Genomic DNA, 72089 nt, shown 5'->3' with positions numbered 1-72089 from the left:
ACTGATATACACGTCTTAGGCAAACACAATGGATCTTCCTCTAGAGTATTGGGTAGAGATGGGATTACAGGGGTATGCTCTTGTGTTTACAATGGAATTGAACAATCAGGAGATTGTCCTTCTTGTGCAGAAGCCATCGCATCTGGAAGAGATAGTTACGGAGGGAATGAGACTAGGGATGGAGGGGTATGCTCAACAACAATGGTACAACACACAAATACCCCTCTTACTGGATCATCAGGCTTCAAGTTCGAATCCCCAGCAGTGGAGTTACCCCATGTACTTACAAATACCAGTTCCAGCCACGACAAACCTACTGCCCTTTTACCCACCACATCACATGGGGCAGATTTATGCACCATGATTCCAGCATCTCCACTCTTTCAATCCTCTCTCCCCATATACCAGTCCAATGAGTCCTCTCGAGACACAGTCTCCCCCAGACAGTCCACGTAGTCCACCACCATCTCCCAACAAACTAGATGTGCAAACAAGGGAGGAGTTAGCAGAAATAATAGCGGAAATTAGGGAGACAAGGACAGAGTTCTTATGGTTAAAAGGGATACATCTTTACAATCTAAAGGAGCAATTTGCAAAAAAATTCATCCTAAAGTGTCCACCAGAGATGATCTCATGCAATATGAACTTCCGTGTCACAACGAATTAAGAGGCAGGGAAATACTCGATGGTGATAATTCCAACTCTTCATCAGCTCCCACCACTGATGGATTCGCAGGACCGGATGTCATCAACGTTTCTCAACCCGTTGATGCCTACTCCAACAGTCACACAAACAATGCCCTATAGTATGAATATAATAGTTTGAAACTATAGAGGATCCCATAACCCGGAGTTTAGGAGGCAGTTTAGATCCCTACTAGACAACTATAGGCCAGTCCTAGCAATACTGCTTGAAACGCACATGCAGGACCATGAAGGACTTAGACATGATTTTGGATTCACTAATATGGCATAAGTGTCTGCAAATGGGCTTGAAGGAGGGTTAGTTGTAGTATGGAATGAGGCTGCAATTGGTGTTGAGGAGCTGAGGGTAACTGAGCAAGAAATTCATTGCCTCGTCCAGGTAGGTCCCACTAACCTTAAATGGATATTATCTGCTATATATGCTAAGAATTTATGCCATACACGAAATGAACTTTGGGAGAGTCTTATGGATTTGCATGATAATCTTAAGTACCCTTGGCTAATTGGAGGAGGCTTTAATGATATTTTATATGCTAATGAAAAATTTGGGGGGCTTCCTGTTAATATTAGTATGGCTGACAAATTTTTTAATTGTATTAACTACTGTAATTTAATAGATTTAGGGTTTAAAAGTAGTAGATTTACTTGGACTAATAAAAGAAAAAAGAGGCATACAATACTAGAAAGACTAGATAGATTTTTGGCTAATTATGAATGGCTCAATCTATACCCTGAGGCTACAGTGCAATATTTACCCCGTACTTATTCTGATCACTGTCCGTTATTACTTAGCTTAGACAATAGGAAACAACCACCTAGAAATATTTTCAGATTTGAAACTATTTGGGTATCACACCCACAATTCCATCAATTAGTTCAAACTGCTTGGCATGATAAGTCACCAATCTTAGAAACTATTACAAATTTTCAGAAGGTCCTCATAGATTGGAACCATACTACTTTTGGAAACATTTATAGTCGGAAGAGGAAAATACTAGCTCGACTTGCTGGAATCCAGTCTTCTGTACACTACCCCACTAGCTATTTCCTTCAAAATTTAGAAGTACAATTGAATAATGAATTTAGTAATATACTTAGGTTAGAGGAGGACTTTTGGAAGCTTAAGTCAAGAGTGACTTGGCTTAATGAAGGAAACGTTAATACAAAATTCTTCCATATGTCTACGTTGTAAAGAAGTAGGAGAAATATAATAACCTCTCTTAAAGATTCAGTTGGAAATTGGTTTTATGACCACCAAGCTATTCAGGATCACATACTCTCTTATTATAAAAAAAAATTTACAACTGACCACAATCAGTCTACTAATATTACTTTTAATTCAAATTTCAGTTCAGTTAGTAAGATGAATACTCAAATTCTACAAACACCTCTTGAGGATATTGAAATTGATCGTGCTATGTTTAGCTTTGGTCCTTACAAAGCATCGGGGTCGGATGGACTTCATCCTTTCTTTTATCAAAAGTTTTGGCCTGATGTCAGTAGTAAGGTTAGGCAATTTTGCCATGATATTTTTGAATCAAATGTAATAACTCATTCACTCAATTAGACTTACATATGCCTTGTTCCAAAGGTAAGGCAGGCTCAATCAATTCACCAGTTTAGGCCTATCAGTCTGTGTAATACTACTTATAAACTAATTACAAAAATACTTGTCAGTCGTCTTAAGCCTATTATTTCTTTGATAATAGGGCCAACACAAACTAGTTTTTAACAAGGAAAACGTGCTGCTGACAATGCAATAATAGTACAAGAAGCAATTAATCAGTTAGCAAAAATAAAAGGAAATAATAGTTACATGTTACTCAAATTAGACCTGGAAAAAGCGTTTGATAGGTTGGAATGGTCGTTTATTAGGAAAACTCTTCAATATTTCAATATCCTACCAAATACTACTAAGCTTATCATGTACTGTGTCACTACAACTTTCACTTCAATTCTTATCAATGGATCACATACAGAATTTTTTTGCCCATCGAGGGGCATTAAACAGGGTGATCCTTTATCACCATACTTATTTATAATGTGTATGGAGATGTTCTCGCGTAGTATTACTTTGTCTGTAGACTATCTTCAATGGCAACCACTTAGTAGCAAGAAAGGGTCCATTCACATCTATTCTTCGCTAATGATATAATTCTTTTTTCAAGAATTACTACTAAAAGTTGTAATGCAATCATAGATGTGATTAATCATTTTAGTAAACATTCAGGCCAAAGAATAAATTTTGAGAAATCAAAATTATTCTTTTCAAAAAATAGCACGAATAGTGACAAGATATTAGCTATAGACTGTTTCCATATTAAGGAAGGAACAAATTTTGGACGCTATTTAGGTTTTCCAATGTTTCACACACGTCAAAAAAAGGCGGACCTTCAATTTCTGTTAGATAACTTTAAAGTTAAATTAGCAGGATGGAAAACTAAGTTTCTTACAATGGCAGGACGATCTACTCTTATCAAATCTACTCTTAATAACTTGCCAAATCATATTATGCAATATATTCACATTCCAGTGTCAATTATAAAAAAGATGGAACAATATCAACGAAATTTTTTATGGGGATCTACAACAACAAGAAAAAAGATTCACCTCGTTAAATGGGAAACGATAACCCAGCCAATTGAAAAGGGAGGTTTAGGTATTCAAAGTCTTCAGCAAAAGAATACTGCTTTGCTAGGTAGTTTAGCATGGAGGGCATTTCATTCGAATCAAAGTCTTTGGGCCAAAGTTTTAATTAATAAATATGTTCCTTTAAGTTTCGCCACCAATCACTCCACTATTTTGCGTAACATAGTAAAAGGTTGGAAATCTTGCCAAATAGGATTGCAGTGGCAAATTGGTACAGAAAAGCATATAAAGTTCTGGGATGATACGTGGTTAAAGCCTGACCTTACTGTTCGTTCGTTAATAAGTGGCCCTTTACCAAGTGCTCATCTTAATAATAATATAAGTTCAATATACAAGGGCAATAGTTGGAACTGGAATAACCTCCCTTTCCAATTCCCGGAGAAATTAAAAAATATAATTGAGACCACTTATATATCTAAGTACAAGTGCGAAGCTGACCATATCTTCTGGGCATTAACTAGGGATGGGAAATTTACGATAAATTCAATCTATAAAGCCCTTCACAATGATCTTAATAATGACCATAATACTAATGTCCAATTCAAATGAATTTGGGACCTGCCAATACATCCAAAAATCAAATATTTTATTTGGTTACTTAACCACAACACGGTACAAACCTTGCAATACCTACATCATCGTAACATCACTGATAATGCAGATTGCTCTTACTGTCACAAAGAAGAAGAATCCTTAAATCATTTGTTCCTTACATGTACGAATACAAAAAATTTCTGGAATACGCTAGGCATGAGGAGTTATATAAATAGTCTGATAACTTATAGCACACCCCAGGAGTGGTTAATTCCGCTACTAAATTATAGTCAAAAGAAATTTTCCTATAATTTAAATAGGCGCACTTACCTTCCATTAAGTCTTTGGAATATTTGGATAACTAGAAACAAAAAAATGTACGAGGGCAAGCATGATCTCATTAATAAAAATTTCACCACGCAACAAGCAACTGAATTCTGTTATCTAGCCGCCTCATCACATAAAATACAAAAAAAATATTAGAGTACCATTAAAATGGATACCTCCGGAACCTAACATATACAAATTAAATACGGACGCAGCACACTCACCACACACTTGTATAAATCTTGTCATTTTTCAAGTCGAACCAGACCGTTAATTTGTTGAACTATTTAATGGAATTTATAGTCGACCTCTTTTAGATATGACTGTGCCTATAGTGTTTGTCATTAATCCAGAAGACAATGCCAGCAGTACATTAACTTGAGTTGTCCAGTTCTCGTGTTAGGTTCATTCTGAGACAGCCCAACCCTAAAACGATTTCAGTACTCCCAAAATAACCCTAACGACCCCAAGCTCAACCCGTATTCTCTGCTTCAGTCTCTAAAATATCTACAGTATACCCGTACCCAAACCCTACCACTTTCAGGTATCACCTTATAGCCAAATTTCTCCCAATTTCAACGGCTACTGGTAAGTTTTTCTTATAGCTAAATCCCCATCTTTAAACGCGAAAATCATCTAATTGTACTATCCAATTGCTTTCTCAACATCTTATTGTTCTTTTCCAATTTGCTTAATTCCTTATGTAACCTTCTGGTGTGAGTTTTTAAAATTGCTGGTTGCTCCATTCTCGTGCTTCTTTTTTCCTTTTCTTTTGTTCGTTGAAAACTATCTTGAGCATTCTGTGCGCTAATCTATATTTGCCCTTTTTCTTTTGTTGAAATTTGGACCTTTTCCATTAGTATTATCTTGCAGAACTAAAATTAACGGCTTAGTGTTGCCTTACAACCTATGACATAGGCAATTCTTGATATTGAGGCTAATTTTGCATCAATCTTCCTGTTCAAAATCTTCTCATGTAACAAGATCTTTTATAGGATAAAATAGCTTATTGAAGTTCTGGGCTAAAGCTGCTTTTGAGTTTATAATACTGCTCTCTAATGTTTTTTCAGTTATGTTATTGAATTCCGTGCGGCTGTTTTTTAACCTTTCTGAGCCAAATGTTTGTTTTGCCTTATCATAACACCATTAAACTTGGGATTAGAATCCGTGGCAGGATCTGCACTAATTGAACTTGTTTAATTGGTGGCTGGAACCTTTATTGATCTATTGATGTGTGTGTCATTGGAAGAGTCTCTCCTTGGTTAGCTAAAAGCTATCTTGAGAAGTTCAGGGTTGTTTTTAATTTAATTTTGTAGTTTGAATATCATAATTTTTCTGATGCAGTTGGTTTGCATTTGTTGCAGAGTTAAAGATTTGGGTAGGAAATGGATATCGAAGTTGATCATTATGCTGTTTTGGATTTACCCTCGGGAGAGGAAGGAGCCAAACTTTCTGAGAAAGACATATCTAAAGCCTATAAGAAGAAGGCATTAGAGTTGCATCCAGACAAGAGGCCTGATGACCCAAATGCTCACTTGAACTTTCAAAAGCTGAAGACTTCATACGAGGTTCTCAAGGATGAGAAAGCTAGGAAGTTATTTGATGATCTACTTCGTGTGAAACGTGAGAAGATCCAACGCCAATCACAACAAGATTCAAAGCGTAGAAAGATGATGTCAGATCTTGATGCAAGAGAACGTGCTGCTTTTGCACCTGATGCCAGTGTTTCAGCTCGACAAGAGGAGGAGCAAATTGCTAGAAAGCTTAAAGAGGAAATTGCTCGAATTCGTGCAATGCATTCAAAGAAGGTGCCTACTGCTACAGATCCTTCACAGAAAGAGACACATGCAAGGGCAAAGGCGAGTACAGAAGGCAAGGGGAGTAGTGTGGACAAGGAAAAGGTGCTTAAGGTATCTTGGGAGAAGATTGGTGAAGATTATACTGCCCAAAGATTGAGAGAGTTATTTAGTGAGTTTGGTGAGGTTGAAGATGTAGTAATCAAGAGTTCTAAGAAGAAAGGCTCCGCTCTTGTTGTCATGTCTTCCAAGGACGCAGCTGTGAGTACTTCATGAAATTGAGTATTGATTTTAATCGTTCATCTCTTTAGTTAGTAGCACCTCACTAACGGGTTTTTTCTCTTTTTCAGAAAGCTGTTTGTGGAAATGTCTTGGGGGATCTATCAAATCCTCTCTTAATTGTGCCTCTTCAGCCAACAGTTCAACCCACAATGCCATCTCCATTTTTTAACGCTGAGAAAGATAGAGAACCTGAGGGCCCAAGTTTGAGTAATCTTGTAGGTGCTGGATACCAGAAATTTGAAGACTCAGTATTAGAAAAAATGAGAAAGGTATGAACTGCTTCAAACTCAGTATTAGACTCTGTATTATATGAATATTCTATCTGAACTTTTTTCATTAATTTTACCTTAAGTCGAAAATCCTTCTACATATGCAACTTGGACTGAGAAATCAATAGTGGTAAACTGTTACAAAGTTTTTGAAGTAATTCCAAGTGAGCTTCCAGCTAAAGTAGTTCTTTGATCTGTGGCATAAAATCTTTGGGAAGTTCTCTGACTCAGGTATCTTAAATTCTATTAGAAAATACGTAGTATGTATGAATTTTTTCTGCTGAGGAAATCTGATAGGGTTTGACTTTGCTAAGTGATAGAGGAAGTATTATTATGTCTATTCAACATAAGGCGCCGGGTAGATCGTAAGTTGCCGGGGTATGAATTCGATTCTAAGTCGGAGAATGCCCATGAATAGTCTTATTACAGAATCTGCAGTTCTAAAAGTAGCCCTAGACAGGTCATTGCTAAGAGGAGAGCAAGGACTTTCTTGTTAATGAGGTGCTTTCATCGTATTATAATGGTTATTCCAACATAAGAGCAGACGGAACTCCCAATCTCAGAGTGAATTAACCGTCTCACTATCACCTTAGTTTACTAGACTTTGGTGAATTGTCTAATTACCTTCACTCCGCTTTTAGTATGTTCGTTTTAACTCTTCAGTAGCTGCATAGACTTTAGGAAAATCTGATTCTGCTATGAGTTGCTACAGAGACTAGACTGCTGCAAAGTTTGATGATGACATCTTTATCTTTCTAATTTGTCAACTAGCGGCTTGCTAATCCAACTAGGTATAACCTGTCCATTTACTATTCTTCTGACTTTCTTCAGTCAACCACACGATAGGGAGAGATTTCAAATAAGGGAAGGCTGAAGTGTTCGGGAATGAGTAATGACGAAGAGAAGATGAGACACTTTGGCACCCAGGAGTTTGAATTAGATTTGACATGATTTGAAATAGAAATTTTTCTAGCATTTTTTTGTTTGACTGTTGAAAAGAAAGAGGTAATATCACCGAAATATTACTCCGAATTTCCTTTTCTACTTTATCCTAAAGTTGCGGTTAGAAGCTGAAGTAAAATGATTATAGGTCAAAATAAGGTTTAGCACCACCATATGAGAACTATTGTTTATTAGCTAAAGTATCCAAAACAAAGAGGAACTTACTATCTACAGAAAGATTTAAGCTATGCTCGAGAATAGGACCAAGTCGGATGGGAGTTTTGATGTCTCATTGGAGCAAAAATGGTTGTCTAGGTGATATTTAGATGACTGCTAACAGTGCCGCTTCTGTGTAGTGGGTAATAACAGTGTCTCCTCATTATGATCAATATCTATATGCTTGGGTACTAGTGTGTTTTGCCTCTCTGCCCTTCCAGGGTAGGGGTAAGGCTGCGTACATCCTACCCTCCCCAGACCCCACTTGTGGGACCACACTGGGTTGTTGTTGTTGTTGGGTACTAGTGTGTTTGTGACGTCAAAGTTGGAGACAGAACTGGGACCATCCATTTCTTCCACTCCAGGAAACTAGGATTGGTTATCTTCTTGTGGACCATCCAATTCATGTGTTCATTAAACAACTATGTGAGATGACGTGGAAAGCTTCTTGTGTTGGTCCTTCCACTGTGGATTTATCACGTGGAGTTAGTAACATTAAAACAACTATGTGAGGTGACAATTTCCTGATTATGTTGTGCATTATGTGCTTGATGTCCGTAGGGCATTGGTTCAACGGCAATGATAGTACAACGTAGAATGTGTGGTAGGGTCAAGTCTTGTGTTCGAATCCTAGTCGGTGAACCAATTCTGGAATTGAATCGGAGAGCAGAGGGCCAAGACCTATTATCCACCAAGTTTTGATAATGAAAACAATAGTATATTCGTAATAAAGAATGTATTATGTGCTCGAATGCTCATTGCTAGTACGTTTGGAGGGTTTACAGGTGTGCGAATGGATTGAAACACAACCTAATCAGAGTTTCTTATTTCTATATGTCCTTTCTTGAATTGTTACTGCTACTATTACAAAATGCTCCATTTTCCTCTTCTTTTACTATTACTCGTCTCTTGTTACCTCTATATCTCCAAAAAAAAAATAAAATATCAGTGCTTCTTCACCCATCATACAAGTAAGCTTTAGGAATTTTCTTACAAATACGGTTTTACTAATCACAGGCTGCTCAAAGGAAGAAATAGCATGCTGAAACTTCATCAAGTTCAAGTGCTGACATGTTAAGATTTCTAGGTTGCCTCAGTTAAAGAAGAGGTAGGAATTTGATAGTATTTTATCTTGTTCATATGGTTATATATATATTTTATGCAGTATGCGGGGTATCAATCGAGTTCTGATGGATAGTTTCTTCCAAATTAACGTGCAAGGAAAGCTAGGTTTTATCCTCGAGAAACAGCTCTAGTTTTTTATACTAGGGAATGCCATCTTGAAGTGGCTGTGTCAGTGTTATGCTAAGTTTCATTTTGCCGGTCTCTCTGAATTTGGTTTGTTGTCTGACATGTATTTCGTTGAGAATGTACAGTGAGATTCTCGTATTGCTGTTACAGGATTGGGTAGAGGAGACATTTCCCTTCACGTAGTCCAATGCGTGGTATATTGTGTACGTGGTGTCTGCAGTAGAATCACATAAGTTCGGCGATGGATTCATCACATATTTTTTCGGAAAAGTTGCAATATATGCCAAGACGATGGATGAGAGGCTAAATTGAGGCAGTGTTGACTGTACTGTATATTAATATCATTTGTGGATGTCTGCTATTTAGATCATTGCCACCTTTTTTTTCAGTTCGATGAGAAAGATTTCTTGATCTTAACTGAAGTCGGGCATGGCGACTACCGGATTAATGGTCTTCCATAGAGCTTCTCGTTGCTGTTATTCATCTTTTCGTAGCATAAAAGCTTAATCTGCTTAATTGTAAGCACCATTTTTTATTTAACTTACAGAAACTAGTAAGAATGCCACACGTCCCTCAGTTGAAACTTTTTGAGTTCAACTTGTATAAAGGCCAAATACATGCACATACCATTAAATTTGGCCCAATTTTTCATTTTGGTACTTTTAACTCAGTCTAGTTCCATTTTGGCCTTCCAACCCTATTTTTTTGGTTCCACTTTGACACAAAAAATTTTCTCCCTGGTAAAAATGCAGCGCGTACAAATACCCAGTTGTTGCACAAACCCCCCCCCCCCCCCCCCCGCCCCGCGCAAAAAAATATATATTTTTTTTTATATATTTTCAGTAATAACTACGGGTTCAACTAAACTCATAACTTTCTTTGCGGAGTAAAAATTTGTATGTAAAAATTCATTAAAATTGTAAAAAAAAAATATAGATATAAACCCATAACTTTAGAAATATAATGGGTTCAATGTTAAAAACATTAAATTGAATCCATAGGATTTAAATTCTGGATCTGCCTCTACGTTGGGTGGATCTGCCTCTACGTTGGGAGTATGAAATTTGGCTTAAAAAATGGCTCTCAGGCGTCTACAAGGGTGAGGTAAATCACACATGGAATCTAGTCAGCTTTTGTGTCAAAGTGGAACAAAAGAAATGGGATTGGAGGGCCAAAATGGAACAAGACTGAGTTAAAAGTGCCAAAATAAAAAATTGGACCAAGTTTAATGGGTTGTCTATGTATTTTGTTGGAAGTGAATAGTGTAAGTGAATTATGAAGGAAATTTACACCCTATAAAAAAGCTTAATACCCTATTTATTTTAAATAAATACCATTTTAAAAAATTATATTATATAGCTACCTTTTACCCTTTATAGCAAAATATCTAATTATAGTTATATCCTACACTTGAGGCACCATATATGCTAATTAATATTTTTCTCTCTCCTTTTTCAAATTTTCTCTCACATAACTACGGTAAATTTCACAAACCACGTTCTCTCTCTTTTTGCATACACTTTACTCTCTTCTCCCACAAAACCACGATTGTTGCCTCTGTTCGTTGCCCTAGTGGTTATAGCATAGATTTCTTTTCTGGTTCAACTCGACGTGGCTGAAAAAGCCAATTTCTGGTTCGTTGCCCTAATGTGAAAATCTTGGATTTTCTTTTTTGGTTCTCTAAAATGGGTATGCAGGTAGCTACTGGAAAGTGAGAAAATCTGAACTTGGATTGATTATTCTTGGATAAATACAGATAAAGAGAGTTTGATCCAAGATTTTGATCATGGCTTCGTACCTGGGTATTCTTGGATAAATACAGATGAAAATCTGAACTTGGATTGGTGAGTTTGATCATGGCTTCGTACCTGGGAGTTGCGAGGAGTGGTACAAAAGCTACGATGGTACTGATGTGTCAAAAGCAATGTACAGGATGCGTGGGAACAGTGAGATTCAGGGTTTTTGCTCGACGGCGGATTCGTCGGAAATTAGGGTTTGTTCTTGAACAAAGACGACGGATTTTGGGGCTGAGCAACTTGTTTTTCTATTAATATATCTCAATGTATTTTCAACGTATCATGCTGTATTTTCATGTCTTTCATTGTATTCATCGTCTTTTTTTTCATTGTAATTCAATGTATTTCGTTGTATTTCATTGAATTTACAGTCTTTTTTCATTGTATTTCAATGTATCCCATTGTATTCTATGTATTTCATTGTATTCACTGTCTCGCTATATGCCATGAATGTATTCATATGTTTTTTTAATTAATATAATTTATGTATTAGGATGTATTATATAATTTCTCTGAAGATTGCTATGTTTTTGGTGTATTTTCCAGTTGAGAATCTTTTTTATAACTGAAAATACAAAATTTGTGTGTTATAATTGAGTTTGTTGAGTTATATTAGGAGTCTATTATGTTAATTGATTCACTTTCCGTTTTAAAAACAGTGTAATCCCCTATTTCACGCTGTGAATATAGTCGAATACAATAATCTGTCCAACTGTAATCTCACATTTCACTCCATGAATACAGTCGAATATACTCGAATACAACAACTGATTAGCTGGACTTCTCTGATTCACGCCTATTTTTGCTACTGTATTTATGAATACAATAGCTTAAATACATCAAATACATCTTATAACCATAGAAAATATATTTATAATTCGTAATATAGCACATGGTATCTATAGATGGCTAATTACTACTAAAAGGTAGTGCTTCATGGAAATTTCTCAATTATGAATCAATTCGCAAATCTTCCTTTCGGACACCAAGCATATTGTGTTATCCGACTTTTCGTGCCCCTATGTTTGCAAGGGGGAATCGGTCACAAGGAATGCATTGTATTTCAATAATCAGTGTTGATCATAGTCATATTCTCCTACTTTCTCATCATTATACAACATTTGAACTTTTCTTTGGGTTCCCGAAATCGCCTACATAACTAACACAATCATAAGTATAAAATCCAGGTATAGAAAGAACATTAGGTTGCAAAGAGAGTACCTTTACAGGAAATGCTCTCAGTTGAACAAGAGGGTAGTAATTTATTATCTTGTTTGTGGTTTATATATATTTTTACAAAGCAGTTTGCAGATATTAATCCTGTTCTGATGGGTCCTATAATCCTCTGACTGGTCTACAGCAAGTACTTGCAACATATGCAAAAACAACAGATGGGAATTGAGAGGCATAGACTGCTGTATTAGCAGTGTTCTGTATTTGACGTGAAGAATCCATTAGCTTAACTAACAGGATTTCTGTTAACAAATACCAAAAATGTTCTATTTTTTATATAACTGAAAAGACTAAATTTGCTCGTGTATATTTGAAGGACCATATTAGACTTATCGTCATAATTGAGGGACGATTTGTGTTAAAAAACTCACAATATAACCGGGCATTCCGATCTTCAATGGTGGACACAGGAATAACGAAGAGGGTCCTAACTTTCTTGTTTAAATTATATAAAACTTTAATGATCTATTTCCGCTAGTCGAGCATAGATCTACTAGTAAAACTGACACACTCTTTTAACATTCCAGTGATGGGAAGTTGTTCCCAGGAAATAAAATAATCATGATAACTAAAACAAAATAGCTTGAAATGCAATTAGCTATCAGGACTAACAATTCCTAATATACAAGTGAAGGAAAATGTGGTATCTGATAGCTTATATCCTCCATTTCTATAGGGAAACCAGCCATATGGAATGCAGATTAATTCAATATTCATCATCATCGTAGTGTTGATCATAGTCATATCCTCCAAAATCCTCATCATATTGCACATCCTCGCCAAATGCTTCTTCGTAAGTCTCATCTACTTCCGGATCAATTTTGCTGCTCTTTACCATGTTATCATCCATTGAATCATCCACATTTCGACTTTTCTTTGGGTTCTCAAGTTTTGCCTGCATAAATAATATGAGCATGAGTTGAAACATATTTATGGAGACAACAGCAACAAACCATTTGTGTAATTTGCCCTTTATATGAACACACGCACATCCTGCAACCACAATAGTTCAGAGTGCTTCAGGACTTCTCATCTAGTTCTGCTTCCTACCAGGAATTGGAGTGATTTTAAAGTATATTATTTCTCTTCCAGCTTTTAAGCCGATAGACATATATGTTGGTTACACATCTTTTTTTAAATAATAATAAGAAAATCCAGAGGGTGAACCAAGATCGGATCCACAGATAAATGATACCTTTCTCATTTTCAAGAAACTACAACTCAGCTTTCGTAAGAAGAACAGAACAAACTATATCTCGGGATACAAAAATTGTGAGTGTAACAACAGAGTTTCTCACATGCAACTCCCAGTAGTCATGAAATGAGCAGCAGCAGAAACAAAAAAGATGGAGAATTCTACCCAAAAAAATAAATAAAAAAAAGAACTTGATTACCGAGAAATCTACAAAAGGCTACTGGCACAAGGTTCGATAGTGGGCCTACTCCTTTAACCTTCTCCACTTAAATACCGAGCTTCTGCCTGCGGTAGGATTTGAACCCGTGATGTGCGTCTAACCCACACACCACAAGCTGCGCTCTTATCACCAAAACAAAGCCTTGGGGTGAGATTTCTACAATTTTTTGATGCAGCACAATTTATTTTTCGTTACTGTTTCTTAAATATCCAATATTATGCATAATTGTGTCTCAAACACCAGCTATCTCCATCCAACCCAAACACCAAAGATTCTGTTTATATTTTTTAATTAAGGTCAAAACTGAAGATTCTGAATGAAGAAAACAGTAGTCTGCCAAAGGAATTGACATCCGAGTAAAAATTAAAAGTAACAGAAGGTATAATGGAATTCTCAAGAAATTTTGGATAGGGAGAAGCACATACAGACTCATCAAAAAGCTTCTCTAGCACATCATAGTTGATCTTAGAGCTCAGCCTCTGCATACGTGACATAAAGCAACGTAAGATGCAAACAAAACAACCGATAAATCTGATGAATATTGCCTCATACAAAAAGGAAGATATACCATGCAATACAAACATATAACAAAGAGGAAAATAAATGTTGAGACCAGTGGGAAGAAACTAGATCTTTTCTGTGAGCTTCACGTAATTACATATACGTGGACTTGCAAGCTCATTTGCAATCCCAAAAAAATCTTCCAAATTTAGGCCAAACGTGACAGAAGTGTTGAAATTGAGCAAAACAAACACTCAACAACAAGGAAAACTGGAACATGCTGCAAATCTGTGATATCAGCAAAGCTGAAGTCCAGGAAACTTATACCTTATTAAGATGTCTAAATTTGTAATAGCAAATGGAGTGATTACAGCAAACTACAAACTCAAGAAATACCAAAAGATACTCACTTGCAAGCATCCCCAAAGTGCTTGACCCTGTATTCCCAACAACTACAACTCTCAAGCTATGCAAGCCTACAACCAATGTGAACAAAATCCCTAGTATGTCTAGAATCGCTGTTTCTTCTGGAAGTACCTTTCTTTTGACCCATTTTTTCCGATACATTTTTTATCTTATCTTGAAAGTTAATGTTCATTTGAAGAAAACATCAAGCCATGCATAAGCATTGAACCAATGTGGAAGAAAATCCCTAGTATGTCTAGAATTGCTAATTCTTATATAAGTACCTTTCTTTTCACCCATCTTTTCGATGCATTTTCTATCTTATCTTGAAAGTTAATGGTAATTTGAAGAAAAAGTTTCCAACTTCCCTAACCAAATATAAGCTGCAGTAACCGTATCACCTGAAAGCAGAATCCTGTGACTCACAGCATCATATATTTCTCATTGTCTATGCTACCGTGCTTGTACATCCTATAATTCTTTCCTCCTATTTCAGAATCAATGGAAAGAGACGACGAAAAGAAGTCCCGGAATTTAAATATACTTTCTTCATTACAGTTGGAGGAGACAAAGCATTGCCTAGAAGAAATGAACAAGCAAGAAAATGAGTAGAGGAAGATAAGAATCAATCAGTCAACTATAACATGATCCCAAACTAGTCGAGGTCGGCTATACGAACCGTCTGTAATCGTTCCGCTCTATGCAGGCTCATTTCATTCCAACACTAAGCGTTTAAGAGTGCTTCTCGTTAGCATTGCATGTCTCTAGTATGGTGTGTGATTTTCCTTATATTTAAACCGAGAAATTACAGTTAAGGTAAAAAACTACAATCTGAAACTGCATATCCATACAAATTAATAAAAGATACCAAGAAACATTTGGAATTTTTTTGACTCAAACGAACAAAAGGTATGTTCCTTAAACACTAAAACTCCTCTTTCTCACTTGTCCTGGTGAATATAACCATATTGTAGAGGCTAAACATAGAGCAACAGTGAGTGAAAAACTTGCATGGTTTCAGATAACAACGAAGATACTATAGTTTTTGGAGAACACTCGAGGAAAAGGTAAGAAACTGACAGAATGCAGAGATTTCTGCAAACAGAATGCCAAATATTGTAACTTCCTTTGCCTCTATCATACGCACCTTTCTAGTTAACATTTGCTTCGTTGCTTCTGCAGCAGTTTGAGCGGGACCAGAATTTTTCAGTTCTGCAGCCCTTTTCTGTTGTTTTTCCTGCAGATGATAGCATTAAGCAAAGTGTAAGCTAATTCCAGGAGGCTTCTAGAGCAAGTATCATGTATAGAAATGTCACATGCCGTGCTATTCTTAATTATTTTGATAGGTCACATGCATGTGCTGTTCTTGTGGCAAGTTAAAAGAGAACATGTAGTAATCAGTTGGTGTTGTAAGTTTAAGCGGAGTGGATGGGGGAAGACACAGATCCCACCTACTTTGACCGGCTTGTGTAGTTTTATTTACTCGTACTTCAATTGTAGAATTGGTATTTGATAAGATCTAATAAGAGAAGACCTAACGAGTTGGAAGAGCAGCGGTATTGGGAAGAGAGGTACAGGCGTGTGGAAGATCGCCCCACTGTGTATATTTTGGATGATTTTTAGAGAGGAACAGATGACTATTTGAAGGAATTGGAAAGTTATTATGGAGGACTAGGAGTTCCTTTGATATTTTTTTTATGCTTTAGGTGTAAATAGGATGTTAGAGACACTTGGCTAGACATTTGTGAAGGCCAACCCTGCAGATGGAAATGTAAATTTTTAGTACCATCTTAGTGCAATAAATGATTTTATTTATTTAAAAAATGAAATATCTTTTTTATTTAAAAGACGAGAAATATCACAACCACAGATCATTCTTGCCATTCCTTTTATATTACAGAAATGTGCATCACTAACAAAAGATCAAAACACACAAAATTGGCAATTAACATTCACGAACTTACTAAGAAACTAGAAATATCTATTCTCATGCAAGAATATTGGAAAAAATCTCAAAAGTCCGACCGTCCCAGGAAGCTGAATGCTTTTGTCTAACTTTAGATCAATGTACCCAAGCCTTGAGTTCTTAGAAACATAGCAGAAAATGCAAGATGTGTTTCAAATATTTTCTGAGTTTGCATATGTTAATCAAATTCTTAATTACTGTCGACATCAGCAAAGTTTCCCTTCTCTATAGTTTCTTAGTTCCTCAACTTGGAACTCTGAGAGTGGGTTGCTCAAGTGGTGAGCACCCTTCACTTCCAACCAATAGGTTGTGAGTTCGAGTCACCCCAAGAGCAAGGTGGGGAGCTCTTGGAGGGAGGGAATAAAATTAAAAAAAAAAAAAAAACTCTGAGAATCAATTTTCAACAGGTACCAAACTCGAGATAAGTTCAGAGTACTACCTTTCTTGATTTTGCAACAGCAGCAGCAGCAGCAGCCGCAAGCTCCTGTGCAGCTTGCACATCCTCCGAACAGTTAGCTAAATTGAACTCCTTATCGTTCTTTGCTGCTAATTCAGCCGCTTGCTTAACCGCTTGTTCCTATAAATATTGATTGGCAAGCTCACTCATAAGAAGAAAGGGAGAGGCAGATAAGGAAGTGAGTGCAGATTACTTTGTTATGTGATAAGAAGATCACTGTAAAGATGGACCAAAAGGGAGCAAAAGTAAACCAAAGGACTTATCATTTAGCCGCAATCAATTCAGTAGAACAGACCAACGAATCACCAAAAATCCACCTCAAGATATTCTTAATGTATTTATAAATCCTAAGACCAGTATAAGACCTTGCGATTTACATACCGATTTTACATGGTGAATCATACAGAAGATAAACTAATTCACCTCAAGATATTCTCGGTTCATCTTTACCCAAATGATCTCCTTAAAACGCCTCTCCTCCTCATTGTGAAGATAACCATCAACCTGACAGCAATGCAGGTATAACGTAATAGCCATGACAAGTTAGTGAACCAGGAAATACATGCCCATAAATGTACAACTAATTCCATGCCAAGTAAACTGCAATTCATAGAAAAATTTGCAGCGCATTCCATTGAAGCAGAATAGTTCTCATATATTCACTAACAAACTGCTATAAAACAGTCTTTAATGTGCAATTACTTACTTTCCAGTATCTATTACATGTTAGTTTCCATATAACAGAATGATGCTTTCTAAGCAAAGCATGAAAGCAGGGTCAGGTAGTATCCTACTGATTTGCTAAGTATCACGCGATGAGGTCTGGCAGGATGAAATCCGACGAAATAACAAAATAAAGACAAAATCACAGCATTTGCATCTAGACTGACATTGTTTTTTTATGAAAGCACTTAGGGATCAGTAACCAGTGGAGTAGCACACCTCTGCATCATCGATATCGGAAAAGTTCTCTGATTCGTCATGATCATCAGGACCCATACCATCCAAGCCATGTAATGTATCAGGAGTCGCATTATCATCAGTTTTAGCCACTGATTGTGCCCCTGCAATTGAGAGAAAAGTGACTTATTCTCTAGTCCTGATCCAGGACTCAGGACTAAGTCTCTCCAAAATTTTAGCTCTTGAAGAAAATAAACATTTACCTATCATCTCAGACCCTGATATCTGCAAATATTTACTTCCAGTCACACTCAAGGTGTTCCCTCCCTTTTCAGGCTTATCATCAACCAAAAGAAAAAAAGAGAAAATATAAATAATGCACTATTCAGAAAGCAAGAAAAGGCCGGCATATTTCCAGTAAATACCAACTAAATTCAAGAATTTGGCACTAGTGACAGTATGGTGTTGCCTAAGGAAAGACTGCTCAAAAAGAAATCGCAGTAAATGGTGGATACTTCTTCAAAATATCATCTGAAACTAAGAATTTGGATTCTATATTTGGGTAATGAGATGTTTAGAAGTCTACTACATTCTTAGTATCTTCAGAAATCCGGAAACAAAGGAAAGTATTATGAGTCCATTGAAAGGATCTTTCGCCAAAGCAAAAACGTCCACATTAGTTAGTAATTATAAAGTAGCTCTTGCAGGTTTTTATGCAACAATCATACAGTTCACTCATTCATGTGCAGCAGCTTAGCTCCGGGTTACTTGTTTCTTTTTTTTAAATTGAAACTCATTTCATTCTTGAGTACTATGTCAAAGATCACTCAAATGAACAATGATTATAAAGAAGATAAAATTTAGTTTAACAAAAAGTAGATCATCACCATACATGTGAGTGACAGGGAATGAACCTTCATTGTCCCTTAAGAGGTGGAAAGGATGGATCAGAAAACTAATAGGAGATGCTGTAAGAAACACACAATTTTTATCTTTCTGCAGGATGTGCTTTTAAGCTCTTTTTAGCACGCCCATAATTTAGAAGTCGATCCCAAGAAAATCTAGTGTCTAAGAAGAGATCCTCTTCTCCCTACCACTTATTTTCTTATAGATGTCTATTCTTTTCTTTCAAATTTATTCTTCCATCTGGAATTCTTTTAAAACCTGAGCTGTGTCTTCTGCAGCAGTCAAAAGCTTTCTTGAAAGCATAAGATTCTACTTCCCAACTACAAGGTAATAATGCTTTGGATAAGTAACAGCTCCAATGAGTACCTCCAGATACTCGCCACCATTGTTCTCCACCTGATTGGACATGGGAATATTTGGATCCTCAGCGTTTTCTTCAGCAGCTTCTTTTGCCATTAATCTTTCCCTCTCAGCGCGTTGGAAGGCTGGAGGTTCAGAACCTCCATCAAGCCCACCTGAAAGTTTTACAAACTGCAAACACAGTAATTAGTTTTATATATGATTTGGCAGTACTACTAAAGTTTTAAAGGTCAGGGTAGCAAGTAATTACATCAGTATAACAACTTTCACAAAGACCATGGGCAAAGGGCAGCTCAACGCTTTTCTTGTGTTCACATAGCACTTCTGTGATCCCAGATCCTTTCGACGCCGAATAAAGTTGCACGGACAGCCTCTCTTCTTTCTCAAGCTCCTCAGCTCTTGTATTGAACTCATCAATCTAGTTGCAAGTAATTCAAGTAATACTATGAAACTCAGAAAGGAAATTTTTGGCTAACACGCCATCACAACAGAGGCAGCTTGCATCAAACTCCAACTATAATGTGTCAAGCAAAAAGGATGGAGTTAAAACTTTTTAGATCCCAGGCAAATTTGTTTGAACTGCAAATAAAAATACAACATCAAGCACATCAGGATCATAAAAAGTAGCACATCACTGGTGACGATTTCTCCATGACGTGAGCATCAAAATGCCTCGAAGCCTGAGGTGCCCAGCCCATAGGTGAGTTCTTTTAAGACCCCCACTAGTAGAACAAGAAGAGGAAAAAGAGAAAAGAAGCAAGAAGCCAAAGGCAGATGAAATTAAAATCTTCTCCATAGTGCAGGCATTGGTTGGCTTCATGGCATACCAAAATCTGATGACAGCTGCACACTAGATTTTATTTGCTCTCCTTTGTAAATGGAAGATTTTTTTATGAAGAGCATTAAGAAACATAAATATTCATTAGTAGAGGCAAAATTGTCAATCTCTCACCCAATAATGTCAGCACGCTTCTCTCCATACGTGATTGTATATGACAACACAAGATTTACAATATTGGTTTCAGCATTGGTAACAAATTACGATATACACCTTATCATACCAACTTAAGATAAGAACCCAAACTCCATTATGCTTGCTCTTCCTTTGAGATGCCTGTTTTTCCTAATTATGTTTTTCAGTATTCACAACATATCCAACTGAAAGATAAAACGAAATTTGAGCATTACAGGAGTAAGCACCTCACTATACGAAACTGCTTTTCAAGATTTTACTTTAATAGCTGGTCCGCCTCCCACCAAAATTGCGCACATGACTAAATACATGCACATGAAGCTTTTCAAGTTGTGAATATTAAAGTATTAGCAATGTCCATCCTACCAGCCTCGATTGTACATACCGTTAAGCTTCCAGATTCTGTGTTTTCGAATTCAATCAAACGCTTTGTCAATGTTGCTTCACAAATGCGCACGACTTTGATCTGTTGAGCAAAAGAACAAAGAAAAAGTTAAAAAGGAAATATTCCTAGTAGAATAAATTAGGGAGTCGGCAACTAGTGCCGGTGTTAGTGCTATATAGGCTTGAACATGAAATAAGTCGAGAAAGTAGAACGAGAATAGTTGTCAAGTCCAATGAAAAGAAAAAGTCCAAACTTCGTGACCAAGAACAAGTAGTCCTTGAAAACTAGCTACAACACTTGATAGTTTCTCAAAGCAATAAGAAGATTACAACATGAGCCCGTGTATAAAGAAATCTGATTTTTTTTATAACCATCGGGTCCGAGCTAGCCTGTGCGCACCTCGACTACAAGGTGTACCTGCTATCTCCCACCAACACAGGTACCGTGGCTTGGATAGATGGAACCTAGTGTTTTTGCCTCCGCTGGAGTTTGAACCCGAGACCTCATGGTTCTCAATCCACTTCATTGACCACTAGGCCACACCATTGAGTGCAAGAAATCCAATTGTTTTAATATGTAAATCTGAAATTTCCATCAAAATTAAGAAAATCTAGAAAGACCACTTACAATTTCCGATTTAGTACAACTCAGTCCATATGAAAGAGCAGAGATGTACAATGCAGCTCCACATACCCCACTCGGCTTTCTCCCTGTCTATAGAACATTTAAAGATTAGAGCAAAAATGTAGGTGATTTTTATCTTTGATAAGAAAATGAACCTTAGGTCCAACTCAACCCCAAATGCTAGTTGTGAGGTGAGAATTGCCTAGGACCATATAAGAGACAACACCACTCTATCAAGTCTCAACTAATGCGGGACAATCTAAACCCCTCCCAGCACACCCAAACCTAGTTATCTGGAGCATGGACAACGTAGGCCCAACACTAGGTAAACCAATAGAGTGTGTCTGGCTCTGATACCATGACAAGAAAATGGACATTGGATCTAACTCAACCCTAAAAGCTTAACTTTTATGAGGTGAAGACTGTCCAAGATCATATGAGACATCTTATTCTCTCAACTAAAGTGGAACAATCTTAAATCTAGTTCCTCAACAATAATCCAGTAACTTTCGACCATATAAATTGTACCCACAGAAAAATGATACAACCTGCATCCAATCTCGCTTCATGCTAGCCACAATGTGAAGTGCAGTTCTAGAAATATTTGGCTTCCTTCCCCCAAATAAACCTACATTATAGATGATAGTCTTCACTGGTGAACTGCGGCAAGCTAACAGAAATCTTATATTGCTGAAAGAATAAAAACAAAGAGTGAAAGGAAAGGAAATAGTAGAGCTAAAGGCAACATAGTAAGTACGGTGTAATTGCACAGGTGCCCAGCAGGTACAACAAATAAATTTCAGGATGGAACGGGTCTTCTGCACATACCAATAAAACCAGGAACCACCCACTACTGTGGAGGAAAATTGAGCTAACATGTACTTAACGCATTAAAACAACATACCACATCAAAGATTAAAAAAAAAGAGAGATAAAATGAGGTTTGGCTCGCCCTTATTTTTGATATCTGGAAACCGAGGATTTTGAGAAATTCTCAAAGGATTCAGCTGCAGAGTTCTTTCCAACTCACAATCAGTTATAAACAGCAATCTGGTACTCGTCCAGGACTTGCGCTCACACGTGGGAGGTGCTTGTCTCTCGAGCTCCCGGTACAAGTGCTCGACTCTACACCGCAAGCACGCCTAACGCCCAAGATTGTGCATCATCTTTTATGCTAATCATGTGCAAATTTTCTATTTGGCAGAATCGACTCTCATTCTTTAATTAACTCCTTTATTCCTTAAAAGTCCTCCTATCTATCTCAAATATGAAGTATTAGAACACCGTAACTCAAACTCGAGCCCGAAGATCACATACTATGATTGGTAACATCGTGCGGATGAGCTTTATTCGAACATTTCTTAAGGGACATAGTCAAACTTCATGTCTTCACTTGAAATAGGTTTTCAGGCATTAGTTCTCTATTTCTCATAATTTTATTTTTTTATTCCCCAAGAGAGAGTTTCAAGTACCTAGGGAATATCCAGGGAGATGGGGAGATCGACGAGGATGTCACGCACGTATTGGGGTGGGGTAGATGAAATGGCGGTTAGCTAGCGTCTGGAGTCCTATGTGACAAGAATGTACCACCGAAACTTACAGGTAAGTTCTACAGAGCGGTGGTTAGACCGACTATGTTATATGGGGCTGAGTGTTGGCCAGTCAAGTATTCACATATCCAGAAGATGAAAGCAGCCGAAATGAGGATGTTGAGATGGATGGGCAGGCATACTAGACTGGATAAGATTAGGAATGAAAATATTTGGGAGAGGGTGGGCGTTGCTCCCACGAACGACAAGATGCGGGAAGCGAGGGTTAGATGGTTCGGGCACGTGCGGAGGAGAAGCCTAGATGCCTCGGTTAGGAGGTGTGACCGGTTGGATTTGGCAGGTACGAGAAGAGGTAGACGGCGGCCTAAGAAGTATTGGGGCGAGATGATCAGGCAGGACATGACGTGGCTTCAAATTTCCGAGGACAACGCTCTTGATAGGAACGTGTGGAGGTCAAGCATTAGGGGTGTAGGCTAGGGGGTAGTCGAGCGTTTTTGTCTAGGAATGCTAGCGGTTTATGTTGTACTCACACTATCTATTTATTTATTTTTTTGTTTATTGCCCTTCCACTTACTTGCTGTCTCTTACGACGTTATTATTTTTCTGGTTTCTTTTGTTGTTACGGATCTATTCTTTTATTCTTTTCTGATATTATTGTCTCTTCTGTTGAGCCGAGGGTCTCCCAGTAACAGCCTCTCTACCCTTCCGGGGTAGAGATAAGGTTTGCGTACATTCTACCCTCCCCAGACCCCACTAATGGGATTTTACTGAGTTGTGTTGTTGTATTCTCTTCCATTTGGAGATAATGTTGTTATTTTTGTGTACCTTGGTGAGATAATCCAAGGACTCGTTTCATTTGATGTATTAGAGAAGTAATCTTGGTATAAATTTTGATATATGTTATCCAGTGTTTGGTTTATATTTTAAATCCTGCATAGCCAATCCTAGGATACACCAATTGGGGTATCATGTTGTACCTAATATAACATGGAATACACTACATGGATAATTAATACATGGATTAAACACCGAAAAAGAAAACTACCCTTTATCATTTCCTCAAACCCATCATAACACCCTTTCAATTTTATTAAGTTTGAAAAATAATCTCATATTTTAAATTTTACCGTTTATCCCATTTTTAATACAAAGAATCAAACGCCCGATAAAAGTAGTTTTGCATTACAATCTATTCATAACTTATTTCTAAATTAAACAACTCCTAATTGTTTAACTATTAGTAATTATTAAGGGGTATTGGCCTCAATCTTGTGAATATGTATATTCTCCTAGGACACTACTGATCTCACAACAAATAGTTAAGAACATCATGATTTACTCTTACCAACTCTGACATAAAACCCATTAATTTTCCATACAGGCCATACCAATTATGAAACCCCACACATCTAAGAAGCCTATAACCGAATATCTTCATGGTTATAATCTTTATTAGTATGGGTTTGACCAACAAGCCGCACTAATTTTTTTATATGAATTAATGATGCTAACTCTGCCCAGACCACAACACAAATAGCTCTAGTCTACAGCAGGAGCCAGCAACAAATGAGTCGTCTAACAGAGAAGAGGTTTTGCAGAAGGTGACATGAACAGATCTGGTTTCCCCACCAAAGTGCTAGAGGACATCATCCTGGATGCTTCTGTGATGGTTTGCGGAAAGATCAGCAAGGCTTTCCAAGGCCAAACGATAAACCTCAACTGCTTTAAAGTGCATTTCTTGCCCACATATCAACTAGTGATGCGTTTTCCGTTCAGCGGTCCTCGCTATACCGATCAAGAACCTATTAGTGCTACTCTAAAATCTTTTTGCTCTTCTATTTAATAGAAAGAGATTCTGATATATAAATGATGCTACAAAGTTGGCTCAAAGATGAGAGGAAGAAAAAGATGCAACCAGGATCCATCCAATAAGCATCCATATTGAATTAACTTGCAAGAGGCCCAGAACGATGGGCACAATATCATGCTTGCAGAATAAAATCCTTATAAATCAAGATCCTTGAACTTTTCAATCCGAAACGTAATCAAGAAACCAAAGGGGAAATTGAAAAAATATATATAAACTCCACCATAAGGTTGGTACCTGGGACAAGGTGGTCAAGAAAGAAGCAAGATTAAAGCTAATCAGCAAATCAAATCTTGATAAATACTTACGATCAGTGAATCGATGAATGAAAAGGCTCGGATCCACAGGTTTTTGAACAATTGGGTGATTTTCAAGGCTTAGAAGTTTGCAAAGCTGTAAGAACACAGCACCTAAAATATACCTGCATTTTAATAAGAAAACGGGTTGAACAGGCTTCAATTACCATAATAAAGATAGTTATTAGGTAAATGTTTTCCCAACTGTCCAACCGTAGGTATAACCCTTCATGTATGACCAAAAGACAATAGGTTTAGGATACTGTTCTAGATTTGTAAGAAGGTATTTACTAGAAAACCTCCAAAATTGGCCAATAAAGATTAACAATTTGTGAAGTCATTAATGTGCAAAGGGTCACCTAGATTTTTTTCTGATAGGTAAAGGAAACTTATTGAAGTAGAGAGAAGAGGTACTGCAGCTAGAGATGGCAAGCAGTGCGGTGCGGGGCGGGTTCTACCTTAACCCACAAAATTCAACCTGCCCCGACCCGCATTGCATTTTCACCCGCATCCACCCGCCCTGCATCCACGCCTGTGTTACCCGCCCCGTAAAATTTTCCTCTTCTTTTATTTTTTCCTTTCCAATTTGTCTTATTTTTATTTTTGTCTTTTCAATTATGTTTATATATGTCATTGCTAATGTAAAGTTTCCATCAGAATCCAGTGGCAAACCAAGGAAGTTATATTTTGAATAGCCATAACTAGGGAATAACTATAAATCCTACCAAATGTTATTAGTATGTCATTCTAATACATAATTCAGATTGTACAATGTAATGAGACCATACACATGAACTTAGCTTAAAACAAATTAACTATATAGTAAAAACTTAAAAGTGAAACTTTAGAGCAGTAAATAAAATATAAAACAAGTTTTCTTCCCAGTGATGCAATTAGCAGAAGCATTGATATTTACAATCAACTGAATAGACGTCTACTATGAATCAATTTAAAAAACTAAATCAATTTGAGACTACAACGATCCAATTCGTAAGAGAACAGAATTATAAGTTCAAAACTGGAAAACAAATATTTCTTGGTTGAATATTAGTGATCGATAGCTGAAAAGTTGTACTTATTTGAAATTTTAAATCCTAACCCGCACCCGCAAAAAACTGAATTTGTTTTTATGTTGACCCGCTCCGCCCCGCCCCGCACCCGCACTGCCCCATTGACATCCCTAACTGCAGCAGAAGAAAAGCTGTCTTCAAATACAAAAGCCTAATATAACCAAAGAAGATATTCTCTTCAGTCAAACTGAAGATTAATCAAGAGTAGACCGGTAGTAAAACATATAACTCAGTAACTTCCTCAAAAGCCAATTCCACTGTTGTCCTATATTTTTCTTCCCACTAAAAAGAAGATATTAAGCTCCTTTATCTTTCTCAAACCCAAGACTGAATATACTTCACATGAGGCTGCTTTAGTTTCTTTTTATTTTTTGAGAAAGTAAGACTACTTTAATGTCTAGCTCAACATGAAGCAAGATTTGTGTAATTTACTCTGACTGCACATGACTCACACATGAGATCTAGTTCACAATATAGACAAGAAGGAGCTAAGGGGTAAATAGAATATCATATTACTGAACACGATAATAAGAATTGCTAGCCAAAAGGGCAACCATTAAGTTCTTGCTCAAGATTATTGATCCAAAGTGTGATATCAAAAGAAAGCGAAGCTTACGTACACATTTATCCTCAAGTACTCAGAAAAGTCAATGAGTAGGAATGGCTTTTTGTTCTCCCTGCAAGAATAAACATAAAGAAACCCCACTTCGTCACTAGTAAAGTAGCATGGGCCAAGAAAAATTACAATAAAAGATTGAACCAAAATGATACTGTCCTTTTGTTCCTCTTTCTATCTACGTACAAACAACTTTGTTGCTTTGGCATCCTTCCATGCTGCATAATATAGTTGATAGTTTCATGCACTATTAACCAGGTCAAGCGTTATAATGTATCAGTTCTTTTACTTAGCTACCGTATTAATTAGGGCTTCTTACACTTTTAGCCCACGCCAGAAACTATATACATTCGGTAGCCGAAAAAGTGTATAAAATTTGCATATAACATACAAAATGTATATATATACAAAACAAAATATACATTTTTCGGCTATTATTTTGAGGTACAGTGTCATTTTCCCTATTAACAATTAGGTACTATCAGCACAGGATTCAGGTCAACACTTGAGCATAAATTTTCTGGGTTAAGTACACAGAATACATAATTGTATGCAGACAACACAGAACTGATATTAGCCAACTGTGTTCCTTCAAATTTTCATAAATTCAGACAGGTGCCTTACCAAATTTAACAGTATTTTACTGCCCCAAACAACTAGATATTAAAGCGGTAATACTACGATAAGGAAAGTAGATATAACAAATAGCATAAAGCAAAAATAATTCCACTTTCTCTAGTATGCAGATGTTATTTTTTCAACTATACAAGTGTAACTACGCAAGCTTAAAGCAGGTAAATTGGGAGACATAATGATAACTTGGTCTCCTTTTTGTCTTCCACCTTTCTTTTTATCCACTGATTAAGCAAGTCCGACACACTTTTTTAGTGTCCAAAACCTCAATTTCAAACAAAAACACAAAAACTAAAGAGAACGACATCTGATTCTATAGCTCAAGAAAGCTAAACACCAAAGACAAAAGAGTATTTCAACGTGCAGATCTGAACCACTGTCAAAATGAATGGCTAGGTTACTTAACTTTCAGTCATTTTTATTTGTTATAAATTATATTCAAACAATTAATGATACTTATTGTAAAACAAACAAAAAAAACTCAATTTTCCCACTTCTTTTTTCCCTTAGGGAACAAAAGATATGTTGAAAAAGAATATCATAAAACACAATCTCTCACCTGCATGCAATGTAAAGACACGCAGCCTCAACTTGCTCTTTCCTACGCCCCCTTGTGAAATTCCTCTCAACTGCTATCTGAAGTTACAGATTCAGCCATAGAATGATATATCATGCTAGTAAAGGTATAATCTAAGCATAATGAATCATACCGTATAGAAGGCCAAAGCTGGACGAGCTATTGAATCACCACCATCAATTCCCAATGCATAAGCCATACTCTCTATATCACTATATGCTGCAGGAAGAGGGAAACAAATAAATGTATCAGCAAAAACTACATAACTTATGCACCTCTAAGTAGAGTGTTACGCTAATCATACTAACCAGATTAATCTATACAACAAATCTTGTCAGTTTATTCCTAGAATAGCTACATAAATTAGCAACTCTAAGTGCTGTGTAGCACTTGTCCCATTAACAAAACCTCTTTCTTGACATATCAGTATATCAGGACAGTGTTGCCACCAATCAACAAGAACAAAACACTTACTATTCACATATTCTTTCAAAATTATCATTTGGGGCTCATCTTTGAACCTTAAAGATGATCAGAAACAAGGACCTTTGACCACGGAATATTAATATATCCTCCACATAAATGTTTGGGTAGGTACATTTCCTGGAACTTATCTTGTAGATGAAAGGTTATTTAGCATTAACCTGATAAATAGATGAAACGTTGTTGAGCTGTGCAGTTAGTTGATTTTGAGACAAAATTAGAGTGTTTCTCTACTGCAAGACTTCCAAAAATTGTTACACCAGAATGCCTATATTGGCAATGAACAGCACAATCACCCGTTTTTCAAGAAACTAAAATTCAAAATCTCACATTAGACAAAAAGACCAACTAAACCATGGATATAACATTTACGATATAAGTTATGTAGACCAACTTTGATGCAAAGCAAATGCAACTGTAGTGTAGAAAGACATAACTTCTGTTAATCATTCAGCTGGAAAAAGAATAATAGAAATCAAAGTATCAAACAAATAGGTAGACTGAGTATAAAGTCAGTGTGAGGAAACAAGAATTAGAGGTACATGAATACCTTCGTTAAGTGTTCTTTCACGTGAAGCTGAATAATCACTTTTGACAGTCCTCACAAAGTTCCCTGACAATTGGCTCTGCAAATGGTTTAAGTTAGACTTGATGGAATACAAATTGAAAAATGTAGTTTACAAGTCACCACATATAACTGCTCCTTTTCCTTGTTTTCATTTTAGTACTATTTATCTCCTCAATTGGATATGTATATTTGAATTAGAAAAAATGGAATAGTTGATGAAAGTAAGGAACTACATCAATATTACATGCAAGGAGGTCATTCTTCACACTAAAACATATAGGCATCGTGGTGTTATACAACTAGCTTCTATTCCCTCTCCCAACTTCTCCACCTTCTCCCAAAACACACGTTTGGGATGGGAGTCCATTTTTCTCTCCACTGAAGCGTTTTAAACATCAGAGTTTTTCTTATTCTTTTTTTCGGATATTTTAACCCCATAACAAAATTTCCTACCAGAAACCAAATAGTGGCTTTTCCACTTTGCTCTCTTGGTAACTCAAACCCAACCTCATGAGGAGGAGATTGGCCTTTTATACAAGGTTGTCCCTCCCTTCTCACATCATGATCCTGTTATTAAAGAACTCTATACAAAACATGTTCCTATCATGTGTATTTTCTTCAAGTTCCACCAACCAGGTAATGAGGTACAACTTTTCAACAACAGAAGTAAGCATATTTAAACAGTTGAGTAAACATATAAACTTGCCAGCTAAGTTGCTCGGACACGGTGTGGGTGTCCGACCGGGTGCAGGTCTAGAGATCGGATCCTTCATGATGTAAATTCTAATATTCGGGGATATGGATCTTAGATACGGGTGCGGGGATCCGGCCAAAAATAATTCAAAAATATAAAATTATCTCTAAATTATGAGAAATTTTGTGGAATAGTTATGTATAGCTTGTAAAATGTGGATTTCTCTTATTCTCAAGTTGTAGATAAGTAAAGAATTGATTTCCTAGATAAGGTATGCTATTTTCTTCAAATTTACCCTAGTTTTGGTTCTGTTTTCGGGAATCATGTTGTATTTCGTCTCGAATTTTTCCGTCTGGATAGTCAAAGTACCCAAAATTGTCTGACCAAATCTGGTATGGATCCCATACCCACACCCATACTAGAGTCGTGTCGACACGGGTGCGGCACCTAAACTGCCATGTCGGAGAAACTTAGCTTGCCAGATGTATGTAATAAAGGCAGTGAAGAAACTAGATTTCTTTATTTTTATTGTCCGGAGTGAGGAAAATAGGTTTCTTGTATTGTCTAATTTCTAGAGTCTCAAAAATACTTTCAGATTATTTGATCTTCAAGGTATTTGCTTTTATAATGATGGTATATGGCCCAACTTGAACGCACCTCGACTATTTCGCTGGGTACATGTTACCTCCCACCCGCACAAGTACCGAGTAACTCTGCCCACCAAGACTTAGGCAGATGGGAAGAAATCATCTAGGGTATTTTGTCTCTGTTGGAATTTGGACCCTAGTTTCCCATGGTTTTGACCCACTTATTGACCGCTAGGTCACACCTTTAGATATGCTAGGCATCTGACGATAACAACCCAGCAAGTTTTAAGCAATGACATATTTATAAAAAAAAAAATAGGTTATCAGAAATCACATGTTCCTCATTTTTTAAAATGAAATTTTCTTGACTTTCTTAGTGCTGCTCCCGCTGCACCTTGAGAAATCCTTTTTAACAATTAATAACAATGGCATAAAGCCAGATTAAGCACACCTCCCAAACTAGATAGGATTGAATCTGAAGGGGACAAAAACGAACTGTGTCTAAGATATATCAACCCCATATGCATCGAGAAAGAATATGAAACAAAGAACTAACCTGTCCAGCAGCATTCTTAACAAAAGTGGGCTCACTTGAAAAATTATCTTCATCAAGAACTCTTCCACAGAAGGAACAACATCTGTAATGCAACAGAATGAAGTATCTTAGAACAAAACATATATATACAAATGAAGCATCTTAGAATGAATGAACTATTTACATATACAATGAAATGAACGACAGTATTATAAAGAAGAAGAAAGAACAACACCGTAGGAGACAAGACTCACATTTTACCATCCACATTGTTGGATTGCCTGTTCTCTGCACAATAACCACACCACACCATGCTCGAAGTAACCTGAATCAACTCACAGAATACATCACCTTGTGAAATTTGTTGAAAGTCGCCATAGAATTCTAACTATAATGATCAGCTTCATACATATTTAGCAAAGGAATTCCACGCAGAATGATTAGTTTTTATTAAAAACAAGAAATTGTGAATTTATTCACTGGACGCGAATGGATAGGAATTCTTTTTGATGAAGTAAGTGGTATTATAAATGGCATCAAGTAGATGCATAATAGCAGAAGTACAGAAGTGAGAGCTTGTTAGCTCTGTTATGAGGTGGATAGGAATTCTTTATTTGTAATAATCAGCTACATGCTGGGAGTTGACAATCCTAACTCATCTGATTTAAACCTTCCTAACTCGTGAGTATGTTTGTTACACTTGAATCAGAGTCAAAACTGTAGATTGACAAATCTCCGTGTCATTCATTAGGGAATGAATTAAACATGGCTGTTTTATCAACATCCAGTCGACTTAAAAGAGCGAGATCAAATGCCAAAACGTCAGGGCAGCTAACTATTATTAATTCATTTCACTGCAAATTCCATAATCATCCAATGAGGTACCTAAAGATCCAAATTTTACAATTATTAACAGCAGTTCATATCTTTTAATAAATTCAGAGTCCAGACCAAGATAACCACTCAATGGAACTTCTGTATTTTATTGTGAACTGTGGGAGAAAAAGAAAAATTTCCTGGGCAAGAAATGAAAAAAAAAAAAACTGAGATTTTAAAAAAAGGAGTAAATGATTAGTGACAAGATATCAAGGAGATGTAATTATTAGTTCATCCACTACAAATTCCATAAGAATACAACGAGGTATCCATCCCAAAACAAACAAAAAAGAGGGTTACGTTTGTACAGGTACCTAGAACAGTTCAAAGGTACCTTAATAAAATTCTGAGATGGTTACTTTTCCTCGCTATGGGTGTGAGAGAGAAAGCGTAGGGTTTTAGCAATTTTATGACCACTTCCTCAATTCCTCCGTTTTTAGGGGGACTATACAAATAACGGTCTTTAGGCGGGTCGACTTTGCTCAATTCACTCTCTAGTTTGCTTTTCTTTTTCTTTTTTTTTTTTGGATTTCTCGACCGTTGTCCGGTATCCATATTGGAGCCCGACTATATCCGAATTCGTGTCGCGTAGGGTCCCATTCGGGGGAAGCGCTCCCTATCAAAAAATTTCCATACCCAGAGCTCGAACCCGAAACCTCTAGTTAAGGAAGAGCAGTCTCGCACCAAATACTTTGGTGGTTCTAGTTTACTTCTTTGCTTTGATACTAAACAAAAGAAACTCCATCTAGCCAATTTATTTATTTAATTTAGCACACACTTGTGTTGGGTGTGCATAATTAAAAAATTGTTAAGTTCGATTAAAATTAAGTTATCAATTGATAGGAAATTTATATAATTCAACTAATCACTAAGTTGGAATAATGATTCTTTGTAATTAACCATATTGTACAAATTTTCACCTTTTATTAACTTTTTTCTTAAATAAAAATAACTTTTCTATTTCAAGAAAATGTTAATAGAATATTCTCCACCGTGAGTGGTATAATTTTTCATATTTGCTAGTCTCTCTACCTATTTGATATGTTAGATTACAATATCTTAAAGTAAATAATTTTTTTTTCAAGCATTTTTCTATTAAAAACGTAAATTCGATTATAATTAACTTTGTTTTGGGCAGAAAAAGTATCATCCAGTTATAAAGTATTACAATTTTTTTCAAGTAACGTTTATAAAATAGTGACTAGCAATTTGCCATAGATTTTGGTTATTTTTTTTTCAAAAAAATTTGAAAACATTATTTGTTTATGGAATATGATCAGGGAAAAAAAATGGATGAAATTTTTTCTTCAACTTAGAGAGTTTCAACATTTTTTTAAATAAAATGCATGTCCAAACCCAACTTCAACTTTCAAAAATTATTTTTCTAACACAACTTCAATTTATTTTTTAAAGTTTAAACCAAATCTGTGTCTAAACGCTAACTTAGCCTCCTATTACGAATAAACATATCAATTGAGCATACGCGGTCTCATTTTTGCACAATGCTAACCACGTTTTCACATGTGGCCTCATATCAATAGGTCTAGTTCTCAAATCTTATATAGACTATCATTTTTGCCTAACTAGTATGTCTCGTTCTCACTCTTCTTCCTTTCTCTCTCAATTAGGGTTAATATCGCAATCCGTTAACCCCCTCTCATGAGGCAAAGTGAAGGTAAAAATAAAGCCATGGAACCAATTGATTCACGTACAAATTCATAAGTTGGTTGACCATTACTTATAATAAATTAAAAAAGTAGGTCCGGAAATAAATTGCTGTGAAGAATTATTAAAGTATTTGAAAGAATTGTTTGAAAAGCATAGAGATGGGACAAAAATGCAGGAGCGAGAGGACAAGTTATTGAGCAGGAATGCAGGATCGTCCATAAATCACGACACGAGTTATAATTCTGCCAAAACACCTTTTTGAAACAGTAAATTTTTACATCAGGATTATTATCATATCAACAGAACTGCACAGACCAAAAATAGAAGAATTGATAGAGAAGAAAACCCTAGTCAAATTTAAGAATTACGAGAAGAGAAACAAAGTTGTTTTTTCAACTAGTGCAAAATCATCACTAATATTCATTCATAAGCCACGTACACTTCTCGTGCTATTCTGGACAAGTAATGCAATTATGCAAACCCATCACTAATATTCATTCATAACTAAAATAAAGCCACTTTGCCATTCTGGATAACTCCTCATAGAACACTGAATATAGTGCAAATAACTTACTGTAAATATTCTGCTGTTAGCAACTCATTTAGCAAGGTAGAAACTGAAGAATTATTGTAAAGAAAACTTTTTCCTAGTTGGGTAAATTCCAGAGAAAATGGTTCTTTCAGACATACCAAACAAGGCAACACCAAACAGCAAATAATCATGCAGCTTTAGTGCCCACCACATAAGCACAGGCAAAGCTAGGAAACATGAAACCATTTCAACTTGATTAAGATATGAGTAAGATCTGACATGTCACGTTGGGAAAATTGTTCCAATCCTTAGGATAAATCAAAATTTTCAAACACAGTACAAATTACAACTCTTTAATAGCAAAATCAAGATTCAACTTCACTTCCTTAAAGTTTCAATAAGCAGCTAAATGACTCTAACTCTCTGTCTGCTCCCTAAGCCTTCGAATAGTGCTCCTTACGGTAACAGCGCTAGCAGTGCTGGAAGAAAGGAGAAAAAAATTAGTACTTCAAGCACATAACAAGAAAAAGAACAGCAAGAATCCAGATGATAATTACTTCAATGTATAAGCACCGCCAGCTTTCACTTTGCCGCAGTCTTTGCAACCCCAAATTCCAACAGCTTTCCTCTTGACGGCATACTAAAACATAAGAACATAGTGACATTATTATTGATGTAATTATGAATCGTGCTCAATAGCAAACAATCGTATAAAAACACATGGGAATTGTACCTTTCCGCAAAACTCACAGAAGTATTTGCTATGCTGACTAACCTCCATCTTCTTGATCTGCTTCCTCAAACTGGCACCATAACGGGTACCTATAAGAGAAAGAGGAGGTTATTCAAAGATTTCATTAGACAAACCAACAAACAAATATGCACCTCCCCTTTCCTTGTTTGTGGGGGGGGGGGGGGGACTTCTCAGAGGATATCACTTACATTAATATAAGTGTGGTTGTTATACTAAACGTTTTAGCAAAACATTATCACAATTTTTTTTACGAGAAAAACATTTAAATTAACTTTAAGCTGCAAATCCAAATGTCATTCATTTTTTCCTCTTAAGGCATGAAATCTTCTAGAATACACTACTTCACCATTAAAATACAAAAGCAACACAAATCATAGAAGCATTTTAGACACATACCATACTTCCCAACGATACCAGCCTTCTTGGTTCTCTTGGTCTGTGTCGAAATAAAAGTACAGTTTAACAAGCATGTCAAGCTAAAATGATAATATAAAAGGTTATGAAAAAGTTTGAGAAATATCCATGCAGCCAAACAAGAAAAGATAAGAGATTACACCAAAGATCAATACATCACCAACCCAAAACAGTTAGACAGCTATATACTTGATCCTATTCAGGCAACCATTAAGTATGAGCCAGCGAAGATGTAGCTATACAACAGTGGATTCACACAAACCCATTGCCTTAGGCTCAAACTGTAATGTGGATGTGTATATATTTAGTCAAAAATATTTTAAATACATATAATAGTAGGTTTTAGATTCTAGAATGTAAAGGCAGAGAATGTTAGCCATGTCAACAAAATCACAAGAGTCTCATTACCTATAAGAAAAATCATAAGTCTCCTTACCCATTACATGTTCTAGACCTAGCTATGCATGTAATAACCAGCTAATGGAGTGATACAGTGGAAGAACATTAGCACCCATTTTTATATGGTTGAACACCAAACACAAATTAAAGGCTCATACAACAAGCTTAAAACCCTCAACTTAGCTACCTTAGCACTTCACTGTAAATGGTACACACTGAGAAACACAAAGGCACCAACAAAATTACTTAACCAAACATTTCACCTAATTGATGATTAATCCGACACTTTACCCAGGAGTTGCATTGCCATTAAAACAATACAAGAAGAAATCCAACAAATTGCATTCAACAATTACGTCGTATATTTATTTAAATGGCAAATAACTGAATATCTAAAAAAGTAATGCTCGTCTGATTTAACAGTAAAGAGTACCATTTTGGCGAGCTACAGAAGCACCCTGAGACCTGATGGAAGAGAAAAGAAGCCGCGGCTGCTGCAATTAAACCCTAGATTACGAAGAATCAGCTAAGCTTTGGTGCTTTTATATGAGTGGCCCGGTTCGAGTCTCTTTCAATTGATCCTAACATGGATTTTGCCCTACAGCCCAGTAGGGAGTTTTCTCTCGGATACAGGCCCATTTAGCTATTGATCTTCTTGGACAAGTTTCGTGAAAGAACATTTTTATGGCCTTTTTGGACAAGTTCCGTGCTTATTGGGAAACTTACGCAAATGTCCCAAATAAGTCTCAACTTACCAATTTTCAGCCATTAGTCATAAACTTATCAAAATTAGCCAAGTACATATAAAAATTAAAAAACCAAATAAATAAATTTCCTTCTCTCAAAGAATCACATGCAAAAATCACCTTTCATATTTTTAAGGGAATATTTCACATTAGAACAACTGGGCTCCCTACTTTTCAAGTTTATAGCCCATATTTCAATTTACAACTAACTAACCCAAAAATAATATGTTAAGATTCAACATCCAACTCCAATAGGTTCTCAAAATTACTATTTAATTTTTTAAAAAGATTCCTCAAGCTTTTAAATTAATTTTCGTGTGACTCAAATATTAGTTCAACAAACTTAAATATTGGCTAAAATATTTTGGGCTAGTTGAAAGCTTTTCAATAATAGGCTAAAATTCATTTGGGTGGTGAAAATTAGATTTTTAACAAGCTTAAATATGTGGGTTTAAATTTCAAATTTCATTTTGTGAGAAATTTGGAGTGGGTGTTATTTAGACTTGTTAGAAATAGTATAAGGGGTTGTATATAAAATTTGAAGTTATTTAATGGAGATTTGGACTGATTTTGAACAGGAATTGCAACTGAAAATTATGGAAGAAGTTCGTCTACATACGCTTGTAAAGGTGTATAAAAGTGTATAATAGTGTATAAGGTGTGTTTCTACATTCATATATACTATTATACAAGATTATACATAATTATACAAAAATTGACTTCGTCTTCTTCCTTGCGTATTTTCTGAATTTTAACTCAATCTTGCTCATATCTATTCCAAATCACTTCAAATTTAAATTTTAAACTCCTTTTGATATATTCAATCATTTGGAACAACACCAAATCCAAACAACTAACAAATTCAAAAAACTCCATTTTCGATACCAAAGCTTTGAATGGTCTTCAATGGTGGATTTCTACTCTTCAATTTTCTTACATTGCAAGCAAGTGACACAAGAGGAGAAGCAAAAAATACACGTCCCCTTGAAGCTTATGTAGAAGATGTAAGAAGAAGAAAGAGTGAAAGCAATAGTTGTGAGAATACAGATTTAACTCCATAGCTTTTAGAAGCAATGGTTGTAAGAACACAAATTTTAAATTTGCTAGTGTTTTCAAAATATGTACAATGCTAGGTCGGATAAAACTTAAAAACATGGGCCATTTTTTGTTATGGTATGAAGTCATGTGTATTTTCTTGTAATTCTTTCTATTTTTAAGCGTTATTAGCAACGTTAGATGCAAGACGGAAATGCAATTTCATGGATGATATAGCAAATAAGGTGATGAAATACAAAAAAAAAATACAATATTCCAAAAAATCTAAGCAAAAAAGGAACCTTTTCAATAGGTATAGTTGAAATTCATTGAAAACATATAGACAAGTCAATATACAAAATTTGAGGAAGATTGGAGGTGATTTGAACTGGTTTTGTATCAAAAGTCGTAATTACATCAAGTTCAAAAAATTCTTCTGCAGCAAATGTGTCAAACATGTATCACGCATGTATCTCACACACTAGTATACATGGATATACATGTGATATACAATTGATAAAATATGATACATATATGATACACAAATAATACACATATCATTTTTTTCATGTTCAATTTTTACTTCGGATTTTCAATTCAAACCACCTCAAAACTTCACTAAATCATCCCAAAACGATATTCAAGCTCCTTAAGATGTGCTCAGTCTATTCTAATAACACTCAAAAGAAAGCAGAATTTTAATTATTTTTTTGCTACAAATAGTTAATTGGCTAATATTAGTAATATTTTATGAATTGGTCAATTTTTATAATGAGCTACTTATAAATGGACATAACTGGTAGTTTTCCCAATAAAAATGTTGTATAGCTTTAAGGTTCATTTGGTTCGGTTATGGGATATCTCGTAATTATAATTATGGAATATATGATATTAACTAATATCCACAATTAAAATATGATAACTATAATCTAAAATTTTGTATTTGAATTAATATCTTTATTCCGGTAATCAAACGACCCCCAAGTGTTTTCTTCTTCTGTCAAATAAATTTCAAAAATACTCTTCTGTCAAATAAATTTCAAAAATACTTGTCATATCACTTTCTTAATATTTTAAATAACTTTTAACCTCATATTCTCATTTGAAATAAGCATTCATATTCTTAAGAATCCTATGTGAAATAATGAGATAAGTAGATGGCAATTTAACAGTATTTTTTTTATAATTGATATATAGATAAACAACGTTCCAAGGTGTAAAAAAAAAAAAAAAACTATAAGTCAACAAGTTAAATGATAGAAAAAATCACTCATTCAAGTTTATACAAACTTAATCGAACTCTAACATATTATAATACGCCTAACTACTGAGTAGCATTCTTATAGTTGAGAATCCGAAAGAGAAGGTATAACTAAAAAGTTAGAAATCAGAGTAAAAAAAAAAACTTAGATGAGGTTTATTTATTCTCTAGATATTTTTATATTGTGTTTTACTTAAAGATTGGGACACGAATAAAACGTTTAGGTAATTCATCGTGTGCCTTCACAGTTAACTCATTAACGAAATTATTGAGAATAAATACAGACAATTGTCACAATTTAAGGATGTAACAAGAATTAGAATTGTTGAAAGAGTAGAAACATAACTGCAACAAGTGACACATTGGGACCAAGAAGGGAAAATTAGAGGAGGAAGGAACTGTCAAGTTTTGGAAATAAGAAAGAAGGATGTTATATGGTGGAGTATTTATAACTAAAAGTAGGGTTGTCAAATTTGGTCCAAGCTCAAATGACTTGTCCAATCCATTCAAGGTTGGGCTAGTTATTGACTCGCTTATTTATTAAACTCAGTCCATCTTGACTTAACTCATTTAAAGTTTGGCTTGTATTGATCCATGAATAACTTTACCAAAAAATCTTTAAAATATTTTTTTTATTTGATATGTTATATATGACCATAGCAAAAGAAAAGAAAATCTAATTTAATAACTATACAATTCATAAGAAAATGAAACGTATTAAGTAAAGCTTGACAGGAGTTGGACGGGTTAAGCTATGACTCAAATTTTAGCTCATCCTGACCCAAATAATTTTTGGACGGGTCAAATAACCCGACCAATTATTGACTCAATCCATTTTGACCCACCCAAAATCGGCTCACCCCGCCCATTTAATACCCCTAGTTGAAAGTGCAGCTGAAAATTTACTATTATCAGGCACATTGTAATGGAAAGAACCACAACTCCACAAGAGTTAACATAAATAGGAAAATCCATAACGAGTTGTAACAAATTTTTATGATTTAATTGTTAATAAAGTGAGTCGAAATAATATGAGTTCAGTTCACTCGAACATTCATGAAGTGAGTCATGTTTGACCAAAAAGTGTGACTCTTTGGCTCAAATAATTTAATTTATATATTAAGGGGTTAAACCTAGTTAACAATAATATTTTTAGATGAGAGTTATGAAAGCTTGATTAATGTCAAACAGATTTAGTAGAAAGATAATAACTGTGTGTAATCTTTCATAATAAATGAGCATTAAATAGCAATGAACAATAATAAATGGCATTTGGGTAAATAAAAGAATGATTCACCCAATAAAAAAGAAGCTGGATGTTATTCCTCCTGACATTAATGAATGGCAGACAAATTCTTAAATGTTCGAATTATCATCGGATCTATTAGAAAGTATGGAATAATGTGGACAAGAATCTTGACAAAAAAGGTGTTGTTTTTATCGTAGTAAGAGAGAGAGAATATTTTTATCAAAGCGTATTATTACCAATGAATATTACTTGCCATGCATCATTGCCTTTTTTTTCTATTTATATAAGACATATCCCTAACAAACTCTAATAGTACAAGTGTAGAGAATATCCAATAGAATATTCTCTTTAATACCCTATTTTGAAAACTAGTTGTTATAGCTCTGTCAATGGTGCTCGACCTTGACCATTGTTGACGTCTCGACCACGAATCTTGCTGCTTCCTAGTCGGCCTCGACTAATGACGCTTTGAAGACTCTTCCTTTAGAGTTATCTTGTCTACTTTAGGGCAGATTTTAGCCTATACAGTTAGTCCCTCCCTTTATTAAGGTCGGCATTAGACGACCTTGATAAGCGAACTCTGTTTATCGTGGTCGAGAATGTGGAACGAGTGGGTCGGGTTGTGATGTTTGAGATGAGCTGACAGTGTGGTCTTTCGTGAGCCGCAACTTTAGGAGTTACGTTATTTCTGGATCAAAATGATGTCATGATGTCATGCGTCATTATGGTGCATCTTCTCGATGCGTTACGTCGTTTCGTGTGCATCTGTCAATTGTATTTGTTGCTTCGATATTGGTGCTAAGTAATGATGGCATAATTTCTTAGTTTCAATGTTTGAGCTCTTATAAATAGGGATATGAAGGCACACACTCGCGTTTTATGGATTTTCCATATTGAAGCCTTGTGCCTTTTTCTTATTCCATTGTTGGGAATCTTCTTTTCCTGCTTTAGAGATCCTTATTGTTTTTTATTCTTCGTTACTTGAATACCCTCTCTTTTGTCAGAACTATGCTAACGTATCTTCTGGTCCCAGCGAGGAAAATAGCCCGGTTCCCTTGGCGATAGTTTTGCCTCCCCACATGGAGGGCATCTCTATTGTCGTTGAGGATGAGAACTTCCCTACGGTGGAGGAGACAGTTCCTCGTGGTGAGAAGGTCAGGTCTAATTTTTCAAAGGCGTTTGAGGCTGAGCCCAAGGTCTATGAGGCGGCGATGAAAGAGGCCGATTTATTAGAGCTTAGGGATAAATTTGGCATTCCTGCTCGCATCGAGTTGGTCCCTGCAGAGCGGGATGTGGTACAAGTCCACCGCCCCGGGTATTGTGCGTTTTACGCCTACCCCTTTCATGTTGGCTATACTCTTCCCCTTCTCCCATTGGCGGAGGAATTTTGCCGTTACTATGGCGTTTACCCGGCTTAGCTCGCCCCATATATCTACAAGCTCATTAGGATGCTTACTAAGTTTGCAGAATTGTCCAGGTCAATATCACATTACGACATTTGATGCATCTCTTTGCCCCCAGTTTCTACAAGGGGGCAATGTTAAATGTTCGTCACCGAGAGGGAAAGTGTCTAGGTGTGAAGATGAATGATAAGGCGAACCTTCAGTTTTGGCACAATTTTTTCTTTGTTAGAATCGAGGACGTGGTGGCCAATGCAGACGGCTTTCCCGAAACTTGGAATCATACTCGTAAGTGTCTAACTTCTCTTCATTGAGGCGTTTGATTTACTTGCTTAGTTGTGGGTTCTAATCTTTTGCTCTTCTCTTATGCAGCCAAGACTATGCCCCCTCCTTTGGTCGGGGACATTTTTGATTAGGTCGGTCGGCTCCTCTCTTACATCGCGGGAATTCGTGAGTGGACGGGCTTTTTTAAGAAATTCGGGCTCCCTCCCTCCTTAACCAGTGAGTTTCTTTGTTTTGGCCTCTTAGTTGTTTTCCTTTTATAGTTTGTTATGGCTGACCTTTTATTTTGCGCTTCTTTCAATTCCAGCCCGAGGGCCTTAGAGGAGGCCGAAAGCTCCCACACCTGCATTTCGTAAGGGGAACGTTGCTTCCTCTTTGGCTTCTGCCCCCTCTATAACCGCAGCTAGGTATGTTCACTCTTCGGTCCTACCTACTGCTGCTTTAGCATCAATTTCTTTTCCATCTGTGAATATTTAGATAGTAGAGCCTCAGGCTTCCCCCTTGTACCATCTTGTGGACTAGGAGGGGGAATCATCGCCAAGTGACGGGGATTTGGTGCCCCGTTAGAGGAGGTCAGTGGATGTTGGCGACGAGATTGCTCGACTCGTGGATTCTATGATAGATGATTTTACCCTTTGTGAGACAGTGACCGTAGTTCTTGAAGACGACGTTGAACTGGTGTCCGAGGTTCCAAAATTGGCAGAAGCCGTTAAGGGCATATCACTTCCTTCTGCAATGATGGAAGTTGAAGGGCCGGCCGCTAGGGTTTCTGATACTTTGCGGCAAGAGGGTCGTCGACTTCGCAACCAACCGATGATATTTATTTGTCTTCCTATGGGAGAGATAAAGGTATTTCCAAAGATGGTTATGAGACAGGTTCAGACATCGGCGTCGCTAAACTTAGGATGATGAAGGGGGTTTACCCAACTCTAGGTGAGGTTGGAGGGGTATACGAGGACTATTGCAATCCTATGGATCGTGATCTGTTGAAGAATACGGAGAATGTAGTCCCTTATCTCGCCCCTCTTTGCTCCGATGTGGAAGGCGAAACCCTTAGAGAGCTGGATGGCATCACTCTATCGAGGAGCATAGCCGACCTTGCCCTTAGGGTGAGTATTTTAGGGTTTCATCTTTCGACTAGCATTTTTGTTGTGTTTTGTCTTTGTTTGTGGGGCGTCTTTATTTTTTGCTTCTTTATCTTATGTTCACATACCATGATTTTGGAGATTGAAAGCACTCGAAGGGAGGAGAGGCGTAAGCAAATTTTTGAGAAGTTAGGAGCACAAGTATTTGGAGTATCGCGGTAAGTACCGGGAGATTTGCAGGTGTTTTGGCGAGGGCAGCAACTTGCAGTCCCTTTGTGATGAGTTGAAGGAGAAAGACGACGAGCTGGTGAGGGTTGATCGCGGCGAACTCAACCTTACACAATGGTAGGAGGAGCGGGCGCTAATACTTTTACCCGAATAGTGGTATCGGGGTCAATTTTCACAGGGAGCTTGGAATGGAGTTGCGTATTTGTTTAGACTAGGAATGCGTGTTTGCTCCTAATTGTACTTCTACCATTTTTTGGGTTTTTGTTTAATCACTACTATTATCAACTACAAGTTTAAGCTAATTTATGCTAAAATGGTATGTTTTAAGTTGTGATTAATATAGAGAAGGCACTAGGGTCGTGGTATTACCTAGGTGGTTAACTAACGGGTAGAGGTTACTAATAATAGATTGACATATTTGGGATCAATGTTATAACCGTGCACATTTTTACTCACTCTCACACCTCTCGGTAGAGAGAGCGATTTTCCCCAATTGACTCTCTCGAGATCAATTGGGTAGGCCAATTAGACCAAGCAACTAGGGTTCAAGTAGGGTGATTACTCTCTCGAGGTTTAACCCGTTAATTGGGACTACCATTTCTCATGGATCCACCCCAATCCCTTGTTGGGTCAATTCTGGGGTCATAGACTCTCTTTCTCAAGAAAGGTCAAGACCCACTAAGCTAGAATCAATGTTTGCAACCATCAATCCTTAATTAAACCATAAAATTAACCCAAATAACAAACACCCAATATCAATCTATCAGTAAGAAGCAACACCCATTAATTACCCACACTAGGGTTGAGCCACAACCCTAGCTAATGGGTTTAGCTAGACATAATTAAAGCAGAAAATGAAGAAATAGAAGATGAAACAACCATATTAATTAATTGCTAATGCTAAACTACAATAATCTATGATGAAACTAAGCTAAAAATGCCCAAGATAGGCCAAAACATAAGTCTCACGAGTGCAACAGCTGTCAGTTGTACAAAACTTGACCTAAAAATGGTAAAATATTCTATTTATAGTGAGCTGGAAAAACTGGACAAAAATGCCCCTGCAGGGTTAGTGCGGACCGTATAAAGATGGCACGCGGCCGCACTGGGTTGCTTGACCTCTGAATCTTGCTCTCTGAAAATGGTGATGCGGACCGCACAAAGTTGGGGTGCGGCCGCATGAAAACTGGCACGGACCGCACAAAGTTGTTGTGCGGCCGCATGAAAAGTTTTGCAGCTTCTCTGAACTTCACTGATGCGGGCCGCGTGACCATAGAGTGCGGCCGCATGGGGGGGAGGAGCGCAGGCCGCATGAAGTTGGACGCGGCCGCATGGTTTGCTTCTGGAATATAATACTCTCTAAACTTATGAACTTATGGGACGCGACCGCATAGCAAAATTATGCGGCCGCATGAGTGAGACGCGGGCCGCATGAATTGGGACGCGGCCGCATGGGGCATGTCTTGTAAGTTTACAGTCTCTGAACTTCTATGGTGCGGCCGCATGACATGATGGTGCGGTCCGCACCAAGTTCTGAATGTCTTCACTCTACTGATCTTTGGCACTTGAGTAGGTTTCACTCCAATTTGAGCCGATCTTTGATGATTTGTCACTTTATAGCTCAAACCTGCAATCAAGCGCAATCTGTAAGCTTTTTGGGACTATTTTGTAGCAATTTACACTCAAAGCATAGGCAAGTATGGGTATAAAACATGTTAAAATCCTACTTATCAACTCCCCCAAACTTAAACCTTTGCTTGTCCTCAGGCGAACAAAACAAAACCCACCCCTCAAAGGCAACATCCAAGTAATTTCAGCTTATCCTAAAGTAACCTCAACAAGCGTCAATTGGGACTATCAATTGCCCTCAATGCGAATGCATCATTAACACTTTTAAACTTTGAAAACTTGTGGATCAAGTGTGACGCTTCAAGAGTTGACATATTTCATCAAAGAACTTTTCTCAATTACCGTGGCCATTGTGGAACCCAAACTCAAACACCCTCAACTCTCCCTAAGCAAACCTCACCATTTTGAGTATTATCACACAAACCGAGGTTGATGGATTTCCACTCATCTCTCTCAAGGAAGAGGCCACAAGTTCGGCTCTAAGTACCATATGCTTGCCCCTTATATAAGTATCCACTAATGTAGGTTCCCTTTAACTCAAAATCATGTAGGGCTTTTATGGAGTCATTGTGAAGGCTTTTGGGTAAGGGTAGGACATAGTTTTGTTCAAGTGGGTTCAATATTCCCTTAAGCACTTCTTTTGATTCATTTCGGCACACTTTCTTGACTCATTTGAGTATTCACTTCTTTTTCAAGGGGTTAGAGAGACACATTGTCACCCTTTTTCATGCAATTCAACACATTTCTCATTTTTTACTTTTTCCACACCCTTTTTCACTTTTGTTTTCTTTGAATCCCCTTTTTGACCTTATTCAATTGGGTCTTTCTTTTTGTCTTATCTTTTCTTTTTCTTTTTGCTTTTGTACCTTTTTACCACATTGTTTTCTTTCTTGTCTCCCCCCCTCAAACTTAGACGTTTTCCATCTACTCAAGGGAAGATTTGGGTGCCACGAGAGGGTATCGTTAAGAACGGGTATAGGCTTGTAGCTTCGGTTCTTGAAAGAAGAAGGTTCAAGGCTCAAAAGGATTAACTAGGGATCATTTCATTGGTAGGTCATGGAATTTTTCAATCTTAGCATTTTGGATCAAGGAGAGCCTACAATCACTTCTCAAGCCAAATTTCACCTAAGATTTCACCTCAACAAACATTCGAGGCAAGTTCTAGACCATCAGCTCGGGACCTGGACTCGCAAATCGAATTCTCACCACACACACTCAAGGATTGCTAAAGATGTCGAGTCGAGGGCCCACAACGATCTTAGTTACGATTCAAGTGCACAATGGTTCAATACGACCACATGATGACTGTTTTGTCAACACAAGAGTCTCAAGGCCACGACTTTCACCATCCTAAGCACAACATTAATGTCTTTGACCATGGGATCAAAGGCAAATGTGTTAGGCCTAAGTGAAGTTTTGCCTGAGGTATCCTTGACTGCAAAACTTGAAAATCAAAAAACGAAAAATCAAAAACGGACTCAAACCCTTAAGAAGGTTGTCACGCCATCTATCATTGGGAAGAGCCACCCGGTTCGCACAATACTCTACCCTTGGAAAGAACCGTGACATTAAGAAAGCTAAGGGCTTATTGCAAATGCCAAAACAAAACAAAAAGGCTACGAGCTAACTATGAAGCTACAAACGAAAAATTTTAACGAAAAAAAAATGAATGAATATGTACAATAGAGGAGTAGAATATACAACGGGGGGAATGAATATGTACATAAAGTAGAAAAGTGACTAGAATAAAAAGTTATATACAGGCCAACTATCAACTAGCAACATAAGCTAAAAATCAAATAAATATGTACAGTCATCCCAAATATATCAATCATCAAAATACAAAATAGTAGGGCGCACCCCCACGAATAAAAGCTGGCATTATCCCCAATGCCAACTACCAAAATAAGCATATAAACAGAGAAAGGATATATAGTGGCTCCTCAAGCCTGATCCGTCGTCATGGGCTGATCAGTGGTCCCCTGGTCCTCTGTACTGGCGGGAACCTCAGACTGGTTTCCAACCTGCTGCTGCTCTGCTGCTGGGATAGGGGCCGGGTCATGGACCGACTGAACATCTGGTGGAGCACTGGAAGTATCCTTCTGAACCTGTGCTACCTCTATCATAACACCCTCAGTGCTAGGAAGCTTCCTCTTCTTCCTTGGGTGCCTAGACTCCTCCTCCTGCTGTGGCTCCAGTACAACTACTGATGGTGGAGGTGCTGACTCATCAAAGAACAAGTCTAAAGGCAGTTGGTCTGCCTTTAGCTTGTCAACCTCAGCTCGGAGCTCCTTCACCTCATCCTTGGATGCCCGGGATTTTCTCATCCTTTTATGTTCTCGGGCAAGCTCCTTTAGAGCTTTGCCCTGTGCATCAACTGCCTTTGTCAAGGCAGCCTGAGTAGCCAAAATCTTCTCCTGGTTGGCCAGGAGTATCTTCAATGTCTCCTCAGTGGACTGAGGAATCTCAACTGTGGTTGGAACAGACTGGGCCGCAACTGTGGTAGCTAAAGTGGACAACTTGGATGTCAAGACTGACATCCAGTTGTTCAAGCTGGCCAATGTCTTTGCTAATTGCTGGGCCGTGAGGGGGTTGGATTTGGAGGTGGGAACCACTGGGCCAGTTGAAGAACTGGGACCCGTAGAGGAGGATGGGATGTCCGGAACAGTAGTGGCAGCGGGAGTGGGTGGCTCAACAGAGGCTTCTACCGCAACTGGCTCCTCAGACTGGCCAGTCGGGGCAGAGGTGGATGCTTTTCCCTTCTTATCCCCCTTTCGGGTTGTCCGTCCCCTGAATATTAAACCATGAGAATGGGTACACCGGCCGGACTTCAACATCGAAGGGGTATTTTTTTACCTTTGCATCTTCAAAGTACATTGTGAGGGTGTTCGGGTAGGGGTAGTTTCTGTCCGTATCAATGCCAACGGATGTGATCACACTATACATAACATTCCCCACATTGATGGGGAAACCTACCATGATGGACGCAATGAGAACCGCTCGGGCGATTGGAATGGTTTGGTCATGGGACGAAGGGTCCAACCTGTTGCATACAAAAGTTAACCATCCTCTCGCCTCAAAATTAAGGTCCTTTCTCAATATTTTCTTCCCCACCTGAATCCATTCCTTAATGGTACCCGGCTGAGCTAAGAATTGTGCCACCCAAGGACGAGCTTCCTCTTTCAATGCTAATTTCTCTCTGTACAAAGTGCATCCTCCTCGTTGAAACCCAAATATTCGTTCAACGCCTCTGCCGAAAACACTATCGTCTTATCCCACACTTTGGTTGCAATTGGCCCTTCTTTGGTGTGGGATACATTGCAGTAGAATTCCTTCACCATATGTTCATTTGCATCGATCAGCTCATCTTTAAAGAAATCCCACCCTACTCTAGTAAGAAATTGACCATAGACTCTGGGAAGGTAGGGTAACAAATCCCGGGTGACTATTCTTCTTTCTGGAATCAGCTTCTTCTTTGTCCACACTTCCCGAAATTTATGAAAGGCTACCTCGCTGAAAAATCTATCCTGCCATACAGCTGGGTTTCTAATTCTTTCAATTCCCCCAACTCTAGGTACCCCACTGTCCGGGACCTCCTCCTCATTCTTGTTTTTGTCTTCTGCACTTTCCCTGGATTCTGAAGTTGTGGGGGAGGTGAAGTATTTGGTACTGCCTGCTTTTGAGCCCTCAGACGACTCAGGTTGTATAACAATTAGAGCTTTAGCAGGGCCTGCTAGGGCTTTCCACGAACCCATTGAGAAATCCTGGGAGGGGAGGTACTCACTCCCCGATTGCTCTTCATCACTCACCACCTGCTTTCTTGTTTTTAGCTTTGATTGGGGAGTGAGTTTCTTCAATTTAGCTTTACCTCCCAGGGAGGGGTCACCTCTTCGTCCGAGCTGTTTAGCTCCACGACCTCGTTGTTTAACCATTTTCTGCACATAAATAATTCTAACATTGTTAGTTCAGGCAGTTGCAGAGTTTAAGTACAGAACAAAAACACAGATAGAGAATAGCTGACAGCAGTGCGGACCGCACAAACTAGGCATGCGGACCGCACTGACCAACTTTGGAAACACCTCTCTGATTAGGAATCATGCGGACCGCATGAACAGGGTGCGCGGCCGCATGGAAGTCAATGCGGTCCGCACAAACTGGTCATACGGCTGCATTGGCCATAATATTGAAAAGTGATGCCCTCTGAACCTCACCCATGCAGACCGCACAAACATGGCATGCGGCAGCATGGACATGGTGCGGACCGCACAAACCCGGCATGCGGCCGCGCTAAGAGAATCAACCTTTGGGCTCAAGGTTTATGCAGACCGCGTAACAGACTGATGCGGCCGCGTGGGGTATGGCGCGGACCGCACAAATAGGGTGCGCGACCGCGCTGAGCTGAAAATACTGGGGCAACTAGGGCTTTAATTACTGGGCTCAAATCTTTCATGTTTTAGCATCCTACTTTGTCCCTACTCATTTATAACATGCCCACAATTTCAAAGAGCAACAAGAACACTATAGAACTATTCTAATCATGAAAAAATGAAAATCAAAAAGAAAAATTGAAGAAGTTATGACTAGGGGAACATGTATAAAGTTTAAATTAATGCTAAGTAAAGAGTAATGTGAGAGATATGTTACCAGGAAAGCTAAGAAATTCCGTTGATATTAACACTAAGAAGGATCTCTGAAGGTGAACAGTAACTTTTAGGGCTCAGGAGTGAATTTTGGCGAAAAGTTCTACTGAAGAACTTAATGGTCTATTTATAGGAAACAAGGGGGGCCCATCACTTACCGTCCAGTGCGGCCGCGTGAACACGACTGCGGGCCGCACTGGGGTTTAACCTTTTTACCTGAAGTTGTAGCGAAAGCACGCGGACCGCATGAAATGGGATGTGGCCGCATGAGTACAAAGCGGGTCGCACAAAGTGGGACGCGATCGCGTGAACACAGTTCAGAGACTTGGCAATAATTTCTTTGGCCGGTGCGGACCACGCAAAGTGGGATTGCGGCCGCGTCGATCACTGTTCAGAGACTGTTGTTTTACACAGTTGTTTTTGCACTGGTTCAATCGCAATTCCTGCAACATCTCACAAACCATTAGCTCAAAAATCCTAATCTACCACAGAAATCAAAAAGAAAGAAAAAGACATGGGTTGCCTCCCAAGAAGCGCCTAATTTAACGTCGCGACACGACACATGTTACCATCAGTCACTTCAAATGAATGAGTGCCACCACGGTACTGTCATCAAACTTTCCCAAGTAATGCTTGACATGATGCCCATTGACCCGGAAAACTTCACCATTTTTGTTTTTGAGATCAATAGCACCAAATGGGGTTACACCGCCAACTTCAAATGGACCACTCCACTTAGACTTAAGCTTTCCCGGAAATAACCTCAACCGGGAGTTGAAAAGAAGAACTATGTCACCAACTTTGAATTACTTCCCCCAGGCATACTTATCGTGAAGATACTTCATCTTGTCCTTGTACAAGGACGAGCTGGAGTAGGAATGAAATCTAAACTCATCTAGCTCATTGAGTTGCTCAACCCGGAGATTCGCAGCGACATCCTATTCTAAGTTCAATTTTCTCATAGCCCACATAGCCTTATGCTCCAATTCCACCGGAAGATGACAAGCTTTCCCAAACACCAACCGGTACGGAGACATACCAATTGGGGTCTTGTAAGCTGTCTGATAGGCCCAAAGAGCGTCATCTAGTTTCTTCGACCAATCGGTCCTATTGGCATTGACAGTTTTGGACAGTATATTCTTGATCTCTCGGTTGGAAACCTCAACTTGGTCACTCGCTTGAGGATGATAAGGAGTGGTCACCTTGTGATTTACACCATACTTGGAAAGCAATGAATCAAAAGCCCGGTTGTAAAAATGAGAGCCACCATCACTAATGATAGCACGTGGAGTGCCAAACCTTGTGAAGATACTCTTTTTCAAGAATGCCACCACACTTCGAGCTTCGTTGTTGGGGAAAGTGACGGCTTCGACCCATTTCAACACATAATCAACCGCTACCAAGATATAGGTGTTCCCACAAGAACTCACGAACGGCCCCATAAAGTCGATACCCCACACATCAAAAATATCTACCTCTAGAATTGTGTTGAGAGTCATCTCATCCTTTTTAGAAATCCCACCGGTTCGTTGGCATTCATCACATCTCTTGACAAAATCACCGGCATCTTTAAACAAGGAGGGCCAATAGAAACTGCAACTAAGCACCTTAGAAGCCGTCCTCACCCCGCCATGATGGCCACCATAGGGAGAGGAATGACAGGCCTCCAAAATACTCAATTGTTCTTCTTCCGGGACACACCGGCGAATCACACCATCGGTTCAAATCTTGAACAAATATGGCTCATCCCAATAATAATCCAAACTATCCCGCTTGAGCTTCTTCCTTTGGTTAGAAGAGAGCTCATACGGGATTATACCGGTCACAAGATAATTTGTCACATCAGCCACGACATATCATGTATAGATATGGCAAGGAGTTGTTCATCCGGGAACGCATCATTGATTTCAAGGTCGTCAGAAGGCCTCCCCTCTTCTTCCAAGCGGGACAAATGGTTCGCCACTTGATTTTCACTTCCTTTGCGGTCCATAATTTCGAGATCAAACTCTTGAAGAAGAAGCACCCATCTCATCAACCTTGCTTTTGAATCTTTCTTGGTCATCAAATACCTAAGGGTGGCATGATCGGTATGGATAATTACTTTGGCCCCCATAAGGTACGGTTAGAACTTTTCCATGGCAAACACAATAGCTAGCAATTCCTTCTCGGTGACTGTATAGTTTCTTTGAGCTTCATTCATCGTCTTGCTTGAGTAGTACACCAAATGGAACATCTTGTTAATTCTTTGGCCCAAGACCACCCCTACCGCAACATCACTAGCGTCACACATGAGCTCAAATGGCAAGCTCCAATTGGGTGCGATAATGATAGGGGTTGTTGTCAACTTGTGTTTTAGCAGCTCGAAAGTCTCCATGCACTTCTCATCAAAAACAAATTTGGCCTCCTTCTCTAACAACTTGCACAACGGATTAACTACCTTAGAGAAATCTTTGATGAACCTTCGGTAGAAACCCGCGTGCCCCAAAAAGCTCCTCACCCCTTTGACAGAAGTAGGGGGAGGTAACCTTGAAATGACTTCAATCTTGGCTTTGTCAACTTCAATACCTTTCTTTGAAATCTTATGACCCAATACAATACCCTCTTCTACCATAAAATGGCATTTTTCCCAATTGAGGACTAGGTTTGTATCTTCACATCGGGCCAACACTCGGTCCAAATTTGTCAAACATTCCTCAAAGGAGTTTCCCACCACGCTAAAATCATCCATAAAGACCTCCAATATATCTTCCACCATGTCGGTGAAAACTGCCATAATACATCGTTGAAAGGTCGTTGGGGCATTACACAATCCAAACGACATCCTCGAAAATGCGAATGTGCCGTAGGGACATGTAAAAGTCGTCTTTTCTTGATCTTCTGGGGCAATGAGAATTTGATTTTACCCCAAATACCCATCTAAAAAGCAATAGAACGACCGAACCGCAAGACGATCAAGCATTTGGTCGAGGAACGACAACGGGAAATGATCCTTTCGAGTCACCTTGTTAAGCTTTCTATAGTCCATACAAACTCTCCATCATGTCACCCTCCGAGTAGGAATCAACTCATTGTTGGTATTGGTTACCACAGTCATCCCTCCCTTCTTCGGTATGCATTGCACCGGAGAAGTCCATGAGCTGTCAGAAATAGGATACACCACACCGGCGTCAAGCCACTTGATAACTTCCTTTTTGACCACTTCTTGGGGCTTCGTTGAGTCTCCTTTGGTGTTCAAGTGAGGGCCTCGCATCCTCCTCCAATATGATCTTATGCATGCAAAAGGCGGGGCTTATGCCCCGTATATCCGCCAATGTCCATCCAATTGCCCTCTTGCGCTTTTGTAGAACCGCCAAAGTGGCGTCAACCTGCACGTTAGTCAAACAAGACGAAAGAATAACAGGCAAAGTGAAATTAGGGCCCAAGTATTCATACCTGAGGTGAGGAGGAAGTGGTTTCAACTCCAACACCGGCGGCTCCTCAATAGATGGCTTGGTTGGGGGAGTTTTGCGATTCTCAAGATCCAAAGATAACTTCCTAGGCTCATAAGAATACGAGCCCATACCATGCAAAACGTTTACATATTCAACTCTCCCAGCATCATCATCAACATCCATGTTCAAGAGAATGACTTCAAGTGGGTTTTCAACATTCACCATTGCATTTGTGTCATCCACTATCACCACCGTGACAATGTCAACAAATGAGCACACCTCGGTGCTATTCGGTTGCCTCATAGATTTGCATACATGGAACACCACCTTTTCATCACCAACACGGAAGGTCAACTCTCCCACCTCGACATCTACCAAAGCCTTCCCAGTAGCTAGGAAAGGTCTTCCAAGGATAATTAGAACCTCAAAATCCACCTCACAATCCAAGATAACGAAATTGGCCGGCAATATGAACTTATCAACACGAACAGGGACGTCATCAATAATCCCCAAAGGTCGCTTCATTGACCGGTCCGCCATTTGAAGCCTCATAGAAGTTGGACGAGGTTGTCCGATTCCTAAGGTCTTGAAGACCGAATATGGCATTAAATTGATACTTGCCCCCAAGTCACAAAGGGCATTTGCAAAGTCGGCACTTCCAATGGTACATGGGATAGTGAATGCACCGGGGTCCTCAAGTTTCGGAGCCATAGAATGTACAATTGCGCTCACTTGATGGGTCATCTTGATTGTCTCACACTCCATTGATCTCTTTTTTGTAACCAAATCTTTCATGAACTTTGCGTATCCCGACATTTGCTCGAGTGCCTCCACCAAAGGCACGTTGATAGTCAAACTCTTCATCATCTCAATGAATTTATTAAATCGGTTGTCACCCTTTTGCTTGGCCAACCATTGAGGATAGGGCGGAGGAGGTCGAGGTAAGGGTGCTCGAGCTTTGGGCACCACCGGCTCGGGCATATCAATCACGTGTTCCCTAGACGGGTTCACGACCTCTTGTGTTTCTTCCTCAACCTCATGAACATCAATCCGCATATCATCTCTCACACTTGGTTCAACTACATCTTCAACAACCAAAGGTATTTTATTATCTCGTAACTCATCTTCATCCACCGTAACTTGGTTTCCTCTTAAGGCATGCATATCACCGCCTCTTCCACTTCGCGTTGTCACTGCCATCACATGATTATTATGCCCACCCTTGGGGTTTACTACCGTATCACTTGGTAGAGCACCTTTTGGGCGAGTATTTAAAGACTGAGAGATTTGGCCTAATTGCACTTCCAAGTTCTGGATAGATGTGTTATGCGAAGCTAATTGGGCCTCAAAATCTTGGTTCTTTTTCATCATTTGCTCGAACATGCTTTCAATTCTCCCCATCTCGCTTCTGGACGAACTCGGACCTTGAGAAGGAAAGGGGGTGGATTGTTCGGTTGTTGGTACATGGGGGCCTTTGAAAACCTTGCCCCCGGTTGCCTTGGTTCCCGCCATTGTTCCACCCTCCTTGATTGTTGTTGTTGCCCCAATTATTGTTATTACCATGCCAATTTCCTTGGTTTCCTTGATTACCCCAATTGTTGTTTTGGTTGTTGTTATTCCAATTACCTCCGCCTTGTTGTTGATTGCCCCAATTACCTTGAGGACGCCATTGTTGGTTTGAAGAGTTACCTCTATTCCCTTGATAGTTGTTGACATATTGGACCTCTTCGCTTTGATCATCATAGCACTCATTTGAATAACCACCACCATCATTGTTGTTGTCATATTGTTCACAATTAGCTTGAGGTTGTTGTCCTCTTTGCCTCCTTTTCAACATAGAAACACCTTCCATTGCGTTGACTTGGCGCGGGTTTTGGACTTGTTGAAATTGCGCCTTTTCCAATTGATTCATAGTTGTTGTAAGTGTCACACCTCCTTTTTCCGCCCCCGCGAGGGTACAAAGGGAGTTTTTTCCAATTAAAGGACAATCAAAACGGGATTTATTTATTTATTTCAGAGTCGCCACTTGGGAGATTTAGGGTGTCCCAAGTCACCAATTTAATCCCGAATCGAGGAAAAGAATGACTCTGTATTACAGTCTGCGAACCAGAAATCCGGATAAGGAATTCTGTTAACCCGGGAGAAAGTATTAGGCATTCTCGAATTCCGTGGTTCTAGCACGGTCGCTCAACTGTTATATTCGGCTTGATTATCTGATTTTATACAAAATATGAACTTATGTGCAAATTTTATCTTTTTACCGCTTTTATTATTTTTTAATTATTTTTACAAGAATGTGAACATTGTTTAAAAACATGTCTTTGGATTGCGTCACATAAAATGCACCCGCGATCTGGAACGTATTTTTATTCAATGTTTTGGGATTTGGATTTGGGTCGCATAAATGCGCACCTGTGTTTAAGAATGTATTATTATTAAAATCGTGCCTAAAGCGATTAGCGTATTATTATTTATGGGTAAGACTGTGGAATTCACTAAACAGTCCATCCGAATTCTAAATACTCAATTAAACATTTATTGAGGGCCCCGCAATTAGTGCATTTTATTGGGCGAGGCTCATCACATTTTATTTTTAAAAGGACAATCCTAAAATGCCTACATTTTTTATTGAAATTTGTCTCTACAAAATAAAGGAGAAATATCTTAATTTATTTACATGTTATTACCTAGCTACATTATACTATGCATGTTCTCAGTTTGTCAAATTAAAAAAAAACATAGCAATTCTAATTTTAATCCTAGACCATTTACATGCTGAAATTAACCAATATTATTTAACTAAACAATATTTCTACCAACTTCCTACTAGATGGCCTATTCGTTTGATTTTTTGACTCGACGAAATTACTACACCATTTATTTATTTTTAGGCAATAGATGTAGATAGTTCATTTGTTAAGCTATCGTCGAATGTTCCACTATATGTATTAAATATCTACATGATTCTGATTTTTTGCAAGCTAAATAATTTATACAAACAAAATTCAGAATATAATTGAATATAATTCAGAATTTCAACTCTTCATTTTTTCGTATTCATGCTTCATATTTCGGATTACAATAAACCAACTTTCAGTTGTGTACCTGATATTGGAAGCAAAAGAAAATGAAGATGAGAATCAGCAGCAGTAATAACAGTACAACACAGCAGCAACAATCCAGCAACAGTAACAACCCAGGAACAGAGTTTGCAAACCGGTGGAGTATTAATCCCAAAACAAAGCTTCAAGCTTTGATGACACAACAACAATTAATGCTAATTTCAAACAATGAAAGAAAGCAGGAGATTTTTTTTAGTTTTTTTTATTTGAAAGTTTAAATATTTTTTTTTTCGGAATTTTCTCTCTCTTAAATGTTCAACCTTCTTTTCTCTCTCTTATTCTCTTTCTGTCAGATTTTTTCCTTTCTATCTGTATTTTTTCCCGTCTGTCTGTCCTCTCAAAATCTGATTTCAAGACTTCCTATATATAATCTCAACCCTTTAATCAATTAAAATCAATCCATTTTCTCTACCAAACCCATTATCTTCCCACTTATCCCCATTACATTAAATAAATATATCACAACACCCCATTATTTTTTGTCCCCCATGCCTAACATAAATAAATACAAGATTCCTCCCCACTAAATTTTGTCTTGTCCCCCCCTTTATATTAAACAATTATATCACAACCCACTCCAATACATTTTGTCCCCCATGCTTTATATAAACAATTACAAAATGTACAATTCCTAAATTACCCCTCCGACCTTATTACAAATTACTATTTTACCCCCGAGCTATAACACATCAATTAATCAAACTTAACCAAAATATAGACAATATGATTAATTTCTAACAATGTTCAAACAACAAATTTCATGAACATGATTTCTTCAACATTTTAACAACAAATCACATGAACATGATTTCAACAACATTTCAACAACAAATCACATGAACACAAATTGAACAACAAAGCACAACTAAAATTTGATGGAACAATATTTTAGCAACAAACAATCCTATTTTCGGATACAACAACAACAACAAACAAGTATATTTAGATTTCTAAATTCAATAATATTGAACTTAAAATCAACTCTAACAACATTACAACAATAATTCCTATATTAAACTTAAACAAGATTATGAAACAAATTCAAGAAATAATCATAAATGATAAACAAGAAATCAAACTATACAAATTTCGGATTCAAGATCAACCAAACATAATATGAACATGAATTAAATCTAAAAATAAAAACGACGGATTCAAATGATTAAAACCAACATACTTCCATGTTACAACTAAATTCTTTTAGGCAAATAACAAAACAAAACCTAAGAAGAAACAATTATGAATTTAAACTTGAACTTAACAATATTAACAATTTCCAAAAATACATAAACACATGAAACAAATTGAAGAAACAATTAATTAAACTTCAATTTGTATCTCACCAACATTGGACTAACAACTTTTACCTAAACAACAAAACAAACATGAAATAAACAACTAATGAATCTTTCATTTGAAATCTGAAAAATTAATTTAACAAAGCAAATGAACAAACTAAAAAAAAAATAAATAAAAATTAATTCAAACGACATACATGAACAAAACAAATATTTGCCGATTTTAGATTCGAAAATATCAAAATAAAATACGGACAAAAAATAAAACTCAAAAACAACTAACCGGAGGTGAATCAACGACGAACTCGACTAGGTGGGGACTGTTTTGACGACCATCGACCAAAGCTCGACCAAAAAACGACGAACTCAACGACGAGCTCACCTCCCTTTTAAACTTGACGAACTCAACTAAAACTCGATGAAGAGTGCTGGCGATGACGATCTGTGGATGGACGCAGCAGTCATGCAACAGCCCAAAGCAAAAACGAGCAGCCAGTAGCTCAGAGGAAGGAGGAGAAACAACGGCGACATCGGGGCAGTAGATAAAGCAGCAGCTGCGGCGAGGCAGCGATGGCGACGAGGTCCGTTTGGGTCTGCGTGAAGAAGCTTCGAGCAGAAGCAGCTGGCCATGGTGAGAAATGGATGCAGCAACGGAAAGCTCAACTGTGGGCTTTCATAGTGGAGCTCGACGGACTGGTTGTTGGTTGTCGAAGACGAAGCAACGACGGGGTTGGAGAAGGTTGCTGGTTCGGTCGAGTTCAGAGGTCGTTTGGTTGAAACAGAAGCAGCAGCGTCGAGGACGGGAGTGGTCGTCAACGAAGAAGGGGTTAGCCATGGAGGTGAAGGGTTGAGGGCAGCCATGGCTGATGCTTTGGAGTTTTGGAGGAGAAGAAGCAACAGTGGGGGGGGGGGGGGGGTTTTTAGGTTTTTTTAGGGTTTTTTCTTCTTTTATTTTTCTAAAACTAAATTATAAAAATACTTAAATTATTATTAAGAACTAAATTAAGTTATAAAAGCGCAAATTAACTCCCAATAATAATTAATGCACAATTAAGTAATAATTAAGCATAAAATTGTATATTTGGACATTAAATGCTAAAAATGCAAACGATGCCTATTTTTGTAATTTTTATTTTTTTGTAAACCAAACTTAATTACTAACAATTATAGGATTAAATCCTACATGCAAATGTGACATATTTTTGTATTTTTTATTAATTTAACAAATAAACAAACAACAGACAAATACAAATAATTATTCAAAAATATCACAAAATATCACAAAATTGCACACCAAGAAAAATTACTTTATTTTTGAATTTTTTGGGAGTAATTCTCATATAGGGCAAATATCACGTGCTTACAGTAAGCTCAGCGATAGCTTGGTCATGATCGTGCAACTCCTTGTGCAAATGGATGACCGTGGGCTCACCTTGGGGCACGTTTGCTCGGCTTTGCCATGCCGAAGAGGTGTCGGCCATTTCATCAAGTACATCACATGCCTCTTGGTAAGAAAGTTTCATAAAGTTCCCTCCGGCCAATTGGTTCACGATGCATTGATTTGTGGTATTGATGCCCCGATAAAAGGTTTGTTGAATCATAACCTCGGTCATATCGTTATTAGGGCACTCTTTCACCATTGTTCTATATCTTTCCCATATCTCATGAAAAGGTTCCGTTGGATCTTGCTTGAAAGCTAGAATTTCATCCCGAAGAGCTGCCATATGACTTGGAGAGAAGAACTTGGCAATAAATTTGTCCACCAATTCATCCCATGTTGTAATAGAATGATTGGGGAGCCTTTCTAACCAATCCAATGCTTTACCCCGAAGAGAAAACGGGAAAAGCCTCAATCTCAACGCATCCTCGGACATGTTTGTCTGCTTGCTACCCCAACATGTATTCACGAACCCCTTCAAGTGCTTGTAGGAATTTTGATCGGAGGCACCCGTGAAATAACCTCTTTGCTCGAGCAAGGTCAGCATAACATTTGTGATTTGAAAGTTCCCCGCCCGGATTCGGGGAGGAACAATAGCACTGGCATATCCTTGATTTGGTAAAACTCTGGGAGCACTCTTGGCGGTGCCGGAGGAGGGTCTGGAATGTTGTTGTTCTCATTTGCATTTATATTGACATGTCGGCCTCTCCGTGGAAGTTGAGGTAAGACCTCATCTTGTTCTAGATCCTCTACCTCCTACCCCGCTATCACATTACCGAGAGGGTCATTTGCATTAAAAGCCATTGTACCTGATTGATCGACACAAACAAAATTAGTAAACAAGAAGGAAATAGAAGCAAAACACAATTCTAGCTACACAAATAGTCAACACCGTAAGCTCCCCGACAACGACACCAAAAAGTTGATCGCGGCAAACTCAACCTTACACAACGGTAGGAGGAGTGGGCGCTAATACTTTTACCCGAATAGTGGTATCGGGGTCAATTTCCATAGGGAGCTTGGAATGGAGTTGCGTATTTGTTTAGACTAGGAATGCGTGTTTGCTCCTAATTGTACTTCTACCATTTTTTGGGTTTTTGTTTAATCACTACTATTATCAACTACAAGTTTAAGCTAATTTATGCTAAAAGGGTATGTTCGAAGTTGTGATTAATATAGAGAAAGGCACTAGGGTCGTGGCATCACCTAGGTGGTTAACTAACGGGTAGAGGTTACTAATAATAGATTGACATATTTGGGATCAATGTTATAACCGTGCACATTTGTACTCACTCTCACACCTCTCGGTAGAGAGAGCGATTTTGCCCAATTGACTCTCTCGAGATCAATTGGGTAGGCCAATTAGACCAAACAACTAGGGTTCAAGTAGGGTGTTACTCTCTCGAGGTTTAACCCGTTAATTGGGACTACCATTTCTCATGGATCCACCCCAATCCCTTATTGGGTCAATTCTGGGGTCATAGACTCTCTTTCTCAAGAAAGGTCAAGACCCACTAAGCTAGAATCAATGTTTGCAACCATCAATCCTTAATTAAACCATAAAATTAACCCAAATAACAAACACCCAATATCAATCTATCAGTAAGAAGCAACACCCATTAATTACCCACACTAGGGTTGAGCCACAACCCTAGCTAATGGGTTTAGCTAGACATAATTAAAGCAGAAAATGAAGAAATAGAAGATGAAACAACTATATTAATTAATTGCTAATGCTAAACTACAATAATTTATGATGAAACTAAGCTAAAAATGCCCAAGATAGGCCAAAACATAACTCTGACGAGTGCACCAGCTGTTAGTTGTACAAAACTTGACCTAAAAATGGTAAAATGTTCTATTTATAGTGGGTTGGAAAAACTGGACAAAAATGCCCCTACGGGGTTAGCGTGGACCGCACAAAGATGGCACGCAGCCACACTGGGTTGCCTAACCTCTAAATCTTGCTCTCTGAAAATGGTGATATGGACCGCACAAAGTTGGGGTGCGGCCGCATGAAAACTGGCGCGGACCGCACAAAGTTATTGTGCGGCCGCATGAAAGGTTTTGCAGCTTCTCTGAACTTCACTAATGCGGGCCGTGTGACCATAGAGTGCGGCCGCATGGGGGGGAGCGCGGGCCGCATGAAGTTTGACGCGTCCGCGTGGTTTGCTTTTAGAATATAATACTCTCTGAACTTATTGGACGCGACCGCATAGCAAAATTGTACGGCCGCATGAGTAGACGCAGGCCGCATGAATTGGGACGCGGCCGCATGGGGCATGGCTTGTAAGTTCACAGTCTCTGAACTTTTACGGTGCGGCCACATGACATGATGGTGCGGTCCGCACCAAGTTCTGAATGTCTTCACTCTATTGATCTTTGGCACTTGAGCAGGTTTCACTCCAATTTGAGCCGATCTTTGATGATTTGTCACTTTATAGCTCAAACCTGCAATCAAGCGCAATCTGTAAGCTTTTTGGGACTATTTTGTAGCAATTTACACTCAAAGCGCAGGCAAGTATGGGTATAAAACATGTTAAAATCCTACTTATCAAGGGTCATTGAGAAATGCAGCGTCCTTGAAGGGACATTGAAAGGTAAGGAAGAAGAGATCGAAGTCAGCAAGGGGGTCGAAGCCCAGTGCAACGATCTTCAAGCCCAGGTAGTTAGCTTGAGGAGTGTCAATTTAGAGCGGATGCTCTCAGTGGAGAGGTCTCCGAGAAGGCAGAGGATATCGAGAAGATGGAGTTTGCTCGATCGGGGGATCTGAGGAAGGCGGAGGCTTTGGAGGTCGTGATATGTATTCTTCATTCTGAGCGAGAAAATGACTTGGAGACGGCTAGGCTTGATGAGAGGATTAGAGAGCTGGATAAAGAGGATTTTGGCCTTTACGACTGAGTTAACGCTCTTTAGGTCGAGAAGGCTTGATTGCTGGCTTAGCCGTCCTCTTCCCATACTTCAGAATTTCCTAATGTTCCTCGAGGGTTGTACGAGGAGTGGATTCATGCCGAGGCCCAGTTGGATGTGTTTAGAGATTTGATAAGGGTGGGAACCATTTCAGAGGCCAACTTCAAATATAGCGTGTTAAGGCTCGCGAAGCTCGAGTCAATTACGGGTATGACCCCACTACATTGGAGGCCAACGATGACGAAGGGGACGAAGGTGTGGACCGGCTTAGGCATAATGCTTGGTATGGCGTTGTATATCCGAAGGGTGAAGGCGGCAATGACGAAGGTGTTGAAAGTCGACGGGGCGATGCTGCTGAGGGCCAACTTGGCGAGGATGTCGCAGACCGTGACGGTGGTGGCCAGTAGTTTTCTTTTTTGACTTTTTGTATATTCTTATGTTTAGTTGGTGACATCTTCATGAGCCTTTGTACAAGAATATTCTAAGTATGAAATGCCAACTCTGATTCTCTTTATGTGTTCATTTTTGTATGTTTTTTTAATTCTGTTGCTTGGCTGCCTTGATTTTCTAAACGCGATCACTTAATGATGAATGGAGACCAGAGGTTGGTGGGTTGGTAGGTGTTGGTTCAAACAAGGTCAAACATAACTTAGGTTTAATTATGGCCAAGGGCTGGTGGGTGTTAGTTCGAATGAGGTCGAACATAACCTACGTTTAATTATGGTCGAGGGCCAGTAGGTGTTAGTTCGAACATAACCTAAGTTTAATTATGGCCAAAGGTTGGTAGGTGTTAGCTCGAACAAGGTCGAATATAACCTACATTTAATTATGGCCGAGGTCCGGTACGTGTTAGTTCGAACAAGGTTGAACATAACCTACATTTAATTATGGCCGAGGGCCTGTAGGTGTTAGTTCAAACAAGGTCGAACATAACCTACGTTTAATTATGGCCGAGGGCCGGTAGGTATTAGTTTGAACAAGACTGAACATAACCTACGTTTAATTATGTCCCAGGGCCGGTAGGTGTTAGTTCGAACAAGGTCTAACATAACCTGTATTTAATTATGGTCGAGGGTCGGTCAGTGTTTGTACGAACAAGGTCGAACATAACCTACATTTAATTATGGCCGAGGGCCGGTAGGTGTTAGTTCAAACAAGGTCGAGCATAACCTATGTTTAATTATATATGCCTATGGGTGTGAAGTTTGTCGACACCGTAAACTTTAAGCATTGTTGCCTTAGTTGTACACTTGGAGAAATAGAAATAAACTTCACGCATTGCTGCTTTGGTCATACACTTGGCGAAATTTACAAATTTTCTGGCATTGGCTGGCGTTCCAATCCTAGTCCCAATCTATCTAGTCTGTTTATTGGTCTATCTGGAGAGTGCTTGAGAGGCCGAGCAATGAACTAGCTATCCCGTGCCTCCGTTTTTTGCGTACTTCGACTTGAAGTGTTCCCTTCATCACCTTGTTAAAACCTCCTTGAGAAAACCTCCTTGGGACAAAACTCAAGTGAGGGGAAAAAAAAGAACGACTTAGGGGACGCTTTGTCTCTTAAAAGTTGAAGTACTTGAGGTGAATAATATTCTAGTTGTTTGGTAGCAGCTTTACTTCCATTGTTTCTAGTTGGAATGACCATTTGTTCGCTTTTGCCGTGATTTTGTACGGGCCGTCCTAATTTTTTCCTAGTTTGCCTTCCCGTGGGTCTTTGCTCGCTTTAGTTTTGGCTTTAAGCACGTAGTCCACGACTTTGAGCGGACTGACCTTTGCCTTCTTGTTATAATAGCATCTGCTTGTTATTTTTGGGAGATCATACTTATGTAGGCCATGTCCCTTTATTCTTAAAGTTTGTCGAGCTCGTGCCTTCTGTTTACGTCATTCCTTGGTCCGCTCTCATGGGAGTACCTTAGACTGCACTCTCCAACCTCGACTGGTATTACTGCATTGGTCCCATAGACCAAAGAGTGGGGCGTCTCTCCTATGCTCATTTTTGGCGTTGTTCGATAGGCCCACAATACTTATGGTAATATTTCTGGTCACATTCCATTGGCGTCTTCAATATTTTTCTTCATAATGTTCAATATTGACTTGTTGGAGGATTTTGCTTGCCCGTTACCTACAGTGTGATATGGCGTCGATAGTATCCTTTTGATATGCCATTTGTCAAAGAACTCGACAGTTATCTTCCCCGTGAACTATGGTACATTGTCGCAGTTGATCTCTTTGGGAAGGATGAACCGGCATATGATGTTCCTCCATATAAAGGTGATCACTTCCTATTCACGTATTTGGGCGAAAGCTCTTACTTCCACCCATTTAGAAAAATAGTCAGTTAAAACCAAAAGGAATTGTACGTTACCTCACCCAACCGAAAGGGGGCCCACGATGTCCATTCCCCATTTGATGAATGGCCAAGGTGAGGTGACCGAGTGGGGGTGTTCGCCTGCCCGATGAATCATCGGAGCGTATTTTTGGCATTGCTTGCATCTTTTCACGAAGTCTGTGACCTCCTTTTTCATGGTGGGTCAGTAGTATCATGCCCGTATGAGGCATCTGACTAGAGATTGATTGCCGGAGTGAGCTCCACAATGGCCCTCGTGGACCTCTTCAAAGACGAGTTGCGTCTGATTTGGGCCTAGGCATTTTGCTAGAGGACTGACGTAGGTCCTTTTATAGAGGTCGTTGTGGATGATACTGATCTGGCTACTTGCATTCTCAGTTTCTCGGCTTCTTTTTATCATCTGGGACTGTGCCGTCCTGCAAATATGTAATAATACGATTGCATCAGTCCCAAGTTAAGCTTATTGTTCTTACCTCAATTTGATCAAGCGATGAGTTGAGAAGGTGGATCTTGTCTCCGGTTGTGATGCTTTTGGTGGCTGTGGCTAGTTTAGCGAGACCATACACCTCAACGTTCTGCACCCGGGCAATTTGGTCGAGTTGGCATTCATCGAACTCGGACAGTAGCTTGTAAATTTCATTTTGATATTTTTGCAACCTTTGTTCTTTGATTTGGTAAGTCCATGTGACTTGGTTGACTACGAGTCGGGAATCACATCGTAGTTTAATCGTCTTACCCAGTATTTGAGTTCTAGTCTACAACCTGCAATTACGGCCTCATACTCGGCCTCGTTGTTAGTCATATCCGAGCACTTGGACTGGCAAATTACTTCACCTTTAGGGACTTCGAGTATGAGTCCTAATACGGCCCCTGGCGCTTTAGTTGCGCCATCGGTGTATAGGCCCTAGAGGTCTTGTGTTTGGGGGAAAGTTTGAGCGACTTCTCTCTAACTTCGGGCATAACTTTTGCGCTAAAGTCGGCGATGAAGTCAGTGAACACTTGTGACTTTATCATTATTCACGGCTGGTACTTAATAGCATGCTCGCTTGACTCGATGGCCCATTTAGCTAGGCTTCTCGATAGCTCGGGTTTATGCAAAATGCTTCTTAGGGGGGAAGTCGTGACGACCGAGATGAGGTGGCATTGGAAGTATGGACTAAGCTTTCTCGAAGCTATGACCAAGGCCAGAGCCAACTTTTTGAGGTGAGGGTACCTCATCTCGACGTTGACTAATGTTTTGCTAATATAGTAAATGGGTATTGCGTACCTTAGTTTTCACTAACCAGGACTGCGCTCACAACTACTTTGGACACAATGAGGTAAACGAGCAAACACTCTCCTTATTCTTGTTTTGAAAGCAATGGCGGCGATGACAAATGTGTTTTTAATTACTTCAGGGCTTGGATGCATTCTGGAGGCCATACGAGGCTGTTGTCATTCTTGAGTACGACAAAGAATTTGTGACATATGTCCGATGATCGTGAAATGAACCTTGACAAGGCGGCGATCCGGCCAGTCAACATTTGAACCTGCTTATTAGTGGTCAAGTGTTCCGGTATCCCCTCGATGGCTTTGATTTGGTCAGGGTTGACCTCGATCCCTCTATGTGATACCAGGAAACCTAGAATTTTCTCGAGGCCACGCCAAACGCACACTTTTCGGGGTTCAGCTTCATTTCGTACCACCTGAGTATGTCGAAAATTTCTCTCAGATGGTCGACGTGATCTTCTTTCTTTTTGGATTTGACTAGCATGTCGTCTATATAGACTTCCATTGTTTTGCTGAGTTAGTCCTTGAACATCCTCGTCGCTAACCTTTGGTAAGTCGCCCCCGCGTTCTTTAAGCCGAAGGGCATGACCCTGTAGCAATGATCAAGTCCAAATGCACACGTCAAAATAGGTATGACATAGTCGTATGCAATAATAAAACCCAACAAAGAGTCGGGGTTGAATCCACATGGAGCTAAGATGGGAGCTAGGAGTATATATTCGGAATGAGTAAGTGAGGTATCTAGATTGCACTTCCAGTATCTACCAAAACGGTTGATAAGAGCTCAAGTCGGATTGTTACTATCTCTAGGTTGAACCCTTCAACTAGGTTAATCAATTTCTCAATTAACCCAATTCCTTGTTAGCTAAGTTAGCCTAGACTAGGTCCCTCTTTCTCAAGAAGAGACTAAGTCGAATAGGCATGAATCAATGTTTGTAACCATCAATTATACAATTAAAGCATGAGCCAAGCTAAATAATAAACACCCAACTACAAACAAGCATAAAATTAATCACCCATAAGATTTACACACTAAGATTGGGTCACAACCCTAGTAAAAATCTAGCTATTCATAGTGGGTATTGAAGAAAACAAAGAAGAAAAGATAATAAAACTCATATTGGAAGATTAAAATAAAGAAATCTAATGTTAAAACATCAAAATAAGTTAAAACTTCCTAAAGAGGCAAAGAAAAACGGTTACAGTACTTCAGATATTCAAAAACTTGACCTAATTTGGTGAAACTCATCTATTTATACAAAGCTGAAAATTTCGAACAAAAATGCCCCTCGAGAGGTTCTACGGCCGCACAATTCCATGTGCGGTGCACAGATTTCTTCATCTTGGCAGGAAGTGGAGTTCTGCGACCGCACATTTCTAATCTACGGCCGCGAGGCAATCTTCTACAGTCCGCACAATTAGGTCTGCAACTACAGGGCACTTCTTCTGTGGCCGCACAATTATTATGTGGCCCGCAATTCACAGAGACTCCTGGACTTGGTCTTTTTGCACACTCTCCGATCTTCAACTCTTATCCCCGCTTTGCGACCGCACAATTCATATGTGGTCCGCAATTTGCATAAATGTCTGCTAAGTTTTTCTTCTTTGTTTGTGGCCGCATGTGGAATTCCGCGGTCAGCAATTTCTTCTATGGCCATAGAATTCCTTTTGCGGATCGCACATTTGTGCTTCTGTGCCCTTTATTTCCTTGTGCCTCGGACTACTCCTTTTTGAGTCAGATTTCATCTTGGGAAATCAACTTCCATCATTCCTACAATTTTGTAGAATTTCATTAGTTTCGGGAACACAATTCAATGCTTTTAGACTAAAACAAAAGCTAAAAGGCGCTAATAAGCAGTCAAAATCCTCACTTATCAAGCAATACGTCCCTTGATGGGTGTTGAAGGTGGCCTTTTCTTGATCCTCTTCTTCTATGAGGATTTGGTTATAACCTGAATAGGCGTCCAGGAAGCTCAGCAGTTCGTGCCCGGTTGTTGCATCAAATAGTTGGTCGATATGGGGTAATGGGAACGAATCATTTGGGCATGATTTGTTTATATCTGTGAAATCCACACACACCCTCTATTTCCTGTTCTTTTTTTAACCATGACCATGTTGGCGACCCACTGGGGCACTTTGATTCTCTGATGAAGCCATTTCCAATAGTTTTTCTACCTCTTCACATACTACGTCATTGATTGCAGAGTTAAATTTACGACTGACCTCACTAAGGGGTGGAATGGGTCGACGTTCAGCTTGTGCGTGGTGATTTCCTTCAGGATACCTAGCATATCTGCATGGCTGAGGGCAAACAAATCTGCATTAGTAGTTAAAAATTGGCAGAATTTACTTGGCTCCTAAAGTTTGCAGCTGATGTAAGCTTTCTTGTCGTGGCCATTGAGGTCTAGTTGAAAGGGGTCGAGGTCTTCTATGGTTGATCCTGCATCTTCTACCGTATCGATTTCTCTTATGACGTCCTCGCTGTCGTCACATATCGGCCTCGACCCTGCTTATTGCTATGCCTCTTTTTCTTGCCCATTTATTGAGTGACCGTATTATCTAAGGCGATGCGGTAGCATTCCTGTGATGTGAGTTATTCCCCTTGTATGCTGAGTATTCCTCAAGGAGTCGGGAAATTGATGACCTGGTACAAGCTGGAAGGCCCTAATGGTGTGTATTCACGGTTGCCTTATTATGGCGTTGTATGACGTGTCTTGGTCCATGATGTGGAACGTGGTTTCCAGAGTGACGCCACCGACTAGAATGAGGAGTGTAATCTCGCTAGATGTTCGCTCGACTGCATTGTTAAAACTAGTTAGTGTGATGCAATGTGACACTATATTATCTTCGAGTTTCATTTGTTCAAGTACTTGATGATGGATAATTCACACGCTCTCCCATCGTCCACCAGTGGCGGAGCCACATTAAATCAAGGGGTGTCAAGCGACACCTCTTCGCCAGAAAATTACACTATTTTGCTAGATAAATTTTTTTATCTTATGTATATTTACTATACATTGACTCCCCTTAACTTCTCGATGTATCTAATTATTTATTTTTAATACCCTTGATGAAAATTCTGGATCCGCCACTGTCGTCCACCATAATTCGTCTTACGTCGGTATCTAAAATTTGTAAAGTAATAAAAAGGGCATCATGGTCAAGGAAAGCCAAACCGTTGGTATCCGACTTATCGAAAATGATACTCTCTTCGAGTTCATTATACCATTCATGGGTGATCGACCGTTTGATCTTGTGGGTAGTGGTAAACTTCACATTGTTGATGGAAGCGTCATCGCCACCACCGATGATCATGTGAATGGTTCGAGTTGGTGACAGTGGTTTCGACGGTCCTTGGTGTTATTCATGGCCTCTGGCAAAGTTGGTCCTTCCCAGTCACTTAGCAACTCTTTGAGGTGTCTTTGTCTCAACATGTTCATGACCTCCTGCCTTATAGAAATGCAATCTTCGGTTATATGCCCTCGTTCTTGGTGGAACTCGGAGAGGGCATATGACTTTCTGGTACTCGGATCTAACCTCATCTTATGTGGCCACTTCACCTTTGATCCGAGCTTCTCTAAGGAGTAGACTATTTCTGTAGGTGACACATAAAAGTTACGAGCAGATAATAAATGAGGCATACCTATTTTTTTACGGTGAGTCCCTGTCCTTGATCTGGGTGGGCCTTCTTCGTGGCGGGAGGAGGGAATAATGGCCGCTCTAACATATGGTTGATATCGTTCTATGTTGGGTTGCGGAGCTACGAGGTCTCTTCTGGTATCATTTCTTCAATCTTTTCTGGATTCGGCCTGTACCGAGGTCAGTCAATGAGTTGGTCCATTGAGGTCACCCTCATATGCTCTGTCCTTGGCACAATATGCGTTGTGTATTTCATCCCAAGTGGTTGGGGGATACATCATCAGTCGACTCAATAGCTTTCTAGTTGCCATTGAACCATACCTGCTTAGCCCATTCTGGAAGACTACGACTGCCATCCCTTCTAACACATTCGGTAGAGTCATCCTTACTTGGTTGAAACGGGCGAGGAAGCCTCTCAGTCGCTCTCGCGGAGACTATTTAATAGAAAATATATCTTTCACTCTTGCCTCGTCTTTCTTGGCCCCAACATGGGCCATTATGAACTTGTCGGTCATCTGTTCGAAAGTTTCAATAGAGCGCAGGTAGTTGTGAATACTATGTCAACGCTCATCCTGTGATGGTTTCACCGAATTTCTTCAACAAAATGGAGGATACTTATTCTTTGCGAGATCATTGCCTTTCACAGCGGTGATGTAGTGAGTCACGTGATCATCAAGGTGAGTCGTGCCATCATATATTATTAGGTAGGGCGGCATTTTGAAGGTTTTCGGTAGGGCATGTGGGGCTGCCTCATCACTATATGGCTGCTCGATGAACCGGCTGGCGTCTCTCTTCGACAACAGTTTGAGGGTGCCCGGTATTTTATTGACCCTTTCCTAGTGTTATTTCATTTGATCTCGGAGCACCTTGTTCTCATTCTCCATTTCCTCCATCCTTTTCAAAATGGTTGCAAGAGCGTTGTCGCCTACATTATCATTGACGTTGTGAGTAATACCTGTCATTGGAGAGGGAGGGAGTTGATTATACTGCTCGTCTGTTGGTTGTATAGCGCAGGATCTTGTGTTCTCCGTACCCATGTTCCGAGCGGGCTTATGGAGTACGCTGGTTAATGTGTCAGCCACCCATGCCTCACAGAGTTTTTTTACACCTGGGGGCGTCTCCTTCGCCACAAATATGGAGGCTCCCTTATCGAGAGATTTTGTAATGCTACAGTGAGGGGGAGGTGATCCATCTCGCCTAGGGGATGCATTGGGCATCGCGTCTTCGTCGGTTGTTTCACAGCTTTCGTTGATGATGTTTATGAGGTTGGTTGGGAGGTCACCTATTACTCTCGTCCTTTCTTCCATGTTACCTGCCATGTTGGTACTTGTGCACACAAAGAAAGGAGATCTTGTTCCTTTTTTGTTTTTGTTTTTTTTACGTTAGTGATAGATCTAGAAGAAACTAAAAACTTAACTAGGAAATTCTCATAGATGACGCCAAATTGTTTGACCAAAAAATGCGGTTCTTGGCTCAAATAATTTAATTTATGTATTAAGGGGTTAAACCTAGTTAATAATAATATTTTTAGATGCGAGTCATGAAAGCGTGATTAATGTCGAACATATCTAGTAGAAAGATAATAACTGTGTGCGACAATCATTCCTAATAACCATAACAATAAATGAGCATTAAATAGCAATGAACAATAATAAATGGTATTTGGGTAAATAAAGGAATGATTCACCCAATAAAGGAGAAGCTGGATGTTATTCCTCCTAACAATAATCGGTGATAGACAAATCCTTGAATGTTTGAATTATCCTCGGATCTGGTAGAAAGTATAGAATAACGTGGACAAGAATTTTGGTAAAAAAGGTATTGTTTATATCTTAGTAAGAGAGAGAATCTTTTTTATCAAAGTGTGTTCTTACTAACGAATATCACATGCCATACATCATTGTCTTTTTTCCTATTTATATGAGACATATCTTTAACAAACCCTAATAGTACAAGTGCAGATAATATCTACTAGAATATTCTTTTTAATACCTTATTTTGAAAACTAGCCATTACAGCTCTGTCAACGGTGCTCGACCTCGACTATTGTTAACGTCTCGACCACGAATCTCGCTGCTTCCTAGTCGATCTCGACTGATGATGGCTTGAAGACTCTTCCTTTGGCGTTATCTGCTTGAAGACTCTTCCTTTGGCGTTGTCTTGTCTTAAATATTTTGGGGCAGATTTTAACCTATACAAGTTAGACGTATGTATTGGGAAAAACTGAATTTATATATGTTGAGACACATGGACTAGTCAAAGAATTATAATTAGTCAAAAGTCACGGGCAGCAATAGAAATGAGAAAAGGCAAAGGAAGAGGCATGGGAGGACATTTGAAGGATTCATCGCCGGTACCTATTTAGATCATTTATCAAAAGGAACGGATCTGACCATAATAAAGAGCGCAGATATGGAATTCGATAGACATTAAATATCAGATAAGTTAGAGAATTTGTATTGATTACAATGATTGTGTAACGTAGCATTCAATGTCTTTAATTATTCATAATAACCTCATTATGATTTGAAGGAAACACATATCTTCAAGATACCTATAAAAGGGAGGTATCTAGTCACTTGTAAGCACAGACACAATTGAAATATACTCTGATTCACTTGTTTTTCGCCTGATTACATTCTGGTTACTCCAAATTACTCTCTTCTACATATTCTTTTGATTATCAGTAACCCGCGTTCTTCTAAATTCTAGCTTTGACTGAAATTCTATTTTTTGGTTAAACAAATTGGTTCCGTTACCGGGAATCTGATAATCTATTTTCTTTTCACTTGACCTTCCTTGTTACATCAATTATATCAAATAACAATGACAACACCCCTAGAAACCAAGAGAACCAACAAAATCAGGGAGGCCTACAGAATATTAACATTCAAGTTCCTACTCCGCAGGACTCTCCACGACAATCTCGTGAGGGTACTCCCGATGGATCTCAAATAAACGAGTATGCTCAATTTGAAAATGCTGAAGCTGTTGATGAAGCTTTGCAGAAATTAATTACTGCTCAGGTCAACAAAGCTGTTGAAGCACTTGTTAACCAGTTACCTGTTGCAACACCCACACCTTCTCCAAATAATAACCTTATAGAAAACCCTCATTCCGGGCTTGTTAACTCAGGCAGTGGTGGAACCCCCAGTAAACCGCAGGAGAGAGAACCTGGTAATGTAATTAATTCTGTTTTACAAAATTTAGTACTAACCTTGCAGAAATAGCTCAAGGAGCAAAGTGAACGCATAGAGCAGATACCTGGGGTGCCGCCCATAATCAAAGGGGTAGACATGGACAGATATTCGCAACAACCCTGGAAGCCGAGTGCTGCCCCACTCCCAATTCCAAAAAGTTCAAAAATCCTGATATTCCAAAGTATGATGGAACAACAGACCCACGGGACCACGTGACTACATTCACAACGGGCGTAAAAGGCAATGATTTGACTAAGCAGGAGATCGAATCGGTATTAGTCAAGAAATTTGGTGAAACACTCACCAAAGGAGCACTAACATGGTATTCCTTTTTACCTGAAAATTCTATAAATTCTTTTGCTGAGCTTGCAGATCTTTCATCAAAGCACACTCGGGAGCCCAAAAAGTGGAAAAAAGAATGGAGGATATTTTCAAAATTAAGTAAGGAGATTCAGAATTGCTTAGAGAATTCGTGGACAGATTTCAACGCGAAAGAATGACATTGCCGCGTGTACCTGATAACTGGGCAGCTATAGCTTTCACAAGCAATTTGAATGAAAAAAGCTCGGAAGCTACGAGGAGACTAAATGAAAGCCTTCGAGAATTCCCAGCTACAACGTGGAACGATGTTTATAACAGGTATAGCATGAAGTTGAGGATTGAGGAAGATACTATTCCCCGATCTCAAAAAGAAGAAAGTATACGTTCAAGACGTGTAGAGAACGAAAATTGATCCGGTAAAAACATGTACGAGCCCTATATGGGACTGCGGGGAAAGACACACGGTCAAAACAGGATAATCAAAGGCACGATCACAGATCAAGAAACAGAGAATCAGGTTCTTCATCAAGATTTAGGAACGAGCAAAACAAC

At 38.7% G+C, this 72089-nt stretch overlaps 3 protein-coding genes across 8 annotated transcripts; 1 reads left to right on the top strand and 2 right to left on the bottom strand.

Annotated features, from left to right (window-relative positions):
* Positions 1-4543: 4543 nt before the first annotated feature.
* LOC107766431 (uncharacterized) lies at positions 4544-9649 on the top strand. 4 transcript variants are annotated; one of them, XR_012693433.1, is made up of 5 exons: positions 4547-4803; positions 5580-6272; positions 6362-6562; positions 8738-8828; positions 9122-9649. XR_012693433.1 is itself a non-coding variant. In XM_075217326.1 (4 exons), the coding sequence occupies exons 2-4, from the start codon at positions 5601-5603 to the stop codon at positions 9152-9154; spliced, it is 906 nt and encodes a 301-aa protein (XP_075073427.1). In that variant the 5' UTR covers positions 4544-4803; positions 5580-5600; the 3' UTR covers positions 9155-9649. The 4 variants fall into 4 exon arrangements, 2 of the variants coding, with proteins under 2 accessions (XP_075073427.1, XP_075073428.1); XR_012693434.1 differs by having other exon boundaries at positions 9097-9649; XM_075217326.1 differs by lacking the exon at positions 8738-8828 and having other exon boundaries at positions 4544-4803.
* Positions 9650-12413: 2764 nt separating this feature from the next.
* LOC107766432 (transcription factor IIIB 60 kDa subunit) lies at positions 12414-31724 on the bottom strand. 3 transcript variants are annotated; one of them, XM_016585217.2, is made up of 20 exons: positions 31559-31724; positions 30623-30693; positions 30390-30471; positions 28535-28610; positions 27635-27720; positions 27484-27560; positions 26296-26352; positions 24618-24730; positions 21441-21520; positions 20896-20982; positions 20269-20349; positions 19161-19328; positions 18917-19081; positions 17908-17980; positions 17687-17808; positions 17168-17248; positions 16727-16864; positions 15469-15558; positions 13841-13894; positions 12414-12895 (listed from the first exon to the last, which is right to left on the bottom strand). In XM_016585217.2, exons 2-20 carry the CDS (start codon positions 30679-30681, stop codon positions 12707-12709), a joined length of 1878 nt encoding a protein of 625 aa, XP_016440703.1. In that variant the 5' UTR covers positions 30682-30693; positions 31559-31724; the 3' UTR covers positions 12414-12706. The 3 variants fall into 3 exon arrangements, with proteins under 3 accessions (XP_016440703.1, XP_016440702.1, XP_075113518.1); XM_016585216.2 differs by having other exon boundaries at positions 31579-31714; XM_075257417.1 differs by lacking the exon at positions 13841-13894 and having other exon boundaries at positions 31579-31714.
* Positions 31725-33672: 1948 nt separating this feature from the next.
* On the bottom strand, positions 33673-35584 carry LOC107766434 (large ribosomal subunit protein eL43). Its single transcript, XM_016585219.2, has 5 exons — positions 35445-35584; positions 34595-34634; positions 34178-34266; positions 34002-34084; positions 33673-33923 (listed from the first exon to the last, which is right to left on the bottom strand). Exons 1-5 carry the CDS (start codon positions 35445-35447, stop codon positions 33860-33862), a joined length of 279 nt encoding a protein of 92 aa, XP_016440705.1. The 5' UTR covers positions 35448-35584; the 3' UTR covers positions 33673-33859.
* Between the last annotated feature and the right edge of the window lie 36505 nt (positions 35585-72089).

Source organism: Nicotiana tabacum, chromosome 7 (assembly GCF_000715075.1).
Source record: "Nicotiana tabacum cultivar K326 chromosome 7, ASM71507v2, whole genome shotgun sequence".
NCBI lineage: Eukaryota > Viridiplantae > Streptophyta > Magnoliopsida > Solanales > Solanaceae > Nicotiana > Nicotiana tabacum.
This window is presented reverse-complemented; position numbering and strand designations above follow the sequence as displayed.

Bases quoted from the DNA above. Each gene is read 5' to 3' on its own strand.
- LOC107766431 (XM_075217326.1), top strand. From the start codon at position 5,601: ATGGATATCGAAGTTGATCATTATGCTGTTTTGGATTTACCCTCGGGA. The intron at 6,273-6,361 runs GTGAGTACTTCA...TCTCTTTTTCAG, and splicing joins TGTCTTCCAAGGACGCAGCT to AAAGCTGTTTGTGGAAATGT. The intron at 6,563-9,121 runs GTATGAACTGCT...TTGCTGTTACAG, and splicing joins TATTAGAAAAAATGAGAAAG to GATTGGGTAGAGGAGACATT.
- LOC107766432 (XM_016585217.2), bottom strand. From the start codon at position 30,681: ATGGTGTGGTGTGGTTATTGTGCAGAGAACAGGCAATCCAACAATGTG. The intron at 30,472-30,622 runs GTGAGTCTTGTC...GTTGCATTACAG, and splicing joins AACAATGTGGATGGTAAAAT to ATGTTGTTCCTTCTGTGGAA. The intron at 16,865-17,167 runs GTGAATTAGTTT...CAATATTTATAG, and splicing joins TGAACCGAGAATATCTTGAG to GAACAAGCGGTTAAGCAAGC.
- LOC107766434 (XM_016585219.2), bottom strand. The intron at 34,267-34,594 runs GTATGTGTCTAA...TTTCTCTTATAG, and splicing joins TGGTATCGTTGGGAAGTATG to GTACCCGTTATGGTGCCAGT. The intron at 34,085-34,177 runs GTACAATTCCCA...CTTATGTTTTAG, and splicing joins TCTGTGAGTTTTGCGGAAAG to TATGCCGTCAAGAGGAAAGC.